General features: G+C 43.8%; 3 protein-coding genes and 1 long non-coding RNA gene across 10 annotated transcripts in view; 2 read left to right on the top strand and 2 right to left on the bottom strand.

The window, feature by feature from the left end:
• The window catches only part of pik3r1 (phosphoinositide-3-kinase, regulatory subunit 1 (alpha)), a 10057-nt gene extending 4805 nt beyond the window's left edge, over positions 1-5252 (top strand). For both annotated transcript variants that reach the window (XM_062483780.1, XM_062483781.1), the window contains exons 3-9: positions 117-297; positions 430-555; positions 681-823; positions 954-1130; positions 1227-1301; positions 1651-1821; positions 2039-5252. In XM_062483780.1, coding sequence (XP_062339764.1) covers positions 117-297; positions 430-555; positions 681-823; positions 954-1130; positions 1227-1301; positions 1651-1821; positions 2039-2228 — 1063 coding nt within the window. In that variant the 3' untranslated portion in view covers positions 2229-5252. The remainder of the gene's footprint in view (positions 1-116; positions 298-429; positions 556-680; positions 824-953; positions 1131-1226; positions 1302-1650; positions 1822-2038) is intronic.
• Positions 5253-14606: 9354 nt separating this feature from the next.
• Positions 14607-54962, bottom strand: LOC134038554 (tenascin-like). Of its 6 annotated transcripts, XM_062483995.1 has the most exons (30): positions 54697-54962; positions 40058-40289; positions 34148-34700; positions 32745-34058; positions 32094-32357; positions 31613-31728; positions 30874-31027; positions 29787-30056; positions 29451-29636; positions 29063-29152; positions 28271-28534; positions 27452-27847; positions 25955-26401; positions 25180-25455; positions 22576-22848; positions 22087-22359; positions 21618-21890; positions 20902-21198; positions 19437-19709; positions 18979-19101; positions 18627-18770; positions 18117-18236; positions 17829-17972; positions 17204-17334; positions 16887-17019; positions 16513-16664; positions 16257-16353; positions 15989-16150; positions 15644-15807; positions 14607-15484 (listed from the first exon to the last, which is right to left on the bottom strand). In XM_062483995.1, the coding sequence occupies exons 3-30, from the start codon at positions 34620-34622 to the stop codon at positions 15374-15376; spliced, it is 7122 nt and encodes a 2373-aa protein (XP_062339979.1). In that variant the 5' UTR covers positions 34623-34700; positions 40058-40289; positions 54697-54962; the 3' UTR covers positions 14607-15373. The 6 variants fall into 6 exon arrangements, with proteins under 6 accessions (XP_062339979.1, XP_062339980.1, XP_062339981.1 ...); XM_062483996.1 differs by lacking the exons at positions 27452-27847; positions 54697-54962 and having other exon boundaries at positions 40058-40395; XM_062483997.1 differs by lacking the exons at positions 25955-26401; positions 27452-27847; positions 54697-54962 and having other exon boundaries at positions 40058-40393.
• LOC134038555 (uncharacterized) lies at positions 19391-20696 on the top strand. The gene is made up of 2 exons (XR_009932664.1): positions 19391-19801; positions 20242-20696. It is a non-coding gene; the product is annotated as an uncharacterized LOC134038555 (long non-coding RNA).
• A 13591-nt stretch (positions 54963-68553) lies between the features above and the next one.
• The window catches only part of LOC134038587 (TNF receptor-associated factor 2-like), a 7208-nt gene continuing 3988 nt past the window's right edge, over positions 68554-71773 (bottom strand). The window contains exons 10-11 of the mRNA XM_062484055.1: positions 71765-71773; positions 68554-71642 (exon numbers count right to left, since the gene is read on the bottom strand). The exon at positions 71765-71773 is cut by the window's right edge and continues 140 nt beyond it. Of these exons, the coding sequence (XP_062340039.1) occupies positions 71424-71642; positions 71765-71773 (228 nt within the window). The 3' untranslated portion in view covers positions 68554-71423. The remainder of the gene's footprint in view (positions 71643-71764) is intronic.

The following is a 71773-nucleotide window of genomic DNA, read 5'->3' as shown; positions in this document are numbered from 1 at the left end:
GCACGTGCCATACGAGCCGTAGGCTTAACGCTAGCGGCTCCGGGTTCGATTCCGCTGTTTGTGCTTTGTTGTTTGTTTTTTTAACATTTTTATTTTTTTTAACTTGTCCTCTACAGGAAAGGAGGCAACAATAAGCTCATCAAGATATTCCACCGAGACGGAAAGTACGGCTTCTCGGACCCGCTGACCTTCAGCTCGGTGGTGGAGCTCATCAACCACTATCGCAACGAGTCTCTGGCTCAGTACAACCCCAAGCTCGACGTCAAGTTGCTGTACCCCGTCTCTAAACACCAGCAGGTACGCAACGCAGTCCCTAACCCTGGGCCACGCCGCCGGGGAAGACCCCCCCCCCCCCCCGCGTTAAAAACAGAGAAAGAAAAACCCTACGGCATCTTAGACAAGACTTTCTAACGTCCTGTGCCGTTTCAGGATCAGGTGGTGAAGGAGGACAACATCGACGCCGTGGGGAAGAAGCTTCACGAGTATCACTTGCAGTATCAGGAGAAGAACAAGGAGTACGACCGGCTGTACGAGGAGTACACCAGGACCTCACAGGTCAGACCCTCCTCTCTCTCTCCCTGCAGCTAGGTCAGAGGGTCCTTATAGGAGAAAACGCTCGGCGATATTTCGACGTCGTCAGACGACTCACGACGGCTTTTTTCTTCATTGTCTGCGTTCAGGAAATCCAAATGAAACGGACGGCGATCGAGGCGTTCAACGAAACCATCAAGATCTTCGAGGAGCAGTGCCAGACCCAGGAGAGGTACAGCAAGGAGTACATCGAGAAGTTCAGGAGAGAAGGCAACGACAAGGAGATCCAGAGGTGAGCACCAAGCTCCCCCTCGCAACACCCACTCTGCAGTCCAGCGTTTCTAGAGCACGGGTCAAAAGACAAAATCTTGAAATTAAACGGTTCCTCCTCTCTCTCTTCCCCCCCCCCCCCCCCCCCACAGGATCATGGGTAACTACGAGAAACTCAAGTCTCGGATCAGCGAGATTGTGGACAGCAAGCGTCGCTTAGAGGAGGACCTGAAGAAGCAGGCTGCAGACTACAGAGAGATCGACAAGAGGATGAACAGCATCAAGCCTGACCTCATACAGCTGCGCAAGACCAGGGATCAGTACCTCATGTAAGTACCTCCCTCCGCTACCGCACCCAAGGCTCAAGCCAGTCTGTGGTCTCCGTACCTGTGTCTGACGGGTTTGGTGCGCTATGTGTGTTTCAGGTGGCTGACACAGAAAGGCGTCAGGCAGAAGAAACTTAACGAGTGGCTTGGAATCAAGAACGAGAACACAGAGGAGTAAGTCCAGTTCCCCTGAAATGACACGCAGGATTGGGAAACATTGGGGGGTGGGGGGGAAGCCCTAAATATTGATAGGGGAGTCAGGTGGCTGAGCGGTTGGGGAATCGGGCTAGTAATCAGAAGGTTGCCAGTTCGATTCCCGGCTGTGCCAAATTACGTTGTGTCCTTGGGCAAGGCACTTCACCCTACTTGCTTCGGGGGGAATGTCCCTGTACTTACTGTAAGTCGCTCTGGATAAGAGCGTCTGCTAAATGACTAAATGTAATGTAAATGTAATATATATTGAGCACAGTTCTACCCCTTTTGTCTGACTCGTTTCCCTCCCGTTCTTCTCCTTCCCCCCCAGTCAATATTCTATGGTTGAGGACGACGAGGACCTTCCTCACCACGACGAGCGTTCCTGGAAGCTGGGCAACCTCAACCGGACGCAGGCCGAGGTTCTCCTCCGGGAAAAGCGAGACGGAACATTCCTGGTCCGAGACAGCAGCAAAGCCGGGTGCTACGCCTGCAGTGTTGTGTACGTTTGTTTCCCACCCCTCTCACGTTGCATTTGCGTACTTTTACGACACAGTCCAACTCGCGGTGTAAACAAAGCAACCAGACTCGGCTTCTCCCAAACACCTTTTATAAATACTCAGTCATTGAATGATGATGTCGCCCACCCCCCCCCCCCACCCCCCCACAGAGCAGCTTGTCATGTTTCTGTTTTTTTGGTCTCTGTCTTCTCTCTCCAGTGTGGACGGCGAGGTGAAGCATTGTGTCATCAACAAGACGCCCTCAGGATACGGCTTTGCTGAGCCTTACAATCTGTACAGCTCCCTGAAAGAACTGGTCCTTCATTACCAGCACACCTCGCTGGTTCAGCACAACGACTCTCTTAATGTGACGCTCGCACACCCCGTCTACGCCCAGCAGAGACGGTGAGGGCCCTTCCACGCGTTTGGGATTCGGACAAAACCTAAAAGGGGCCTCGCTCCTTGAAAACAGAGATTCAACTTGTGCTTGGACTCAAGGATGAAATGATTTTTTTTTTAAAGGCGGTGTCTTGTCTACTAACAGACTTCCCCCCCCTCCCGTGAGAGGAAATTAGTAGACGGAACGCGGACGAAACCTGAAAACATTTCAGCGACTGTGACTGACTGTGAGCAGTGGCAAGCCTGAATGTAGTTTTGTTTCTCTCATGCTTTTGTGGGAGCACAGAATCAAGGGGAAACTGCTGAACTCTCCCCCCGAGCGGAGGACACAGACATAGAGGCCTTTTCTTAACGGTGCTTGTTCTTTTTAAAACTTTACCAGCTGGAATGTCAAAACACAGCGGATAACCCTTGAGTGCATCTCCGTTTTTTTTTTTTTTTTTACCCTTTTGTTTCTCCTCCCCGACAACCTTCTGGTTCCTCCTTCTATGTCTGTGTCCCTCTGTGTGTGTGTGTGTGTGTGTGTGTGTCTCTGTGTGTGTGTGTGTGTCTCAGTGCGCGTGTCTGTGTGTGTCCATGTGACCAAAACTCACAATTTGAAAGCTATTGGGGGAGGGGGGGGGGGGTCTGACACATTTTTTTGTGTTAAGTGTGTTAAGTGTTAGTAACAGACCATGGATCAGCTGGTAAATGTAGCAAAATGGCACTTTTGACAAAGTATAATCTTTTTCTTGAAAAGACTCCTGTAGACTCCTATAGAATCAGGAACAGAGGACAAGATGACAAGATTCCTGCTTTTCCCTTGTCAAGCATTACATGCAGACTTAAACCTCTTCTCTACTGTGGACAAGTAAAACTATGAATGAATTTGACACGGAAATACTTATGTACATAGAGGAGAATGTCAATGATGAAATTTGCCGCACCATACCAAAAAGCTCAGTTTCCTGTTCATTTTCTTCTAATCTGCTATGCAATTCTGTACCTCCTTTATTTCTGCAAAGTTGTTTGTATTCTGTTGCAACCCATGGTGTAAGCTTGTTTTATTGCTTGAAAAGGTTTTCCCATGTAAATATCCCAGTGGATATTTTGTGTCAAAATGCCAAGATAAAAACTGCTTCAGATTTTTTTAAAGTAAATAGTAACATATACTTTATTACAAATTACTCTATCAGCAACTGGTATAAATATGAAAAGATAAGTATTTTATTAGTTTTTTTTCTTCAAATTGTTCTTCTCAGGCAGAACCTTTTGAGTATTTGAAAGCTGCTTCAGTCACAAGAACTCGTTAACAGAGCCTCGTGTAGTTCTTTGTTGAAACATGTAAAGACTTCAGTATCAGCACTCTGTTCATGGAATGATGGGGAGTAGGCTTGATTAATGCAATCACAATGATGCATGTACACACCTTTTCAACCATCTCCAATGAAACAGTAAAGATTTATTTTGTTATAAATACCTGTCCCTACAAGGATATCCAAGAAAATCGGTGTCTTGAAATGATGGAAATTGTTATTAAAAGATCATTTGGGAGACATTTTATCTTCCCGTACACATTGTCCACTTAGTAATTTTTTCTGTATCAGAAAACAATTGTGTTTACATGGGTGGATGAACTCATTTCAACTAATCCGTAATTGCTCATTTGCAGAACACATTTTACGCCAATAAATGAAGGTTCTGTTATTTAGAGAGAACCACATCTTGGTTTTCAAACCCCTAGTCATGTTATGATATTATTGGCACTCTTTATTCCAGTTTTCAAGTGTCTGAAAAGGAGTTTAATTGTCTGCTGTGTGCACAATTCAGATGTCAGACGTTTTATGATCTGCTGCATTAGCAAATGATTGAGAAATGTTGAAAATCTGTCCCCAGATTGCTTAACATAGTTCCCTACCTTTTAAGCCCAGTCCATTATTTTTATAAAACAATATTATTTTAGATATTTTGTTCAAAGTAGACCTAAACGCCTAAAAAGATTTAGATTTGATCTACTCTCGTGATCACTTTTGGCAAGTTTAACATTATGCGTCGTCTATATCTTTGAGTAACATAAAATGAATTGGTAGTACGACAATTAACCTATTAAAATTTGTACTTTATTTCCCTTCCTAATTTTCCTTTCACATGGCAAATGTCATTTTCAGTCTTCTATGTTATACCTGATTATGGTCTGTACTTGATTTTCTTCACATGAACTGTCCATCAGTCTTCTCTACAATTTGATGGAGGAACAGGAGACAGACCCATAGAATCTCTTATTTTTATTGAAAGAGAAGTTGACAGTGATGCAGTAGGTCAATTTGTATTTCTTTGGTCGGAAAAGGCTTTGCATTCTTTTACAGGACAATAAATAGGGTGCCTTTTGGCATTAAATCTGTTTATACAGCAATTTATTTTCCTACATAAATAACCCAATAACAATGTGAACCTGGCAGTAGATGTCAATTATTACAAAGTTTAAAGAAATACAACCTTTTCTAGTGCAAGTGGTGGAAAGGTATTGTATCAGTGTTTGACCAAATTATCATCAGAATCAGAATGGGATTTATTCGCCATGAAAGTTTGCACAGACAAGGAATTTGCTTTGGCAGGAAGGTGCATACAATAAACATATAGGAACCTAAAATGGTTTTGTTTTCATTGTTTTGAACTCTCATTTTGTGCTCTTTTTTATTAAATTTGGACTACTAAATAGAGCAAGAAAAAATCTAGCTTTTGGATCTACTGTTGTCGTATCTGGGACAAATCCTAAAGATAAATCATTTTTATCGTCCCCTGGTTCTGTGATCATGGAGTTTTTTTTTCAGTTTGTCAAATAGCTGTCTTTTCTCTAAACTGTTCTGCATAATTTAGAGGTTTTTTTTTTCTTCTCTTCACCCTCTGGGCTCTAAAACTATTTCATTTTATAGTCATCCTTTGAGATGATTGTCACAGAAACAATGATATTGAGATTTACCAGTGTTCCCCGGTTTTGCTTCAAACCTGTATTGGACTTTGTTAATTGAAAATAAAACAGTTGTTTTTAAGAAAACGGTCTTTGCTTTGTTGTGTTTGTGTTCTGTCTAGGCATTTTTGTACGTTCGAAACCTCTACCACAGTTCTGTGACATTCCTGCCAGACACTAAACAGTTTATAGATGTCAGTTGAGAACGTTGTGTTCAGTTGGGTGTCTTTTGAGGTTATGCAAATGCAGTGGTGGATCATGATGGCACACTGTTCAAGTCACTGACAGAGATAAGGGAACACAAGTGTCTGAACACTTTGTTCACCAAGGCAACTGCTGTTGCATCGAGACTATAAAAAGCTGCTACAACTGTAGATTATACAGTTATCAAATTAAGAATGACTTATACAAGCACTTTTGAAGATCTATCCTTACTATTAGCATTTTTCAATAAATTACTTAAATTCGTTCTAACTTTATGTTCCCACACATTTTTTGCTGCAGATGTTAAGAAATACAGTACCATTTGACTAGATGTTTTGCTGATTGTGTGTAGTCACTTCAATGCTGCAGTTACTGGATTGAGGTTGATACAACCTCCACAAAGCATTCCTCAGCCAGCCTTGTAGCTTCAAAGACTTAAGCTATTTACTTTTGGTGTTCTTTTAGATTGACAAAATAACTGTTGTAGTCTTTGTCCAAATCAGTGCTCAAACTTACAACCAGATAAGAATGGGTTGTGCCTCAACTATGTTGTAAAACGGGCCTTTCACTTTGAAAAGGATGAATTGTTACAAAAACTCCATTAACATGGCAGCAACTTGGACTGAACTTTAGTTCAAAAGGAACAAGTTCACTAGACATTGTTCTCATACCAAAAAAACTTGACTGATCATCTGCAGAGATAGCCATCGTGCCAGCAATGTTTGGCAGCATAAATATAGACTGGATTACTCTAATTGTGCCCCTTTCAACCTCCCCTCAGTGTCACAAGGCATGCTGTTGAACAACCAGTTTGACAATGTGTTTGTTTAGTGTTACATGTTTTTATAAAAGCAGTTCTTTGTCATAGGCGTACATTCTCAGTGTGAAGGTGTGCTTGATAGGTTTTATGAAGCACATCCTCCCAAGCACCCACAGTGTCAGTCCTGTGCGTCAGTGTCAAGAATGGAAAATGTAAAACCACAGGTCACATGACAGTATCCTCTCAGCAGTAAACTCTCAGCTCTGTACGGGATGTGAAATCAAACCATACCGGACCCATGCACACACTAATGATCACAGTTCTTAGAGTAATAGAGACATTTATATTGACTTAAGTGACTGCTTGGTTGGTTAAAAGTATAATTTGGGCATTATTCAAATCAGGGAGTATGTGTGTTCATCCAAACACAAAACCTAGCTATTTTTAAAACAAAACTGCAACCAGCCAGGCAATGGATAATCTATATCATCTACAACTGTGATCCATGTAACTGTTCAGTAGAGTCAATGCAGCTAAAGTCCTACTATACATTGCATTGATAGACTTAATCCAGACAAACATTAGTAAAAGGCCACTGCTCTCTTGGTTGTATAAGAATGTTGACCGAGAAGAGAGCAAATCATAGATCTTATGAAGGGCTTTGATAGTGGAGACTGAACTGTGAACAGTGAATTATCCTGATGTGTGAAAAACGACAGTGGAGGAAAGTGGCCCTATAACCTTGTTGGCCTCTCAGTAATAATACTGCTGTGGATGGATTCTCAAAGTGTTACAGTACAGTTGATTACATGAATGGTCCTCATTGCTCTGCCATCTCTGATTAATGACTATAATCTGTAGAAAATATCAGAGGATAGAGATTTACAGCGGCTAATCTTATAAATGAGGGCAGGGGAGGTCGATGACATACATATCATGACGGAAATTATACAAACATGACATGGACTTATGTGTAACCATTGAGGTAAATTGCAATGAAGTACTTCTCGGTTATACCTGTATACTGGAGGGCCTTGTGTAAACTTAATGTTGATTGATTTACCATTCAAACATTGTTTTTGTTGGTTTGGAACGTTTGATTCTTTTGATTTAGCGACACCAAATGTAGCCACAGGGAAAGCATAGACTTTGGTATAAAACAATACTCTGTTCATATTCACTAGATACTGTGTATCTGTGGGATTATGGAGAAACTCAAACAGATCTCTGAGTAGTACTTAAGGCACAAACTCCCTTCCATCTCTGACCTAGAAAGCACCTTTAACCCCACAAATCCAAGCGACATACATTTCACTCTTAATTTGACTGGAGTCAGCTTCAGTTCTACTGAGGAGTAGCCTACTTCCGATGCTTGACTGTGTCGCTTTGTCGGTCGTCCGATTTAGGTCAGCTGAATAAAAATAGCTTTTGATTTGCAAAGATCTTGACAGCAATGCGCCATTTTTAATCAAAGTATCCTCATATTGACATTAAATAATCTTCCCTCGACAGTCTGTCAGGGGGAGGAGCCTCGGACGGTCTCGCCTCCTTCTGAGAAATGGATTATCAGTCTTTGACATCACTTCCTGGCTAATCTTCTCACCTTTCCCTGTCTCCCTCTTAACCCAGGCATCGTCAGCCAATCAGCCTTAGCAAATTCTGCGGCTGGTCAGTCTCTTACACCGTGATATTCTTCACTTTATTATCCAAGCAATGGCACGGATGTTACTTGTCTTTATACCTTGTCTTTCTCACCAGTACAATTGATGATCATTTAAAGTGGACTTCTGAGCCAAAAAAACAGTTTAGGACATCACAACTACTGGCTTGCCCTGCCATTACCTGATGTGGAAATGCTTAGATGCCTTTGCTAGGTGGAATGAGACGCACCCTGTCACTTCTTGATTTCAACCCAGATTACTCGAGTTCTTTCAACCAGAACAAGAACAAGGTGAACCAACATCAAAGAAAAAGAAGAAGAAAGAAGAAGAAGAAAAATGATGCTCCGTAGGCCTAACCAGGTTTAATTGGTGCAACGTTTAGATCACAGATCACGGAGTCAAATTCCGTGAAACAGATATAGGCTACAGAAACATAAATCCCATAACGCTTTCAACAGATGATATCAGCAGAGCAGATTACGCGTTTGGGGGTTTTAATTCACTTATCGTAGACTGATAAATTATGCCTTGCATTTGAATATCAAAGTGCAAATGACTGATGTGGAGCGCAAGTGTGGTCTCACAGTAATTAACGAGGCCAGGTTGAGATGACACTCGTGGCGTCTGATCTTATTAGTGAGAGTGTGGACTCCAGAAAATGTATACTAGGCCTACTGCTGTTTGGAGCACAGACATTGCCATAGATTATGTTTCCATAATGACAAAATGCATTTTACACAAGTGCTTTCCTGGGTCGATATGTCCAATGTACATTGTGCATTGTGTCCATCACATGAATGGAGTAGCTACAGTGAAAGCTTGATTGCTAGCTAATCCAACCAAGCTAGTCAGGGGCTTTAATAACAAACATTCGATAATAAATAGGCTACAACTGTAATATTTTATTGTTTGCTGCAATGTTCTGTTTGTTTGTGTTTTTATTTTATTTTAAGAAGCCCGTTTTCTATTCACCTGCCACAGTAGGCTTAGGATAGTTCAACTTTCTCCACCAAATGTTTGTTTTGGTTCACTACAATTCCAGTCAATGCATTGTTGGATAGCCTATTAGTGTCTGGACTACACTGCGACCATTAGGAAGGGAGAAATACAATCAACTGTGTGTCGAGAGTAGACAATAACAGCACTGAAAAAGAAAACTGCGTATGTTTGGGAATATTACGTAATGATCAATATGTGTCAAAAAGGTCACATCACCACACGAACATCAGTAATGTCCACTTATCGCAAGTCATGACCATAGGAGCAGTTCGAAGTCCAAAAGAGGCAACTTTTATTTGTTCTGCAGTATTATCTTGGAGTCATATTTAGACAGACAGGTGGAGGAAGTCAAAGATAGGTAACAGTAAGGGGCATCTGACTTCACTAGTCTTGCTATGTGACCTACATTTACAGATCTAAATGCTCTCCATAGCCTTTCTGATATTCTGTCCTATTTCTGATCTCCAGATCGTACTTAAATCAATGTGCCCCCTGAGCAATGGAAAACAATCTGACCTGAGCCACAAAGAGTCAACAGCAATATAACTGGATGGAATTTTTATGTGTGTAATAAAAAAATATGTTTTATTACATAACATAAAAACTCCTTTGGTAGGATCGCTTTATGTTTCATTTTATCCAGACTCACTTTCGCAACAACGGTTCGCTGGGTCGATATTGCTAATTTCTTCCATAGCCTACTCTGAGCAGTTTTTTTACCCCATATTCAGGGTGGTTCCAGATTAACTGTTTTGTTTGGAGGAGCATGCTTTACTGTAATTTACATCAAAATGTGGTGGGGGAGTTCATTAGCAACACTATCAAATACAGGCAAAGAAAGGTGACATTATGAACTATGGTGCCAAAGAAACAATATAAGACCTGTATCCTTCCTAAAGTCTCACTCATGTAAACTTTTGTTTACACAATCTGAAGGCTGTAATGAAGAAGAAATGGACCTCTGAGATCTACGGTAACTTTGAAGACCCACTTAGTAATTGCCCTCATAGATGTTACTGAGCATGTAAGTTATATTTTGTCATGTCTAACCCGAATTCACTCCCTGGCCTTTTCATGATGATATGTAGCTTTTATGAGGGGTTTCATAACAGTGGCTTGGTAAACACTTGTATTTCATAAGCAATAAAGTTGAGACATTAACTCTGTGGCAATGCACATAAATAATCAGATCAATACTGATAACCACAAATGTTATTAATCATAGAAATACATGTTCCTTGCCTTCCATGAGGATACAGAAAACTTTACCCAATGCTTGGGTCATGGCCTGCTACTTATTTCGGAAATATGGGAGCCTTTCAACAGCCCTCGTCAAAAAACGGTCGCATCGCTGGTATGACAGATGATCACATCTATATTTATCTATCATAACACAGATGGAGATTTAAAAACATTTCGAATGCAGCAGGCATTCCCTGTGAACCTGACCTCCTGGTTTGAGTGCCCCGAGGATTCATTGTGATGCTAATCCCGTTTTATCCCGCAGTACCCTAAAATAAACCCACTGCTCTGAATAAGCTTTAATCCTTGTCCCTGAACCCATGTTCCATGTTTGAGTGGGCCTGTTATGTCATAACTAAAGCTACAGTGTTACAATCATGCAGTATCTGGCACAGAAAAAAAGACAAGCAGAGAAAAAGACTGAGATGTACAGAGAGATATAGAAATACAGTATATAAATAAGTGTGTATAAAATGAGACAAAGAGAGACAGAGAGATGGAGGAGACAGAGAGAAAGACAGAAACCTCATTTTTTTAAGTACCACTTCACCCATTCCCTGGTCTCTCCAATTTCCCTGGTCTCTCCTAATTGGAATACACTCGCACAAGACAATAACAAAAATGTTCATAGATTCTGAGAAAAGTGCAGTTAATTACTGGCATACAGTACAAATGGAGGTTTTAACATAATGACCTTCTCGTTTTTGCCCTGCTGGGAAAGGATCCAGCTGGAATTATCATTCCTAATTCATGTTGGCTACATAATTTAGCTGGGGTAAATGTAGAAACCATTGACTATCTATGCTTCTTTTCTGGATGAAATATCGGGGAAAAACTATATGTTTTAGTCACCGAGTAAAGATCTTGCTGAGTAAAGCTGCCACAAGACCAGATGTCAACTGTGAGGGGAAAGAAATTAGGGTGGTGACCCCACTGTGATGGCATTGCCACAAACTGGTTCCTCATCGTGGCGGACTCAACATTGGGTCTAAATAAAGGAGGTCTATGGGATGTTCCAACGACCACCAACCAAACAGAACAGAACACAGTACTGAGGGATGAATACCAATGGAAAAGTGAATGGGTTGGCATACAAATTGACGGGGTGAATACAAAAGAGACTAACGTTTCGACCATAACAATGGAAAGAAGACTGAATCAAGTGGAACAAGAAGCTGAACAGTAATTCAACTGAGAGCCAATGGACAAGGAAGATGCTTGAATTCACCCTCCTGTTCATCCCTGCCATCCCACTGGTATCAGTGATGTGCAGCAACAAAGCTTATTAAAAAGGCAACGGACAAACAAAGGGTTGTAATTCACACGTCGCGTCCTTTAGCATGACTTACAAATGTAAATTAAATGATTCATATACCATGTAATTCTGCCTGCCCGCCTCCCTTCTCTCCTGACCTTTACATCAAATGTGCAACATCTGGAATGCTGTGACATAAGCGGTAATTGGTGCGCATGTCCTACAGAGGAACAATAGCACGAGAATCCATAAATTTGATCACATCCTGAGCAATTAAGTAAATGAGCTAAGTCGTCCATCTACTGTGACACACCGGGTCCATTAGAGAGGACAGTTCACCCTGTTGATGGGTAATAACCTCCATGCCTACTGCATGTATGTGGGGGGAGTGGGGAGGGGGGAGTGGGGAGGGGGAAGGGGGCGTCGCTGACACTCTCCACCAACTACTCTCCTTTTCTTAGCCCATAATTACAATCACACATTTGCTTTACCACATCTATCTTCAAACCCACAGATGTCAGGAGGGAAGGAAACAAATCTGCAATTAGTGAGTCACAGCCCTTCCTCAGTCTCTTGGTAATCACGTTTGCAACCAAGAGGCACGTGAATGTAAACTCTGTATGATTAGATAGGGATCATGTAGACTAATGTCCGCTAATCTGTAGCGGTGCACGTTTACGTCAATGTATACTGTAACCTTCCACCAGGGCTGGGTTAGCAAATGCACATGACATCACTAATGGACTGTTAAACTAGCCAATCACAAGCCAATCTTGACTGTGTGGCTCCCCAAGACAACTTTATCTGCTGTGTAGAGACACCTCTTCAGGATCTCCTGGCTGCCTTCAGTTGAACATGGATGTGTCCCCTTTTCCTTAGCATGTTACTACATATGCAATAGGTAATAAACAAAAGCAGGCAACATGCTTTTGTTTTGAGGCGGCTCAATTTTCCAAGCTGAGATGTGTACCGTTCAGATCATTGCACCTTATTTCTTCTCACAGTAAAAGCTTGGTTTGTGTTGCATTCCTGCAGTTCACTTTTTGGTTTGGCCATAAAATGGATTCTGCACTACAAACTAAAGAATTGTATTCAGATGACATCCACAGGCTAAAATGATAACTACCAAATGATTATTTTTAAGCCTCAGGATGTTCATGTACAATGTGTTAGTGTGGCACAGCAGAATGATTTACTTTGCACATGAAATTATGATATCGTTTCCTGTTTTTCAATTACAGTCTTCTCAGAGTGGTGTGGAACACACTGAGAAGACTGTGCCAGAGGATTTAAATGTGTCGTCCCACAGTGTCAGGGACTGTGGACTATGAGAGTATAGCCAATTCAAATATTGCACAGACATTACAACAAACTCTTGGGAAAAAAGTTTCCTCGAAAAACTTGATTAATAATGCCAATCCTATGGGACCACTGGGGCATCGTGGCGTGACTAATACAAACAGTTTCCCTCTGGCAACAATGTGACCTAGTGCACAAGTGAAACAATTCATCACACATTAAATCATATATTTAATCTGTTAAATATATGATTTTATAAACAAACTTTTACATCTACTGTACGTATCCAACTGTATACTTTCTTTTTAAATATTCTGAAAGCAACCTACTGAATCCATTAAGCCAGATTTAGCTTGGAGTCATCCTGTGTTTATCTTACGAAAACTTTCTTGTGTCATGACAAAGTGACACATATTATAACATTCCTCATAAAACACTGGAATCTGGGCTTTGTGCAGTTGTGTACGGCTACTTGTACTGAATTACGTCCCTGAAGGAACAGCTTGTCTATTGCACAAAGTGTGCAAATTTGAGGAAACTCACTGAGCAAATAATGACATAACACAAGGCAAACATCTACCGCCACAAAGAGCGCGACGCCATGACAATTCTGAGAAACGTTTGCTAATTTTGGATCACGTGTTAGGTGGAGCTTACCATAGGCCTGCTATATGTGGGTTATATAACATAATACCTAATATTATGTTATATAACCTACGTTAACGTACGAGGGATTGTCATCTTGCAGTGAGAGGCCCACCTAACCAGCCTATACAAGTGACCTCAACAAGACCTTAGGACACAGCGCAAGACTACAAGTTATAGATCCTCGCTTTACATGGAGGATGTGTACCTATTTGAACTCGGGATGTAAAATCTTTAGGATTTTGCATAGGTTTACCTGGTGTGGAGACTGCTTTACAAGTCTGCATGTTTTTATATCTGAAGTTGTATTGCCACGACAACCTAAATCAGATCAGGAGTTCCATTTGTATCCAGTGTAGAAGGAGCCCTGCATGAATATTTAATTATTTAAATATAATTTATTTATTTATTTATTGATCTATATTATACTTCCAACATCTACTTGTATTTCTGTATCTCTTAGCTTGACCCCAACCACCACATGTACCCAAACCAGTGTGTTTGGGCTGAACTTTGACCCAGTCCAAACCCCCTATCTCCTGACCCACATTCCAGTGTTTTATCACATGAGAATGCCTTCAGTTTCAATTACTGCCAGCTTCTGCTTCTCAGTCTGAAACAGTCTCTCTCAGTGGAGTGTGGCTGTCGCCAGAGTATGTGCCACAGCATTTTTTTTAGTTTACAGCTCTGCAAAACCAAGTCCATGTGAACCGCACACCTCTGAATTCCCAGAACACTGAAAGACGTTTTGTTTTAAAGTAATGATTGGAATGAAGGAGGGATGTTTGACTCAAATAAACTCTGTCTGCCTATCTTTCTCTCTCTTTCCACATTAATCTGCTCTAGAATATACCCCGGCCTAGATAGCAATGTGACCAAAATCAGGTCAGAACCTAGCTTCACCTAGATCGAACTAAAAGTATCTGGACAAAGACATGCTTGACAAAAAGGCTTGACAATAATCAGAGCAGGTGAGACACACAAGCTGTGAGAGATTGAACTGGTCTGTTTAGAGAAGCGTTGGGTTGTCTTAATAGTCCTTAGTATGAAGTCACTTCTTTCTGTCTTTTCAGTTTGGAATGTGCTACTATTTGGATCTTGAACTCTTGGATCTGGATCTTGTAATTTGAATGAAACTTTAACACTTTAACAATGCTTTGAAATGATTCAGTATCACCCTCGTTCTATATCCGTTATATAAAATGTTCAGAACTGTGCATTCGTGAAGACTTTTGAGACATCCTTTTGAGACGTTGAAAAGCATTTAGACATGGACGCCTTAATGTGTGAGCAATACTGCCACCTGCTGTTGATGCAGTGGAACTCCAACCATTGATGTGGGTAAGTCAAAGAAGGCTTCTTTTTTTTTTTTTTTTTTTTTTTTTTACCAAAGTATCTTTTATTGTCAAGAGGGTTACAGAGAAATATCTGTTCTTCATTTAGTTGACAACGAGCAAAAATATAAACATAAATTTGAGTTGATCGGCATCAGTGGTTTGAGATGGCTGGTATAATCCTAACTGGTGATAGTTCATCCTCACAGCGGTCAGATTAAAGACACCCTCTCTGTACTCTATGGTAAATTCAAATTATACATTAAAATATATCTAGTTTAATAATTCTTTTTGTCATTGTTTTCGGAGAGAGATCTTCTCTCTTGTCTGTACATTGGGTTGCAGGTGGCATCACGCCACGATGCCATGTGCCTTTGACAAACTCCTGGTTCACTGGTGTCATCTACAGTAAAGTATGACACTCAACTGTAAAATATCTTTGGGTTTCTCAACCATAGGTAGAAATAATAGTAGTGACCTAATTTCAACTTTTAAACGGAATTCAAGATGAAAAAAAAAAGTGTTAAACCCTTCACCAAACATCTACTTGTAAAAAAAACAAAACTAGACTACACATACAAGAGCACCTTGACATTTTCCATCAATCAAATCGTGGCGTCTCTGGTGTGATACTTCCATCACATTATTCAGAGCCAGGGTGTGATTGTTCTGACTCTTTGTTTATGATTGAGAATTGGGGATGAAGTCAGTGCAGAGGTACGTGGCAAACACAGCGATGTTTGTTAATGTTCATGGTGTCAACAGAAGTTTAAGGGGTGGAGGAGGTTGGGGGGGGGGGCGTCTGAAGTCTATGATCGTTTCCGCCTGCTTTCAAAGTTTCCGAAGTTCACCGGTCTGATCTTCATCTCGGCAAACGGAACGGAATGTTCGTGCCCCTTCCAATGGAACCAGTTGATACCCTATGACAGGGAGAAAACACCACACATAGAGTTGGTCATTTATCCAATTGCTTATTAAATCATATAGCAAGTACAGTCACAGGAATATTGGCCTGTAGTGTAGTGTTGTTTATCTAGTCTAGAAATAGCAGCCTGAATTATAGGTCGACAAATCCGTACCTTGCTATGACTGCTGTCGCCGTATTTCCCCATGAGGTTGACGCGATGACAGTTTTTGTACCAGAATGCACCCTTGTAGGACAGGGCACAGTTGGTGACGGCAATGTCGTTGTCGTTGTCGAAGGTGGAGAAGGGGCGGCCCTGGTGGTAAGTCATGGAGTCACCTAAGAGATTCGCAAGACGCATCACAGTGAAGGGTGAAAATACTGTCCTGTGAACCAACAGACCAACAAAAGTGGAGAAAAAAAATATATAACAAAAAATAAACTGTGATCGACCGTAGAACTACAGTCCGATTACAGGTCAGGCTTCTTCAGGTCTGGTTGCAGTGTGAGTCGGGCCTACCTGCAGTTCCACTGTAGGTTCCTATGTGGACCTTGTATCTGGAGCGAGGCTCTGAAATGGTGAACTTGTCATATTTGGCGTACACCTCCTCCCCTCCATCCCTCAGGTCCACACGCAGCTCGTACTGGCCAGCGGACGTGATCTTGTGGAGGTTGGCGAGACCTGAGGCACAAACGGAGAAGAAGGGGGGGGGGGGGGCATTTGGGGGTGAGGAAGGGACCAGGATGGGTTAGGGAAGAAGGGGATGGGGGTGCTGGTGGGTTCTCACCAAGCCAGAACTCATCGTTCATGTCACCGAAGCCAAGGGTGTAGTTCTTCCAGTTCCTAAAGAACTCCAGCTTTCCATTCTGCCGCCTCACGAACACCTAGAGAGAGGATTCCATCAACAACCGCGTACACGACCCAGTGACTAACTCACTCGAATAAAACCTACACTAACATGTTATACGGTGGAATACAGCCTTGAAGTTGTTCCTTTACCAATCTAAAAATGTCACAGGCTCATCTAAGATGGTGTTGCTCACCATCCATCCTCCTCCATCCGTGGTCATGTCACAGTACACCTGTATGGGCTGGCTTTCATCTCCACCAAGGTAGATGGTGTACAGGCCTGAGGTGGTCTCTCCATTTAAAAAGGCCTGGGCGCAGTCTCTGGGTAGTTTGTACAGCACTCCAACTAAGCACATAAACACACACACATAGATTAAAGGTACAGAATATACAGTATGTATATATTTACACATACATTTATTTATACATTTTTGTGCAAAGGTCTTAAGCACAAATACAAAAAATAAACAAAAAAGTAAATCAAAAATGATTTAAGAAATAGCACAAATACAGAAGACAAAAAAAAAATCGTTATTAACGACAATATTTATGTTAAATATTCATTTACTGGTGGTGAAGACAGTGTTGACTCGATGACTCCTCTGGGCACCAGCGATGGCCTGCAGTCTGACACTGTATTCTGTTGATCCTGTTAGCTGGTTCATACTGTACGAGGTGGCTGTCGGGCTTAGCACTACCTCCTGTACACACACACACACACACACACACACACAAAGAATTTGTTGAACATAAACACACACACGTAAACCGAACCCAAACAAGCGCACAAATGATTACCGAACGAACCAAACGCAACAAGAGTGACTGGAAATCCATGTATTCACGACACGTGTGATTTTAGGTGGGCTATGGCTAGACACAGACCCTGACGATGCCGTCGGCTGACGAGAAGGTCAGGACGTAGCCTGTGATGACAGCGCGAGGGGGCTTCCAGGTCAGGGTGGCACTGTCCGTCAGGATGTTACTGGCTGCCAGGTCCCTGGGATCGTCCACGTCTTAAATCACATCAGAAGCTAAGATGTAGGCCACCGCCTCAAGGTGTACAGGGACCAGTACTGACTCATCTATGTTCTACATGCGTAAGAACACACTAATAGGATTGAACCCAAATGGACATCCTAACTCGGATTGGTACCATGCTTAGTTTGACCAAACGGAATACACCTTTATTTTACCTGACAAGCCTCACTGAGATTAGAAATCCCTTTTAGAGGAGTGTCCTGGGGGGTCAGTTGGCTGAGTGGTTAGGGAATCGGGCTAGTAATCCGAAGGTTGCCAGTTCGATTCCCGGTCATGCCAACTAATGTTGTGTCCTTGGGCAAGGCACTTCACCCTACTTGCCTCGGGGGGAATGTCCCTGTACTTACTGTAAGTCGCTCTGGATAAGAGCGTCTGCTAAATGACTAAATGTAATGTAATGTCCTGGAACATGCTTAAGCTTTCAGAAAGCCGACATGAAGTGATATGAAGCTTTTCCTGTGAGGCTCACCTGTGGTGAACTCTGTGGTGGCCGAGGCACTTTTCTGGGCATCCCTCATGGCGTAGACCCCCACGGTGTACTGGGTGGCAGGAACCAGGGAGCCCATCTCAAACTCCACCGTGTTCCCAGAGACATGCTCGATCACTGGGGACTCTGCAGAGAACAGGAGCCCCACACAGCAAGGTTACAGCACCTGCAGGGCTACAACCGTATGTGATGTATATGTATTGTATATAGGCGTGTACCATGGCTGTGGCAGGACATTAGGTGCGTTTGTTTTGAACTGGGCACTGTCACCTGATTCTGCACTGTAGGTAATGACATAGCCATCCACTGTGGCTACAGCCGGTTGCCATAGCAGCAGGGCGGACGTGTCTGTGACGTTGACAGCAGTCAGACCCTGGGGTCTGTCCAGAGCTGAAGACACACACACACACAAACAAGCACGCACACACACACACACACACACACACACACACACAAACAAATTGGAAACCACTACCAAGCTGAACATATAGAGTGTCAATTAAAGGCAAGGCCTTGAAGACATCAATCACAGAAACAATATCATGGGATGCTAATGATAGCCAAGCCTCCTGCAAAGCACAAAGCGACATGTTGGTGCTGACAGTTATGAATAACCATTATAGACTTAGTAAAACATTTGAAACCTTTGTGTATGATAACAGGTATGTTGAAACATATTGTGTATTCAACCCGGAATCTCACATAAGGCTCTCTTTGTGGTCCTGTTTGCATTGTTCACATACATCTTAAAGTGATAGGAATACATGCCGTCCTGCTTACCTGTGGTCACTGTGTCTGTCCCTGGGTCACTCTCCTCCAGACCTTTCACGGCTATCACCGTCACCTGGTAGGTCGCACCTGGCGTCATGCTAGGAAGCAGGGCCTTGGACTCTGTCCCATCAGCAGTCACTGTCAATGGACTACCTGGGAATGGGACAATACATCAGTGTTTGTCTGCACACCATCACAACCAACATTACACCCCGTGTGAGTTTGGTAGTACAGTGTGAATGGCAAAACTTGGGGGGGGGGGGGGGAATGTGTAGTTTGAGTGTCTTCACTAGGGGGCAGACTTGGTGAAAAAATGTGTTGAAGTCTGGTTTTGTCTCTGGCTGTGATGAAGCAAACTCACCTCCCATGAGTGGTAGGTAGATGATGCGATAGCTATCCACTCGGGTGCGTGGCGTGGTCCAGTGAACCACGGCTGACGTGTCGGTCACCTCCGAGAAGTGGATGCCCCTTGGAGAGGCCATGCCTGACAGTGATTGGGTGAAGTGAGAGCAGAGAGACAAAGAAAGAGTGAAACTCTAGGCCTGTGGATGGTTGGAAGCCTAACAGAGTTGGCTTCCCTGATTTGCGTTGTGTATTTTGTGCGTTTGTTGGTTTCCCCCTAAACAAATTTAAAAGTATATTCACTTAATATGAGTGGCAAGTCAAGTAGCCACTCAAAACGTTTTAATCTGGGTGACCCTGGAAATTAATTTCTGAAGGACACCACTTAGATGGAATAACACAAACGAAACCGTTCATCTGTCAGAGAAAAGTGAAACAACGTCACGATGCAAAGACCACGTGCTGTCTCTTGGATACCTGTTCGGGCAACACCAAACATTGATTGGGAGCGCCGTTCCAGAGTGACGCCAAAGAGTTCAATTTCATACTCGGTGCCACCGGTAAGGCCCGTTAAAACCTTGGTTCTCTCGTCACCGAAGGCGTGGAATTCCTGCGGATGCGTTGTCTTTCTGATGTCTCTGATTTTGATGACGAATCTATCAAACAAGTCTTCATCAGCAGTCCACGCGAGTCGCAAACTCTCATCTGTGATGTCCGAGACGAACATGTGCTCCACTTCTGGCTCTGCCTCTAGTTGAAAAGGGAATATAACGCTGATATTTTCCGGCACCATTAGGAGGATTGGACGGTCGTTCAAGGCGAAGGCAGACAGACGGAGAACGGTGAGTGAAACTTTTGGAAACAAGTCATGTAGTTCTCCAATACCCAAAAGACAACGGCTAGGCCTCAAAAGCCGCCACCATCAAACATGCTTCCAAGACGGCATTAGTTTTAGACAGCGCAAAACTGCAAAAACACGTTTGTGAGTGTATAAAATAGACAAAGTTGTTGTGTGTACGTATCTTTATTGAAATCAGTCAAGAAGTGCTCATCCATTTATGTGCACTAGTTGCAAAATGATTCTGCAAACAAGGTTAACCCAGATTCCACATGCTCTCCAAGACCAGCCCTGGTGCATTCAGTGCATTCAAAGATCAAGAAACAATGAAAGGTTAAATCGACTGACATCCCATGCTAAAGATGTCATGTTGATTCCCTGTGTTTTCCAGCTCTTCCCAACCTTGATTCTAATCTGTTCTACTGCATGTTGTACGTTTTACAGCGGACACACACTGGTCAATATGCAGTCCGATAGCATAGGGGGCTACATGAGGCAATATTGGCTGGACACGCAATCCAAGGTCACACCATGCAGTGATGTGTCCTTTGAAAGGCGTATCCTTTACACTGTTTCTACATCAGAGGGAAAACACAGTTTTAAAATATGAAAACAAACAGGTATTTGCTTGCTCATATTTTGGAGTAGGAAACAGATGAGCACCAGGCATGTCTGCTGGAACAAAATCTGCAATCAGAAAGTACAGGCAAGATGAGAATGTGCATCCAGGGAAGACGATCAGTTGAAAAAGTAAAGAAGTTGTTCTGGAAGAAAGACAAATGTTAGAGGAGGTGAGTTGTGCTGTGTTGAGGTCTCCCCACCAAAGAAGGGGCATGGATATATTTTAGGCAACATGGCTTTCAACTGCTATGCATTGTTCCAAAGGGTGGATAGAGAAATCAGTACAGATTCAAATTCAGATTGCACGGTTACAATGGGGGCAAAGGTGACACGCACAATACGTGTGATGGAGAGACCTCGTTGCAGAGGGTTGAATCTTGAACATCCACGCGCGATTTGTGAAGCGTTTCCCAGCCTATCTAGACTTACAGTAGGCCTGCAGGCAAGGATTCAGCCCCCTCACAGTACAGTGTGTTTCGGTACCTGTCACAGCCACTGTGGTCAGAGGCCGAGAGAGAAGTCCAGACCTAGACACCCCGGTCAGCTTGACCTCATAGCCTATGCCAGTGATCAGACCCCAGACATCCAGTTGGCTCTGGTTGCCCGGGACTGAGATCTCCTGGGGCTCCAGCAGCCAGCCCGAGTCCGAAATCACTATCTGAAAGTGGCTGAAGCCGCCACCAGTAGTCCCCTCCTGCTGCCCGCTGGCCTCCCAGGAGACACGGAAGCCATACGGAGTTACGTCCGAAACGGTCAGGTTTTTCACTGTGGGTAGCGGAGCTGGAGGGGGTGGAGGGGGGGGAGGGAGTTTGTTTTGGAGGAGAGGGATGTGGGTGAAGGAATGGAGGAATCAGGCATGGTGAGAATACTTATGATACTTGATGTGTGCAATGATTGCAAAAGAATAACCTTTTTTGGGGGGGGGCAGTTAACCCAACACTTTTCTGGTGTATTAAGTATAGCTAACGTAGATCTCAAATAATGAATAAGTTTGAGATTACTTTCACAAACTATGTGTCTTTGTTTGCATGTTTGGACCAAGATCTCATGCTTAAGTAGACACCTCTTTAAAACACTTAATTTTAACACGATGTATGAAAATCGGCAATATTTTACAGCCCAAACTGACGTTACAGAGTTACTTGAACCCTGCTACTGCATGTTATTAGAGTTGAAGACGTGAGTAAATTACGTAGTACCTGTGACCACATTGGTTAAGAGGGAAGGTGTACGGTGGCCATGAGAGATACCATACAGCTCAATGTCATAGGCAGTGTCATCCTGTAGACCAGTGACGGTCACGTTCTGGACCTGGCCCGGGGGCCGCAACTCTAGTGTGTCAAGCAGCTGCTCCTTGTCACTGACCCGGATGACAAAGCCATCAAAGTGGCCTGCCACTTTGCTCCAGGAAAGGGTGAGGTTATCTGGGTTTACATCGGACACAGCTATGGCGCTCAACTGTGGGACAGGTTCTGTACAAAAGAGAATATGGACAATTTAATCTGAGGCGAGAGATTGGGTAAGAGACAATTTACTACATGGTTTGACCCCTTTGTCTTGGATAGTAATGCTATTTTAGAATTACGGTCGTACTCTGCGTGCAGTATGCAAATTCGGGGGTAGAAAATTTGTACTCAAAGTCTGAACAGAAAGCATGCTCTCCAGTACCTGTGGTAGCTACAGCGAACAGAGGCTTTGTGTTACGGCCGCCAGAGCTGGCGTACAGTTTAATGTTGTAGCCGGTGCTCCCTTTAAGCCCTGTCATGACTGTGGATCGGGTCTCCCCGGGGACAGCGCGCCCCATGGCTGTAGAGGGCACAGCAGACTCTCTGAGCTCGACTACAAAGTTATCAAATGTCTGTTCCCCCGTTCTCCAAGACAGGGATAGTCGGTCTGAGGTAACGTTAGATACAACCAGCCTGGACAAGTCAGGCTCCGCAGCTACAGGAAGAGAGAACAGCGTAAGTGTTTGTTTGTATATTTTCTTTTAAAAGCGCTATTGTTTGAGTCAGATTCGTCGAGTGGGTTTAACTTACTAAAGGGTCATCCCTTTCTCTTTCAGTTGTAAAAAAAAAGCTATTAACAGTATAATCTGATGGGGGAGAATCACACATCCCGACCCAGATGTAAACAAATTGAACACTGAAGACAAAATACCTGTTGACGCAACAGTACTGACAGCTTTCGTTCGCGATCCTTTGACAATCCCATAGAGGTAGGCTATATAGTCAGTGCTGGGCCTTAGCCCTGTGAGGTCATGGGACATTGCATTGTGGGATATGTTATGTTCCTCTGGTTCGCTCAGCCAGCTTGAGTCAATAACTTCTAGGATGTAACCATCCAACTGTCCATCAGTGCCATTCCAGGAGATGGAGAAGCTCTCAGATGTTAAGTTAGACACATAAAGATTGCCAACCACTGGCTCGCTCACTAAAGAGAGAAACAGTTATTGGATTGTTATACGAGCCAAGGGGTGCATCATAGCCGAAAAGTAACTAAAACGCCAACTCTTATCGTAATTCGATGGCTAGTGTGTGACTCGGGTACATGTGAGTCAGGTGGCTGAGCGGTGAGGGAATCGGGCTAGTAATCCGAAGGTTGCCAGTTCGATTCCCGGTCATGCAAAATGACGTTGTGTCCTTGGGCAAGGCACTTCACCCTACTTGCCTCGGGGGAACGTCCCTGTACTTGCTGTAAGTCGCTCTGGATAAGAACGTCTGCTAAATGACTAAATGTAAATGTGAAGTGTCACAGTCGACTCACCTCCCTCTTGCAATCCTTGATTGAAAATGATTTAAGTAAAATAATAAAAACATGCACATAGTTCAATTCATAAACGGCACAATCCTCTTCAACACATCTAGAGCAGGGGTTCTCAAACTTTTGGGGGCAAGGGACCCCTTACAGGGGTGAAGATTTTCCAAGGACCCCCACATAATCGTAACACCCATTCAGCCTACCCAGTGTGCTCATAACTAGACACAATATGCTTATTTTATTGGTGCAAATGGTCCCCATCTGTAGATTATAATATATGCGTCACTTTTTAATGATGCAGCACAATTTCCCAATGTTATAATTTATGGCAAATTATTTCACAGACCCCTTGGCTATGGTTTGCGGACCCCACTTTGAGAACCACTGATCTAGAGTACCTTGCCAACAGATCTTTTTTGTAACTAGACAGAAAAACAAACAAGAAAAACACTGACAACGAAAGTGAAAGTGAAAGACAGGGTAATGCCAGAGTGACAAAGGCAACAGGTTTGACATGGTGATAGAAAGTGGTTTTCGGACCCCTATGCTTGACAACTCCTGTACGTGTTAATGTAAAAACTAACTAAAAGAAAAGCGATTGCAAGGTAGCACATTTCCAGAAACTTCCAAGAGCCATGTTAGCAACATGTAGGGGTAATGATGATAAGAGTATTGGAACAGTCCTCTAGCAATTATGCAAGCAATGGAATTGAAGATGAGACACAAAGAAAACAACATGCTGTGAAAACATCCACTATTGTGTTAAAAACATGCTCATCTTAATCTGTGGTCGCATAATAGGCAATAGGTAATAATAACATTCTGCTGGAATACCAGGGGTTAAATTACTAATGATTTTATGTTGAAAATCATAAAAAACATAGTTGAATCAAATTGTCTACCACCTGGTAATTCCAACATGGATTTAGTTTATTACTATCATTACCTCAGGACAGGAGTAAATGTCAGACATTATAAAAATCCGCAATAGCCTTCCTGTTTCTTTGCAATGCAATCCCAGTCACTGTCACACTACAACTATTACACGGCAACAAGACTTGGTGGCAACTCATCAAGTGCGTCACTGGACACTTAGTTCAGGCACGTTCTCAACAAGCAAATGAGCCGTCAGAGTTAATGATTCCCCAGAGGAAGGAGGTTGAGATGAAATGAGATGAACGGGCAACGCACTCTCTAGTGGGTTGAGGCGGTTGGTGAATGACGGTTTGTCGTTTTTTTTCAAATTTATTTTGCAATCATTGCAGCACATCACATCAAAACTCACCACGATGCAGGGGATAGTAGGGAGGGGCTTCATGCACTTGGGTAATGGGATGAGGTTGGAGGAGGGAGCAGAAGAAGTAGGAGGTCACTGGCGGGTTGAGGAACCCGGCACCCTAGCTTTAATCAGCAAGACTGACACAGTGGCTGGAGGGTGAGAATGAACACGAGATGGTCGGTTAAGACCGAGGACCCTGTTGTTGCCCGGGTGTTGGTGATGCAGTTGGGTCAGTGTTGGACCTGTGAGGTGGGGTGTGTCAAGTGTGAGAAGGAATTGGATGGAGTGCTTGGTGTGTTTTTGTATGCGTGTGGTTCACCACCAAAGACCCCGACTGGAAGGGAAAGAAATGTGGTCAAATGTCACACAGGGGAAAGAGTGAAGGCCCTTGCACACTGAGTGCGAAATCTTCGTATGCGTTTTTTCGCAATCGTCAGCCTCAACATTCGGTGGCTCTGAATTGCCCAAAACCTATCAAAATGCTGGGTATGGATGCGAAAAACGCGGAAAATCGAACCCGATCCGAATTTTTTCGAACCCGATCCGGACGAAAGTTTCGGAGGCAGTGTGTAAGCGCGATTGACATAACGTGAGGTCGTATTTATTTTTTCACGTGCGAACATTTCGGACACGAATTTCGGACTCAGTGTGCCTTAAAGGAGGAGTTCGAAACGGCAGGAAGTGAGGACGGAAAACCCTGGAACGACTCCGTTGGCGGCAGGTACCTGTGGTGGCCTCTGCATACACAGGCTCCAGGAAGGAGCCCTGGTGTAGGCCGTACAGACCCACCATGTAGGTGGTGTTGGGCCTAAGCCCGGGGATAGACAGGCTGAAGGCGTCCCCGGACAACGTGAGGTTTTGGCTTTCCGAACCCCCGTCCAGGTTTGTCATCTCTAGGACAAAGCTCTCAAAGTCCCCGTCCTGGGGACTCCAGGACACAGTGAAGCTGTCCCAGGTTATGTCAGAGATGGTGAGGTTCACCACCTGGGGCTTCAGCTCCTCTGGGAGACAAACAGATTAGAGGGGAGTCAACGACAGGTGTAATGACATTTTTGCTCAATTGTTTCGAGGTTGCATGTTGTTGAAGGAACATTCGTCAGAGATCAGAATCAGAATCATGCCACAGAACAGAAACACACAGATGGATGGATGAAATGATTGAGGATGGAAAAGTTGTCAAGCATATGTGATTAACACTACAGAAATCCTTCAGAAGTGATGTCTGGATGAGTCTCTGAAGACTTCGCAATGCGTTCATGTATTACAAATATTATTTGGTTAATTGTGACTGCTTTCGTTTGTAGCTAGCATTTTTTATATAGGCAGAGCACTTGGTGATGATGAATATTGAGAAGTTCTCACAAGGGAACTATTCCTATTTGTACCCATATTGTAGATAGAAAACAATAAATACAAAGGAATTAACTTATATTAAGGATGACCAGAGAGATGTTATGATGATGATGGAAGTCTGTTACAGGGGTTATCTGCTCCATATACCTGTGTTGGCAAAAGCTGTGAGAGGCAGAGACCGCTGCCCCTCCACCATCCCATACAAAGTAACCTCATAGTGCGTCTTAGGGGACAAGCCTTGAACGTGGACCTTCCTCATACCTCCTGGCACTGTTACCCCGTGAGCTTGCGCCTCTCCTGACAGGGCGTTCAGCTCCACCACGAAGCTATCAAACGTGTGCTCAGGTGCAGCCCAGTCTAGGCTCAGGCCATTGGGGGTCACGCCGGTGACCTGAAGTTCCCCCAGCCCAGGCGTGTCCATGCTTGAGCCCTCTGGTTCGGAGGTAAAGCTCCCAGAAGGAGGTATGCGGGATGGAGTAGTCGGGGCTATGAGTCTGGGACTGATAGCTCCAGCTCTTATATCTGGAGCGGACTGGAGAGTTGAAACGTCTTTGACACTTAGAGCAATTACGTCAGGTGAGGTAGACTTGGGTGCTAAATGAAAGTACATTTAAAAAAAGGAGTTAAATGTTATCTCTGAGGATCAGAAGACAAAACATGAGAGGTTGAACCTGTGGAGAGATCTGGTTAAAAAGACCAGGTGAAGCAAAATATGAAACATAAAGTAGACATCAAACTATCGAGTATTAAATCACCAAAATAATCGACTTTCCCTAAAGCTTCTTGAGTTTTGTCTGTATATTTAGGGCTTTTATCTTTTGTCACCATCTCCAGTGATGCTTTTTATTGTTCCTGGACGTCTAAGATCATAGACATCCACGTGCATTCTACGCTTAAACTGAGCAGGTCATGCATTAATGGCACCTGAATCAGCACCATTAATTTTGAAGGTTCCAAGTAGTCCACCGTGGCAGAAGTACTCGGTACACTTCAAATGGATGAATAAGCCATGCATTGCCAAAGGTATCCTCAAAATCTGTACTGAAACTACTGGGGCTGAAATGTCGTTGTCGAGGAACATCTGTGAAAAACAGTCAATGGAATAGCAGGCAATGAGTGGAGTTTGATGGTTTTGTTCTTTGTTGGCACAGACCTTTAGATAGCATTGGTTGCTTTAAAAGCTCAAATGAAGGAGGATGTCTGGATTTACATTCGATTTGCATTGAATTACAAATCAAATTAAAGTCAAATCCCTTCGATACACAAAGGTAAAAGTACTTTGCCACGACTCATAGACTGCAGTATGCAGGGCGAATGACTGCATGCCGTAGTGTGTGTTCTGTGACTGTAATCCTGTATTTCCTCCTTGTATTTGAAAAAGAACACTGTCTATGAAATGAACCTGTATATGCAGCATGCAAATGATGAGATGATTTCTTTAAAAAAAATCTTCATGCCATGCTCAGAGCTTTTCTGTAGATGTTCAATAGTCCTCATGCAGACTTCTTTATAGCTTTGCTTTGAACAAGTCAAATTTCTCTAGGATTCTGACCCAACAAAACGCTCATCCTGGTCGCATGTAGAAAACGTCAAAAATCAACAGAGCAAGATGTCTAAACATGCAATCCAAATCAAAGCAGATACCTGTAACTGCAACTGCTTCAAGTGGTGAGGACCTTTGGTTATTGGTTACTCCGTAAAGCTTTACTCGATATTCTGTGGATGCCTTCATGCCTTTGATTACAGCAGCAGTGGCATCACCACGAAGACGAACCTCTTTCATATCATATAATCCCAGAGCGTCTCTACATTCTACGGCATAGCTATCAAACACAAAATGTGGCTTTGGTTCCCATGAGAGGTCAAATCCAGTGGATGTTACACCTGAGACAGTCAACGGTCCCAACTCGTCCCCAGACCCCATCTCGGAGAACTGGGGATCTGAGGCGTCTAAAGACACAAAGTTAATGATATTGTCCTCCGAACCAGCGGGAGTTGTAAGCTCAGGGACTGGGTCAGCTAAATAAAATGTAAATGAGGCTACAAGAAAAACACAGAGGCACACATGTAAGGTGAAACAGACGTTGTACATTCTGTGCAGCTTTCCGTACTCTTATTGCTGACCGGTGCTTTTCAGATCTCCCTCAAGTGTAAATCACCCTACTGCACTGGATCCCAGCCATGGCTAATTCCAGATTTCGCTGTCAAATATTGTAATGCATGAACTTCACTCCCAAGAGCTGTTGTTGCGAAATGTATTTTCTTTGGAAAAAGTTGCATCAGAAGAAATGGAACACGTGTTTTTTACATATATTTCTATGAGAAAACACTTTAACGATTGACACGATCCACAAGCATGGCCCATACTATAATTTCCTTTAAGACCAAAAATAAGGCTTTTGAGAACCAACCGGAAAGAAGGTTTGTGTCGGCTGTGAAAACATTCTGCTGTGTCACACTCACCTGTGGAGGCAGATAAAGTGGCAGGTGCACTCTTCTTGGGTCCTCTCTCAGCAGTTAGGCTGATGGTGTAGATCATGCCAGGAGTCAGGTTGGTCAGGACATAGCTGGTAGCTGTTCCAGGAACCTGCACCTCCTCCCTCCGCCCAGCCCTGGAGATGTACACCAGCTTGTACAAGCTGATCTTGGCCCGGGGTCTTCTCCACACCAGATTCATGGTGGTCTCTGTGGACTCACTCATCTCCAGGTCTTTGGGTGCGTCTAGGTCTGTTTTGGAAAATGTTTTCTTTAGTACAGATCAGATGGCTGAGCGGTTAGGGAGTTGGGCTATTAATCAGAAGGTTGCCGGTTCAATTCCCGGCCGTGCTAAATGACGTTGTGTCCTTGGGCAAGGCACTTCACCCTACTTGCCTCGGGGGAATGTCCCTGTACTTACTGTAAGTCGCTCTGGATAAGAGCGTCTGCTAAATGACTAAATGCAATGTAAATGTAGTATGCAGAACTTTATTTAGTCCCCAGAGAGGACATTGAATGTGCAGCAGTAAAAAATAAGACAAACAAAAATGTCTGTCAGTTCTACCTCTGTCCCTTCCGAAGTTTAAAGCTTTGTTTTATTTCTAGGGCGTGTTTCAGACAAGTCATAAATCACAGATGCATGTTTGCTTCTCGTACGGTTGTCATATTCTGGTGTGCGTTATATGCACATGTATGAACAGCTGGAGCACCTGTTGGTTCATGTGTTTGTTCGTATGTGAAGAATGGGAATTTGGACAGCTGTTTAACTGAGATTCTCACCAGTAGCTGCGTTTGTGGTGGAAGGAAGGCTCTCTCTCTCCTTCTTCACACCGGTCACTCCTATCCCATACTCTGTACCTGGCTTCAGTCCTGCAGTGCGGACAAAGAGAAGGAATCTTAGATGAAACATTGTTTGGGGATTTTTACGTCCATGTTTTTTTTTATACTTATAAACCCCAACCCCAACCGTCACAGTCACACCGTTCCTTAAGAGACAGACAGAACTCTTATTCGTCAGTCTGTAGAATGTGTGTTTGGATGCCATCTATACTTAACTCATTTGGATTTTAAGTAATCCATTTTGGGGATCTTTCCACATTACACATCTGTGTATATGGTGTGATTAAGTTGCCCACATGTACAGAAGGTGTTTGTCCTTAGGCCTCACCAGTGATGGTGGCCCGGGTGGTGCCTCCAGGGCTGCGTGGGATGAGTTCCTCGCCGTGGGAACCCCCAGAGAAGGGGCTGTACTTGACCCTGTAGCTGTCTACATCTGCCTGGCTGTTTCTCCACTCCAGGGTGATGCTGTCGTCTGTCTGGCTCAGGGGCTCTAGCTTCCTGGGGGAATCCAGACCTGGAGTGAAAGGACAGGAGGCATAAGTAGCGCTAGCAACCTCACCCTCTGAGTTCAGTTAAAGTTACTCCTGTGAAGTTGGACGGTATTCAAATTGAAATGATTACAGGGGATTTATTTTCTAGAAAAGCAAATCCCACCCAAACCTACCTGTGGTGAAGGTTTCAAGGACGGGCTCGCTAGTCATATCTCCTCTCCCGGATGTCAGAGAGATCTCGTACTCTGTGTCGGGGCTTAAAGCTTCGATGTTGTACTGTTTATCCGCAGGTGAGAGCTCCACGGTGGTCCTCTGGGAGGCGTCTGAGCTGGGTCTGTAGGACAGGGTCAGTCTGTCCGTCTGGGCCACGGGCTGGGACCAGGCGACCAGGGCGGACGACTCCGTAACGTCCTTCACCTCCACCTGCTGTGGTCCGTCGATCCCTGGGAGCGAGGCGAGACGCGCAGAAGACAATGTAAGAGTGATAACATGCAAAACCATTAGGATACCGAGTGAGGTCCATGATCATCTCAGTGGTTTTAATTATTGAGGATAAATTATGTAGGTAATGCAAAAAATGTCTGGCCCAGACCACCTGTCAGGAAATGGCGTAAAGGATCACTTAAGTCACCTACCTCGTTTTTCATTTTTGATAGCTGTAGTGAATTGCAGCCAGTGCAAATAAATTACCTCGAATTTGGAAGTCCATCAACAAGGAATTGTAAACTAAATGGGTTTTCCATGAAAAGGGAGATTGTTTAGCCTGGCAATACATACTTGCTCTGTCAACAAAGAGAGGCATTTGTCCATGTAATGTATGGGTTAATGGTAAGTAATAAAAGTGAAGGTAAACGGAGGCAGGAACTCATTGCAAGGTTCGTTGAGAAACAAAGATATGTAAGCTGGACTGCCATTCAAGTTTTTTCCCCTTCTGAGGAACCGTGTGAAACGGCGGTGGGGGATTAGCAAAAAAAAAAACAACACAAAAAATTGTCTGCTATGACTTGACAGTTAAACTGGGCCATGCCATGCACTTGTGATTTGCGAGGCAGATATACCCAGGGGATGTAGATGGTTGCCAGGCTAAGTAGGAGGGAGGACATTACACTCATTTCCTGTCATCTGTTATGAGTTTGATAGTAAATTATTGTGTTAAATTCAGTTTTTAAAGTATCAGGTGTATATCATTGAACTAATTCGGTCTCTGTTCTTAATGACAAAACACTGTCTGACTGTGGGTGGAGATGGAAAAACACTCACTGGTAGTAAACGTTTTGGTCAACTGGGGTCCTCTGGTGTTGTTCTTGACGATGCCAATGGAGACCTGATACTCCTGACCAGGTCCAAGACCAGTCTGATCAAATGTAGTCTGAGCAGGTGGAAGTGTGTTCAGGATTTTCCCATTCTCTTCTTTCTGGAAGTTCAAAGAATAAAGATGGTTATACTTGCGTTCCTGAAAAGCCTGATGAAAAGCAAAAAAGATGATCAACATTTTATGACTATGTTGTACTGCACAGAAGGACTGGAAAAAGACTGCAAACCAATAAACACACTGAGCTTAACCTGTTAGGCAGAAACCACCTGACTTTGTGCTTAACAAGTTACAAATATCACTGTAAAAACAAACATGGCGACAATAAACAGGGTCTACATTTTGTTCCTGGAGCTTTCCAACCACCAAAAAAAACACATACAGCAGGAGCTCACTGTAGTGAAGTTCGTACATTATGACAGGCTGACATTGAAGCATTACACTACACCCTGCATATGTGAATATCCTCCTCTGTGTTGTAGTGGTTAGCACACTTTCACTGTAGGCAATAAGCAGCAGCCTTGCATGGCCAGAGAGGTCGTAAACAGGATTGGTATCAGCCGCAAATATGTCTTTCTTGTCCAGAATAACAACCGGTCTCCCCCCTACCAATGATCCCTGCTGGTGTGTGATATTCTGAGTTCCAAATCTGGAGGAGAGTCATGTGGAGAGATGGAAGGCACTGACCGTGTTTTGGATTTGGAGCTCCCAGTTATCAAAGGGAATGTCCAGCTGGTCCCAAATCACCTCCACGGAAGTGTCCCTCACCGACTTGAACTTCAGACCCTCTGGCTGGGGGATATCTGGCAGGGAGGCAGCAACAAGACATACCAGCTCGGAACCGAATGTTGATGCACTGCAAAAACTGTACGTCTAATTGAGTGTGAAAATCTTATTTTGATATTTTTAATCTAGTAAGACTGGTTTCTAGTATAAATTCCTTGTCACGTGACGTAACTAAACACATTATTTTAGGATATTTTCTCACTGCAAAGGCAGCCAAATTTACTTTAGTTTTAAGCATAAACATGCTCATAACTAATACCTATGCACTTTGTCAGGGCGTTTTTGCAGTGTGCAAGCCACAGTAGAAACACTAATAGTATTCATATTAATACATTTGCGTATGATAGTATGACACTGCTCTCCACATGGCATAATGACCTACATGTGGCAACTCTGGCACTAACAGGGATGCTCCTCTTGTTGCTCAGGATGGCGTAGACGTTGATCAGATACTCAATGCCAGGTTCCAGCTCTGTGAGGGTGGCAGATGTCTTGTCTCCTGGTACGGTGAACTCCTGGTACAGTCCTCCTGGGGCTGTAGGGACGTGGGTCACCAGGTATTCTGTGACCAACATGTCGTTTGTCCAGTTCAGGTCCACCGTCTCTGTGGTGATTTCTGTTACACTCAGGTCCTTGGGAGGAGAGACTGAAGAGAGGTGGGGAAAAAGATTCGTTTTGGTTTGACATTTTTGCTGTCTGAGGTGGTTTCCCATGCCTTCAGTTTCTACCAGAAACTGATGATTTCCACAGGCTCACATTCGGCAGGTTTAAGGACCGCCTACGATCTTCTGAGACATAAATACAGACTTTGCATTTTTGTGAAACTTAAATGGACATTTGAAATTCAGGATTTTGTTAAATCCTGAATAAAATCACCTTTATGGTCATTTACATGTTTCCTCTTATTTGGGTATTTTAAGACAGAAAAAAGGTGGAAAACCCATTAAGTAAAATATTAATTTACTAAAGTGTAAAGATGCAAGCACAACATTTATATATTTTTAAAGGAAACCATATACTGTAGCACACTTACCTTCCGAGCAATCGTCACCGATGTACCCCTCGTCACAGACACACTGTCCGTCCACACAACGCCCTCTGTCCTGGCAGTTGTTGAGGCAGCTCAGCTCTCCACAGTTCAGTCCCATGTAGCCAGCCTCGCATATACACTTTCCGTTGACGCAGCGCCCTCTACCGTTGCAGTTATCCGGACAGGTGAGCACAGAGCAGTCGAGCCCCGAGTACCCCTCCTGGCAGACGCAGTTACCGTCCGCGCAGTACCCACGGCCCAGACAGTCGTTGGGACACGCCTTCGTGCCGCAGTCCTCCCCGTTGAAACCCTCGTCGCAGACGCATTGCCCGTCGATGCAGCGTCCGCGGTTCAGGCAGTTGTTAGGGCAGGCCAGCTCGCTGCAGTCCTCACTGACGAAGCCGGCGTAGCACACGCAGCGGCCGTCCTGACACTCGCCGCGGCCGTAGCAGTTGGAGGGACAGGTCTTCAAGCTGCAGTCCTCGCCGGCGAAGCCTTCGTTGCACACGCACTGGCCGTTGACGCAGCGTCCCCTGTCGAGGCAGTTGTTGGGGCAGGAGATCTCGGAGCAGTCGTATCCTTGGAAGCCTACGTCGCAGGCGCACTGGCCGTTGATGCACTGCCCTCTGGTGTTGCAGTTGTTGGGGCAGGCCAGCTGGCTGCAGTCCTCTCCTTGGTAGCCAGAGTCGCAGATGCACATGCCGTTGAAACAGCTGCCTCGCTCGTTGCAGTCGTTGAGGCAAGTGAGCTTGGAGCAGTCTTCTCCAGAGTAGCCGGGGCTGCACTCACACTCTCCGTCCACGCAGACACCACGGCCGTTGCAGTTGTCGGGACAGGTGCGCTCCCCGCAGTCTTCCCCGGTGAAACCTTCGTCGCAGTAGCAGGTTCCGTTGATGCAGCGGCCACGGTCGTAACAATCGTTGGGGCATATGAGCTCGGAGCAGTCGAATCCGGTCCAAGGCTCTTCGCACCTGCACTCTCCGTCCACGCAGCGCCCACGGCCCAGGCAGTTGTTCAGACAGTCTGTCTGAGAGCAGTCGTCACCGCTGAATCCTTCGGAACAGACACACCCTCCACCCTGACACTGGCCGTTCTCTCCACAGTCCACTGGGCAAACTTCCAGAGTGCAGTCCTCCCCGGCGAAGCCCTTGAAGCAAACGCACTTCCCGTCTACGCACCGACCCTGGTCCTGGCAGTCATTGGGGCATTCAGGCTCGCTGCAGTTGGCTCCCTTCCAGCCAGGCTCACAAACGCAACCGCACGAATCCGCACTGAAGTTGCCACGGCCGTTGCAGTACGGCTTAGTCCCCACCTCACCTAAAAAATGCAAAGATGTTCATAAAGACAGGTTTCAAACAGATGAGGAAAAAAACATGAATTTACTTAGGATCAATTTGCGAGTCTACCTGTGACCTGAGCACTACAGCACCCAGCAGCTCCAGAGCACTGGTCCCTCAGCGAGGACACCTCCCCCTCCAGCATCTCCAGCCTGCTAAGGAGGTCCTTCAGGTCTTGATGACCATCGGAGCAGCCACAGGCCTGCTTGGGGATGTTGATGCGGTGGGTGAAGACGATCTGGTTCTCTCCGTCCAGGGTGTGGTCGGTGGTGCGAAGGCCCGAGAACGCAGGTGCATCTCTGGGCTCCAGCTGGCTGCCCCCGGGGGATTCTAGGTCAGCGGAGCACAGGGAGCTGGCGGGGACGTTGATGTTGTAGACGTGATTGAACACCACCGGTTGGTCCGCGCTGGGCAGGGTGACGTTGTCTCCGGCCTGTGTCAGTGTGGCTCGTCGATGCCGAAGCATCTTCTTCACCAGGCCCGTGTGGCTCATACTGATGAGGGCAGTCAGGAGGAGGTAGCCTAGAAGGCTTTTTGGACCCATGTTTGTTTCTGTCGCAAGGGTTGCGTAATGTCACTTGCTAGCTTTGGATATTCCGGTTTGTCCTCGTTTTTTGGGGTCCTGGAAGGCGAAGAGACCAGGCACACTTTCAACGCGGGTGTTAATGTTGCAATTAATTGTAATATGTTCGAGTGAATATATGGCTTTTAAACTTGTATGTTGGGACATTGACAGTAACTTGTGCATTGGGCTTGACCTACAAGTCAAGCAGATAAACACAAAATTCACTTTTAGGACATCCAAGTGTCCTTAAGGAATTCAGTTACACTTGAACACCTGGGAACAGTCCAGTAACTTTCTCTCTATTACAACCTAGTTTAGCTCACTACAGCAGCAATAAAATGGATGTTCAGGCAACAAGCACAAGCACATTCCATTGGGACAAGGAGGGTTGTAAACTGCATGTCATTACCTTATTAGTAACACCTCTATAATCAGTGGTTTTCTCAGTTCCGCCCACAGTGAAACATGAACAGAGGTAGACTTGACATTGTTCATTAATATCCAGAATAGACTTATCTGGAGTACTTTTGTATACTTATGTTTCACTAGAATGGAATGAACAAATTACTCTATCATAAGATGAAACCATTTAATGCTGACTCAATACTGAATCATTGCCTTTAGCCACATCTTATTTTGTCGGCCGCTGGTAATCCAGGTGGCCTTAACAGCCGACAAGACAGAACAGATCTGGATTTGAGAGGAAGAGACATCTGTTCGTAAATACTCAGTGACCTGTTAACTTGATGACATTTACTCTAAAAGTTGTTCACACACAAACAGCCCATACTTTCCCCCATTTATATTATTTTTGTCATCTTTCTCTACTGTTGTACTTTTTTCTGTTTGCTGCTGTTTGTGGATAGTTAAGCACGCAAGTTCACGCCCACTCGCACAGGGCCAGAAGCTGTAATAACTCAATGTAAATCGTGCATGGATGTCAATGAGACACATGCACAACCGTGAGGATTTCCACCGGGCTTCTGCACATCTCTAAAATGACTTCATAGGCTGGACACTGAAGCACTGCAATTTGTGGTGGATGGATTGGAAAACGGTATTTCTCAGTGTGGGAAAGCAGAGGGGGATTTATGTGGTTTACATATGCCTGAATGAGCAGGGATGGGTGTGAGCAGGAAAACACCATCAGTGAAACTTCCAGTTTGCGGTCGAACCAATATACACATATCAAGCAATGTCGGTGAAGTTGATCCCTGCTCTTAGTGAAGGGATGGAATTTGAGTTTGCAGAGACTTTAATGGTGGTGGCGGGGGACTGTGGTCAAATAGAGATGAGCCAATTCATGTCAACTCGACACGTTCTGCCTCGGTTCCCAAGGGAGCGTCTTCTCCTCGTCTGTGTTCTCAGCTTGCAGTGGAAAGAGTTATAGCAGAACTACGGCTGTTCTATACACCTGTGATGGCTATTCCAGCTTGTCTAGGCTTTTTCCATTTTCAGCCTTGCCAGTTTTCCTTTTGTTGTCCTACCAGCATGAAAGGAGCTGCTGCATTATCCCTGCTCAAGCTCAGTGTAGGGCTTTTCTTTTGATGGTTGAGTAACACTGCAAAAACAGTTTGTGAATTGGACATATATTAATCTATTAAACAAAACACTGCAACTGCATGTCAGTGATCCTATGCCTTCTATTATTACCTTGTTGGTTCTCCTTGAACTGGATTATTCCATAGAGGGAGTGATATGTTTCATATAACACAGCTTGATTTATAGTTTAGAGGATAATGATTTATCCATATGTGGATAGTATCAAAGTTTTCAGTGAGGATACTGGAACATGTTACTTATGATCTCCAAATGATACCCTTCTAATTATGTTTGGCAACTAGCGTGTGATTCATTGAGCGGTCTCAAATGTATATCCTTTAGTTTGTGAACACCTACTAGAATATAAACCAGGAGGACTCATGACTGAATGGGGTTCACCAAGGACATCCCACCTCACCTTTGGACTCATACAGCATTGGAGAGGAAATTGAAATAAATATGTATGTTTTACTTTTCTTTAAGTTATAATCCAGAATTACTGGAGCGATATTAATCTTCCCCCACGCTGGCAAGTATTGGGGAACTTTCCCACATGGAAAAGGGGAGCCAGGAATGTTGGCCCTGATTTGGGGACATCTGTTTGGCCTAGTCCAAGACGAAGGTACTAATGTATGCAAGCAGACCTTGTGCATTTCCAGACAAAGGGCAACTTAGCATACTTAAGTGAGTAGGCTAACATTGAACGGCTCATACAAGTTTTTATTCGATTTTTGTTTTCAACCTGACATGACAGTAAGTCATATTAACGTATATATTATTTTGAAATGTAAGGCATAATTTTTTTATTTCATTCGGTTTTAGTGTTTCTATTATTGGAAGATGTGGGGGGGAAAGTCGCGCCTTTTGTCAGATGAAGTCAGGTGGCTGAGCGGTTAGAGAATCGGGCTATTAATCAGAAGGTTGCCGGTTCGATTCTTGGCCGTGCAAAATGACCTTGTGTCCTTGGGCAAGGCACTTCCCCCTACTTGCCTCAGGGGGAATGTCCCTGTACTTACTGTAAGTCGCTCTGGATAAGAGCGTCTGCTAAATGTAGTCTGGTGTCCGGCGGGTCTTGGCGTGACATTCTGTAATATATAAAGTCCATGTCCATGGAAATCTCTGGAATGCCGACCGGCTGGGTGAACTTCTTCTGGAAGACAGTTGTGGCTTGGAGAGAGGCGTAAACAGCGTGTCGCGGCACTCTGGCCTCTGTCAAACACGGCTGTCAGTTCGGTGCTCATTTCTGATTTTCGTTTTTTGGAGTTTTTATTTTCCGAGTCACGGGGCTGATGCTTAAAGCAGCTGGTCCAGCTGGATAGCATTTCCAGACAGTGAGAGTAAGTGTCTGATGAGGTGGATTTGTTTGTTAACATATGTACACACACACACACACACACACATACACACACACATACACACACATTTCCTTTTTGCCTATTTTGATCGAATCCATTTATATACATCTCTATAATTGGAATTATTGTCACTTAACTCAGTTTGCCCAGAGGTGAGTTTGAATTATGGCAGGTCAACTATGTTCAGGTCAAATATTCTTAAAATTATCCAGCTCTGGAGTAAGGAAACCTTTCAATACCTTTTGTACCTGTATGGTAACGATCATGAAATGCCATAACAAAATCCAGTGATAAATGAGTTCAGAAGCAGCCTTTGACATTAACAAGGTTAAGGATTTTCTTGCCTAATTATGTCGATGGCTTTTCAGAAGGATTTTTATTATTCTACCACATGTTTTTTTGAATTGTCTGTAGAATATCAGAGTAGATTTGTGGCTCGCTGGCTAACTGTCAAGGAAATAAGAGCTGAGAATAAAAAACTGGAAATTTGACTCTGCCTCCAAATCCAACTGTCCCACACTTTTTACACCGTCTAGAGTCTAGACAACCCAGTAAATTTATAGTACAGCCTAGATATCAAAGTCTCCGCAACGTCTTTCATGTTTTTCTCAATAATATTCATTTTTTGAAGTGTTTCAAACTATGGTCACATCACATAAGCATATCATTTTAAAGTCACCTCATTGGCATTTTTTCTGTATGTAAACTAACTGAGAAGAATATTCAAATCCAATTTGATCTGCATCGTCATTTCTACAATCAATGTCACAGAGGACTTCACACAAAGCCCAAAGAACTGCGGTAAAAACAAACAAACAACTAAAACCAATTCAAACCTTCAAGAAAGATGAGGAGAAAACTCCTAGGAAAACTCAGAAAGAAAAAAAATGGACGAAGCCTTCATGTGGCCACAATCGTGTTCCCTTTCCCCAACCCTGCTCCTGTCTGCAGAGGTCAAGCGGCGCCAGGGGCAGACCCTCCTCGGTGTGAAAGGAGCCCCAGCCATCATGTCAGGTCAGGTGAACCAGCTGTGTCACTGACAAAAGGCCTTTCCTGTCCCTCCCCTACACTCCTATCTGCCAATCAGCCGTGTCCCAGGACAGTGTGACCTGCACCAAGCAGAGGACCTGAAAAACCATCCCACATCTCAGAGCCTCCAGGGGGAAGAAAACACGTCAGTCTTTGGGAAATCGACTGCTTTACTTGCCTGAGAGGTGGTTAACCGCTTGTCTCTCTGACTTAAGTGCTATTAAATGGTTTATAGTCAGATGCTTTGATTTTATTCTTAGTTGTCCTTGTATACTTGGAAGTTAGGACTGTAAGGTGCTTGCTAAGATGTTCAGGGAATGGAATTGTTACTGTTCAAAGGCTGTTTTTTTTATCAGTCATAACTACAGCAGAGCTCAAAGGACCTGCAAAACTGATGCTATCAACCACCACAGTGTCCCAAGAGCAGATTTAGCAATTTAGCATTCAATTTAACAGAGCAAATGAATTCAGGATTAAATTAACTAGAAGAGGGCAGTCTTATCTCCTCTGCCATATTGGCTGTGGCAAAATCATCATGTGTGACTCCTGCTGTGAAATTTCCATAATGAAATACCCCCCAAAAATCGAGAGCATAATTGCATTGCCCATAGTTAAAGGATTATGTCCCAAGACCCACAAAAACCTCCATGGACTTTGAGGACACTTCCTCTGTTAGTCACTCAATATCCTTTCTCTCATCTCTCCCCTTCCTCACAACCTACACACTCCACTTCTCCTCATCTCTCCGTCTCTCTCTTTCTGACTCACTCTCTCGTTCTCTCATTCACGCTCCCCTTCGCTCTCACTCTCTCTTTCTCCCATTCACGCTCCCATTCGCTCACACACCTTTTCCGACTCCCATCACTCTCTCGTTCTCCAAGCTGCCGTCGTTCTACCGTCCAGAAAAACTGGAAAATATTTTTTTTTTTTTGACAGCTCCTTTCCCCCAGGTGATCAAAGCTGGGGGATAACTCTTCCACATGTTCTACTGCCCAGTCTTCAAACACTCTACCCTGGTTCCCATTCTTGTCTCACACCCACAGCCATGGGAAGAGCTGATAACCAGTAGTTGCAGCATGCACCAACTATGTTAATGTATCCCCCAATAAACCATAACCAAATGCCCTTTAGCGACTAAACATGCAGAGAGGAGAGAACATTTAACTACAGCATCAGGACTGGTAGAAATATAGCCTCAATAAAACACAGTAAATGAACAGCAACTGCTGCTGACAATTACAATGATTCCCGTTTTTTTTTATTACAAATCTGTGTCATCCAATTTGCTACACAATAGCCAGCATGTACAGACCATTAAGACATATAGCATTTTAATTAACAAGGCAAACTGTCCTCAAAATCTACGTGGAACAACATTTTCATTCAATTGCGATAATCTTCAATGGAGTTAACCAAGGCTTCCCATTCAAACTGGTTACCAAAAGTTACTCTTACCTTCAAGGGCTGTGTAGAAATACAATAACTCACCTGCAGCCAATCAAAGCTTTTGTCACTAAACGGGTTGCAGTTCGGGTCTTCAGAAGTTCAGAACAGTTTGGTTGAACGATGAAGAAACGATGTCCACCTGGAGGAGTTCTTCTCCACCTCCGAGTCTGTGCCGGTGTTCCAGCGAGGTGCCCCTCTTTTGTCTGTTACCTCAGCTGTGAACGCCCCTACGGGCTGGGCTCTCCGCTCACCTAGGGACGTCTCGGAACCAGAGCTGGAGAGGGAGAGAGAGAGACCGTGTGAAAGGAGGAGAGAAGCGGAAAGTATGTCTTTTAAAACGAGAGCCGCCTTTTGGTCAGACCCCCATTCCTTTCTCTACAGCCCTTAAATAGCCGTCCCTCTCCCCCTCCCCCCCCCCCCCCCCTTAACTCCCTCACTCCCTCCGTCTCCCTGTTGGGTGTGGAGTTGGGCTGCTGTCTTGAAATGGGATGCCTTCCTTACTGGCACTGATGACAGAGGAAGAAAATGTACTGGTGAGTTGAGGAACAGGGACACAGGAAAATGAGAGTGGGAGGTTAGTCCAAATTGTACATATGACACAAACCTTTCTCCTGGTTAATAAAACAGTAGCCCATTTTGATCATGTACATATAGATACATACATTATTAAAATACGTCAATGTACAGTGTGGAATGGATTGTGTGTGCCAATAATTCCATTCTATGACTCATGATGTCATCAGCCGGAGTTAAACTGTGGACAGAGGATACAGACCAGGGGCTCTGCTTTGTTCAAATCTGCGTCTGAGGAAATAGATTTGAGTGAAGCAGCCTACTTTCCTCATTCCATCCCTCCTCCCCACCCCTGTCACATCCATGCCCTCCATCAGACTCGTATCTCCTAACACAGGCAAATCCTTCCACCTCACACACTCCTCCTCTTTCGTACTTCCCTTCAGAATATGGAAAAGTATTCTGGACATAAAAACCCCCAGATATAAATGATTCATGTGGTTTTTGCCCGGCATGCAAAACCCAACATGCACATTTGACGGGTTGCAAAAACCTACGGCATATGGTGAGTTTGACTTTTATAAATGAATCAACAAAACAATTGTGTATTTTCTTTTATTCAGAAGGCTGTTTTGTCTATTGCAGACACGTTTTCTATTTAATATGAATAACAGATGGAACACGGGGCTAAAATCAGGAAACAGATTTTTTTTTTTTGCAGTTATTTTGGGACCTTAGAGACACACAGGTTTATGGGAGAGTGTGCTGTTGGTGTCGCTGTTCTGCTCTGTTAAATCTAACCCACAGTGACCCCCAAACTCAGTTAAAGTCCTCTCACATCCGGGAGACGTGTTGTAGAGATTAAAAAGGTGATCAGACCACATACCGTGCTATAAGAATTGAATTGTCACTGTGTGGGTGATGAGAGACTTTTCAGTAAAACAAGAAAAGCCTAAGAGAGAATCCAGGAAATGAAGAAGCCACTCCTAACTTATGTGCTCGGTGACATGGAACTACTTTCTTTCATTTTACATTTAGTCATTTAGCAGACGCTCTTATCCAGAGCGACTTACAGTAATTACAGGGACATTCCCCCCGAGGCAAGTAGGGTGAAGTGCCTTGCCCAAGGACACAACGTCATTTGACCGGGAATCGAACCGGCAACCTTCTGATTATCAGCCCGAATCCCTAACTGCTCAGCCGTCTGAGTTCCTGTTTGCAGCCACCTGTTTCTAATCCCTCACATCAACTGCTCTCAGTTATGCAATTACAGTACAACTGAGCTCAGCCTACTTAAACACACACAGACACACACTTAGACCCGAACTCTCCATTCGTTTCTATGAGGAGGAATGCCATGCTTTAAACCACTTCCTTTCCCTCGTTAGCCTAGCCGGGAGGCCAGCTGTGAGAACACACCCCTGGGAATATCTGTAATGAGGCTGATGTACAGCGCTGCAGGGCATTTCTGTGCAGAAAGAAACCTAGTGTATGACCACAGTCCGGTCTAAAACTCCTGTCTGATTCCACATCACGCATCACTGACTGACACAGAGCTAAGTGTTCGTGACCTTCCTGTAACTGCTTCAGTTACGTCTGCGTAAGACATTCTTAGACATTGACTACCTACTGTAATCGTTTATCTCCAAATAAAAGCGTTCGTTAACGTGGAAACCTGCAAACACGAGAGCTCCTTCCGACTATTAACTGATGTTATAGTTCTCACCAGGGTATAATCTATTACAGACTACGGAGTTACTCTGGGGTCATCAATCTTTTTTTTCAAACTGTCCACATGAGGTATAGATGTTTGAGTAATGTGTCTCACATTGTAGCAATCAACTCCCAAAACTGTTGTTTGCAAATGTAGACAATGTAGACAAATAACATCTTGAGTCAATAGAGTTCCATCAAGTGCTGTCAAAGGTTTGAGGGGGGTGGCACATCTAATTTCTCGGCTGTTTATGTATTGTCCCTCCCTGTGTCATGCACAGACACGGATGGATGTAGTTGTATACACATCAGCACTCTGCCTGTGATGCCATCATGTACCAGCACATAACTGATTGGTGCGTTCAGATGAACCCATAAAATGCATCGCCACATCAAAGGAGCTTCACTCTCCAGACCACAAATCTCTCATCCCTCGGTAGATGACCTCACCCGCGGTCTGTAAACAGCAGAGCTGCTCTGTAAACACGAACACGGCGAAATCAAGCGCCCTGCTTGTCAACGACCTCCCGTCTTTCTCGGAAGGAAAGCATCGGATGCATGGGTCTCGCTCCAAACACAATCATGGAAACAGAAGCTCAAGTGGAGAGCATCGGGAGATGTGTTTTGGACTCGGCTGAGAATTTACCCAGACCCTATTGTGGTGTCACAAAGGGGGAGTCTGCCATTAGGGGTTAGGGACGTGAGGTGATAAATGTTTGGGTGATATTTTCACGTCATGTCGTCTGATTAACAAACACGGCCATAAGACGGGATGAAGTTCCATAAATCTGTCTGGTGCTCGCCGGCGGAGGACAATGGGGATACAGTGTTGAGAAACCCTGGGGACCGGGACCAGGATGTGGAAAAGGAACGTTTATTTGGAAGTTGAGGGAAGGGGGTTACTCCAGTGCCCCTTCTTACTGAAGGTGCCACATGTGTTTCAAGCTAAGCCTGTGACCCCTGTGCAGGGTTGCGGGTACCATTCACAGGTGAGCAACTTCTGAGTCTGCTCGTCAGAACTAATGTTGGCGTGAAGTTTTTAAGCACCTCGAGATTCGAGCGGTGTTGTTTTTTTCGACGTTGCTTCACACGGGTACATTGCAACTTATTTGCGAGGATTGATAAGCAAGCATGTTTTAGGGGTTATCGAATAGCATCAAATACGAGCTCTGTGTACTGGGATGTTAGGAGGTTGAGGCCTCCTAATACCTCCACACATTCACAAAGGAAATCTGCTGAGCAGATGGCCGCAGCCAGGCCTAGTAGAACTTAAGACCATCATAACATTTCTGTCTCTCTCTCTGTATCTCTCTCTGTCTCTCTCTGTCTCTCTCTGTCTCTCTCTCTCTCTCTCTCTCTCTCTCTCTCTCTCTCTCTCTCTCTCTCTCTCTCTCTCTCTCTCTCTTGCACAGTGTCCCTAAGACAACACAGGTGTTCTTGTGTCTGAGATTCAAGTAGGCTTTACGGATATACATCCTGCTCAAGTCAGATTTTTTTTTTCTTCAATTCGAGGTGTGAGTCCAAATACTCACTGTTTTTGTCCAGGGAGAACGGGTATTGGGTATTGTAGGTGGACATAAGTAGTATCGAAGTCAACAGGTGGTTTTGAAAACCCCCTTTTTTAAATTTTACTTGAAAGTGTTTGCCTCATAGAGTATTGTCTTTGTGGTTATCTGCTCTTATGCTCTGAAATATTTGGCAGATAATGACTTGTGTTGATGGTAAACACTTCATGGAAGTTTAGACGGTAGCATTCTTTCTGAAAATAATTCTTGACCCCAGCCTTTGGTCAAGAAGCAAAACTAGCAGCAAGCCAAAGAAATCCAGATGCTTTTAAGTAAAGAGTATGTACTTCTGGAGAACTGAAGTCGAACTCTCTAATCAAAACAGACTTGAAATTAGCAGGAGTGAAAACAAGGCCCGTGACTTGACCCTAGTACACGGTGGTAATTATTGAATCGCAAAGGTCATCCTTGACTTCACCTCTACCATCATTCGTGGAAAGGGGATTCAACATAAGGCAGTATGATTATAGGCCAAGCAGAAGTTAGGGAGGGTTTAGCCTGCACATATGCCTAAAATGTAAGCTCTCATCCTGGCTCACATTTAAGAAAGTAAATACATAAGACTAATAGATATGATTGTTTAAGACTGTATTCACAACCAACCATTTTAGGAAGATATAGTAGCTAGCTTTAGAATGACTACTAGTGACATCATAAGGGAGGTGATGTTGCACCATTAGATAGAGTGCAAAGTGGCGAACTTTACACAACCTTGACCAAAGAAAGAGTTGTCCCGATAATAAGGTCAGCCACAGAGAGCTTAACGAATCAGCATTAGTGAGAAGGGCCAGGGAAGTATGTGGAAGGAGTTTTGCCAGGGAACGTGAGTTATGTTCTGAAGGGGAATGGTTTTACACAGACACCAAATTACAAATGACCCACAGGAAAGGATCAACAACGGCTCCACAACCAGCTCAAGGTCCGAGATTTACAGGAATCGAAAGAGCAAAACTGTGAAATTTCCATTCCATTCATTTCCATTCAGACGTCACAATCATAATTCATTTTCATGTCTACTGCAGAATTCAATGAACAAACTATGACAAACATTCCCAGAATGGTGATGTCTTACCTCATATAGTTTAGATTATATGAATTATCTGTTCATAAAACTGTTGTAGGGAACAGGAGAAACATAGTAAAGATAAATAACACGATAATAATAACAATGAATTTCATTTCTTTATAACGTGCTTTTCTCAACCATAAGTGCTAGCCACAACCATTAGGGGCTTCCTGGATAATGTTATGCGTCTTCAACAGTGAATGTGGAAAGAGAGAAATCTACCTTCATTAAATGTGGGCAACCATTATCCTGTTAAACCCAGTTTTTACCCAATTTGGCTAATGATAACAAAATGGAATCTACGACCATAGTCTTTAATACAATAACTCAACTACAACAACAAACAGCCTAAAATCATAAAATTGTATTCCACAGAACTGGTCACTTAAGAAGGATGATGAGTCTCTCTGCGTGTGGCTTTTCAACTCCCCAACGAGCCAACTCTCTGACTCAGCTAGACGCAGTTTACTGACATTGAGCAGTCTGGTGCCGTTAAGGCTCACATAAACATGAGCTAATATGGATCTGAAGGCACCCTAACTCCCTCCTGGGTCACGCTGGGCCTGCCAGCACATGGCCCTCTTCCACTAAGACTCCTGGGAGACAGAAGGCAGGCGGGTGGGCGGGCGGGCGGGCAGACGCACCAACAACATACCAAAACAAAAACTCAGGCTGGGGGTCAGGTGGCTGAGCGGTTAGGGAATCAGGCTATTAATCAGAAGGTTGCCGGTTTGATTCCCACCCGTGCAAAATGACGTGTCCTTGGGCAAGGCACTTCACCCTACTTGCCTTGGGGGGGGGGGGGGAGGAATGTCCCTGTACTTACTGTAAGTCGCTCTGGATAAGAGCGTCTGCTAAATGACTAAATGTAAATGATGAGGTATGTTGAGGATGTTCAGTGACAGAGCACCAATGTTGAATTGTTAGAGTTGCATCAGTGCTCCCCCGACCATATGGACTGATCTCCCCAGGTGAATGTAACGGCATCAGAAGTGTCATTTAACTCCGGTCCTTTCCCGTTGAAAAGATACTGGCCGTCTATGTTCATAATTTATGACGTTTTCAAGTTTGTTACATCCTTCTTGAAGTTCTCAGAAGGCCATTATTTGAGGGAACATTGTGGGACTGTACATATACTGTTATATATCCTGTTATATGTTATACATATAACAGGAAATATATTATCCTGTCAGAGTGAATCCTACCTGTGTTGAATGTGAACTACTTCCAGAATAACCACTTGCTTAAATATCAGGCAGTAAAAAAAAGGCGTGTAGAGAGATTCAAACCATCAATTGAAACAAAAAAATATTTTGCACTCCATGGGAATACATCAAGGAAAAATATAACACTTTACTCCTAAGTAGTGTCAACTAAGGTCAGCGGTAATCCAGTTCCAGTGTTGTGGAGCCGACATACCCTCCCTTCAGACAAACCCGTAATTAGCACCAAAACTAGTACCAGCCTACTCACTGCCATGGCAGCCTACAGCGCCACATCACAGAACACACTGTGGTCTCCAGTCTTTATCCAAACAGCTGCTTCGCTGCACTTCGGATGCCCTTGATCCTACAGCATGGGAAATGGAGGCTTCTTTAAAAGCCTCCGGAAAAAAAGAAATCACTTCTGAGTATATGAGATGAATGAAGAACAGTAGCTTCAAGAGAACGGTGCGAAGTCAGATCGGTTTGAATCTCTAGGCGTGAATCCCGATTCAGAATCTGTGCCTGAGGACTATTGCTATCAGACACATTCAAATCAAACTTGTAACACTAATTAAAATGTGAGCATTTGGCCCATTCCCCGAGGCGTAATTTAATTTAAAGGCAAACGGTGTGTTGAGAGTAGAGATGGTAAAAGTATACACATCCTTAACTCAAGTAGAAGTACAGATACTCATGTTAAAAAAGACTCTGGTAAAAGTTGAAGTACTGACTAAGCTATTTCACTCAAGTTAAAGTAAAGAAGTGTGGGCTCTCACATATACTTAAGTAAAAAGTAACTAAAAGTTCTACCTGTTTTAGTGCCACGCTTTGTAACTGGACCTTACATCATATTAATACAAAAAAACACTAGACACGCAGAGCATTCAGAGCATTCACCAGGAATCCTTTTTGACACCGGCAATTTCAAACATCTCCTTCATGACCATGGGTGATCAGGAATATCTCTGTTCTCAGTCGAAAACTTTCGAAAATACTTGTAAATTTTTTGAAACGTGTTGTTCGATCGTTTTGTTAGAAAATATTTTTTGTAACCTTTTGAAACTTCTTTTCTAAAAACGTTATATTTTTGTCAAATATTTTCCACACACACACAGACACACCTCTGTATCTGAGACAACAATCGGGTTTAGAATAGCCACCAGAGGCACGGGGAAGCGTAATCCTGTAATATAGTCTGACTTGTAAAAGAATCACGGATGTCAAATGATTTGTATAACATAAGTCATTACAATTTGGATGTTTTGAGCCTTGTTTCAATATTATCCTAGTCTGGGTTAAAGCACCATAATCCCTTGCTTTCCTAATAAAGCCTGTATAAATTCTCGAAGGAGACAACAAATGACCTTTGGCACACACAAACCCGATCACACTCTTGTGTGTGAGCTGTGGAAATGGCCATCTTATTGTCTGCCGGCCATTGTTATGGATCCCCTTTGATGTCACATTTCTGACAAACCACAGTCCAAGCTTACTCCAAGCATGCAAACCACAAGGAGGCCAAAATAACATGAAGTTCATCCCCTGTCATGCCAAGGAGACAGGAGGATTTTGGCAACAGGACTTTTGCCCCTGAGGAATCGTATAGCTTTGTGCTTCATACAGGACAGCATAGACCTCGTCCCTCCAGGGGGGGAAACATCCCCAGAGTTGACTTAGTCCCTCGCCACCCCCAGCAAGCCATTCACCTTTTACAATTCTCAGTTGGCCTTAATCCTCCCTTGGTTGTTGGTGACATTCATGCTTAAATCTTTAAGACTCTTTCTCTGTTGTTCTCAGTGTGTTTCACCGCTACACACGATTCCCACATTTCAAACAATAGACAGTGTGTTTACGGATGCCCTTCGTGTGACCTCTGAAGCCATTATGTGCAGTGAGTGAGAAGGAATATCTGGGATGAGGGGCACTGTTCCGGTTAGATACACAAGCTAAACAACGACATGCTGTCTCGATTTGCTATATGAGAAGCACAACAAAGAAATATTGATGCTCAGGGTTCTGGAACATTACATTTAGTCATTTTAGCAGACGCTCTTATCCAGAGCGACTTACAGTAAGTACAGGGACATTCCCCCGAAGCAAGTAGGGTGAAGTGCCTTGCCCAAGGACATCGGGAATCGAACTGGCAACCTTCAGATTACCAGCCCGATTCCGGAACATGCTGACGTTAATCTTTACGGTAACTGAACCATGTTGACGGAATCACATATGATCCTTTAATGGTGACATATTGGGAGGACATCAATGTTACTCATAACAATTGTACAGTTCTCGATGAAGGAGGTCATTAATTTGATGGTTAATCTTAAAATATATATATATATATAACAATTTAGGGAACAGTTTGGTACCAAAGGTGAACAAACAAACCTACCCTAGATAAAATCCTGCCCTGTGGGATGGTGTTCTACAGAAATGTACCCATTTAAACGGGTGAGCTCAAACCAATTCCATATTTCCATATCTTAATTAGAAGATCTTCCAGGCTCCAAACATGCTTGTTTTGTTTACTTGTGTACTTTATAACAACTCCAAAAAGCTTTCAATCGAGTCACAATTCACCACCAAACAGTTGAAGAACCACAGTTCTAGGGTTCTCTGAAGGGCTGTGCAGAAGAAAGAGGGTCCGGATGCTCCGGGCTCTTCCAGACCGAACTCATACCATCCAGCTGACATTTTCCCACAGAGTTGAAATGGCCGCCTTTCATAGAGGCTGGGCTGCCTGGCCCTGGTTAGCAGCTAGTCAGCACTTTATGGGCTTGCAGCTGCAGACACACTGTGGTCTCCACTTGGGCCTGCGTGGACGGAAAATGAGTGGGGGCGAGTAGGGACCCTCTCCCGGCTCTGACGTCTTTTTACTGAGGTCCGGTTCGTCGAGAACTCCAAAACGTGGTCTGCTGAAACTGTATGAGTCGCTGGTGGAGGTCTGTCTGTGTGGGAGAGAGATTTGTTGGGGTGAGGATGCACAGAGCTGTGGTTAGTCCTTAGTCATACTGTATGAAATCAGACAACCACACATCTCCCAAGGTATGGGACGTATTAAACGTACGATTTTTAACAGTAATAACAAACTTTGTGTCCCCTTTAAACATGTTGTCTTTAAGCTAATGAGGCCCTCTGAGAGTTGATTAGCAACACAGACAGCTCAGTGCCAGTGGAATGCCAATTTCTCATCTTCCTCGTTGGTTTTGATCGCTGTCAATCAAATTTGAGCCGGAGGAAAACGTGGAAGTTCAGACAAAAATGGGGGTCTTTGTTCTCATATTCAATATTTTCTTTGTTTATATTTGAATACTTATTGCAGCTAATATGGTATTACAAACACGCACGATTGTGTGAAACGGTGCCATCAGTGTTCTTGTGAGGATATTTGTGTGATGTGAGTGGGTCAGTTGTAATCAATTGTATTGCTTTTATTGGCAAAGCTCACACATACAGAATGTACTGTTGTCACAACTCAGTTATCAAGAGATCTCCATATCACTTTAGTGCCGGCGGATTTGGAGATGAATTAGTCTGTTTGTCCTCAGGAAATATTTGAATGGTGGATACGATCATTTAGTCACAATGTGTATATTTCAAACCAGCATAAACACAGGTTAAGTAAGTATTTCTAGCTTTTGGGCCATTAATAATGAAAGAATGTTGTTCAGTATTTGTCAGGGAGGACTGCTTACTGGGAATCTTCATTATGCTTTTAGTAGTATTTATGCTTGACATGAGAGCACAAAACAAACAAAATATATATTCTCCATGTACACAAATATAAACATGGGCCAGGTGTGTCGGCAAACTAAGTCTGAGAGCGGAAAAAGTATGTGCAATGTGGTAGACATTACATGTTGGGAAATAGCTCTGGAGCCTCATGTGCTGCTAGGGGGGTCTTGCAGGCTGCCCAGATGCCGTAAAGGCATCTCTCGACACGTCATCTGTCACGTGTGCAAGGGGTCCAAAACTCCCAATCGCATGCAGAGACCTTCCTGAAAACAGATCATTCTAAGACCAGGGCTTTTCCCCTTTCCTTGTTAACAAGTGCACACAAAGTTGATTCAGTGGCGTGACAATGTCTACATTGTAACTGTGTATGCCAATGTCTTGGGGCACTTTCATTGCTGTGGAAAGTTATATCACCACAGGCAGCCAACCACCAATTATAGGAATTTATGTCACCTGGTGGGACAGGTTTCTCTTGTCCTGCAGACAGTGTTTCCTTAGAGCAGGCTCATCGCTGGGTCCTGATTACCAGTCCATCACTGCAGGGCTACGCTCGTCAAAACCTCCTGTTGTGAGTAACGGTATCTACAAACTACACTTTCATGGACCATGTTTGTCTCTTTTCAATGTTTACCAGAAATCTGAGCAGGCTTTGCTTATGACTTCATTTCCATATCCCTTTGGGGTAAGGAATTGACACAAATAAATGGAATATACGCAAATATTTACCAGTGTGAGGTCGAGTCATCTGCCATGTATTCCTGAAGACAGGCATCATAAACAGTGGGAAGGTTTGTCTAACCAACAACAGGCACTGTAACAGTAAATATGTAGGATAACACTGTTACCTGGGTTACCTCCCTTTCAAACTAATTTCTATGGGAATAAATCGATGAGTCAAGGAGAGGGCCTTCTGGTAAGGGTAATCATTAGAGATACGGTCGAGTCAGCTTCGTGATAAACCTCTCCGAGTCCCTCATGAAAATGACCTCATTTCAGTCGCAGGGGTTTTCCAAAGCTGTAGGAAGAAACTTTATCCCCTGCCGTACCGTACGGCTCTACATGGTTACATCCTCCGTCTGTAAGTCACCTGAGATCAGAGTTTTCCTGCTCTGCCAGTGGGGCTGTCGTCATGGTCACCAGTGGGGCTGTCGTCATGGTCACCAGTGTGCTTCCGAGAGGCCGATAGGAGACAGGCAGCCTCCAACAGAGATGTCCCTGTGCTAGCCAGGAGCCTGTCTCCGTGTAGCTTCCCAGCTGCTCTGCCGTCTAAACATCATCGTGTAGGGAGGTGATGTCATCCTTATTCAGCTACTGGAAAGTGCCGGAGTTTGTGTTTGTATCTCCAGGGTAGCCTCGGTAGAGGCGGCCTAAACTTCCTATACCCAGGTTTTCCTCCCTCTTAGTGTGGTTTTGCAGGGTAGATTGGAGGTTTAAATATTTGGATATTAACTCATTAAACACACCTGGGAATGGATGGTGGTCCATTGTATTCTTGGTTTTTTTTATCACGATAGCCTGACTGTCATTGCAATTAACAGCCTGTAAATAGAAATCACACTTCGGCTGTTCCACCAAAACAATACCTCAGCCTTGAGGTAGATGTCAGCTCTGGCTGAGGAAGAAGGAGAAATGGTGAATGATGTGTTCATTTCTAAAAGCTGGAGGACAGACCTAGCCTGAGGAGATGTCATAACTTGAATTCATCATCTTCAGTTGGAGATGTCCTCAATCGGCAGATGGGCAGATCTTTCTCTTTCTGTGGATATTTATGTCTGACTAATAAAAAAAAATGGCAGAAGGAGAGTTCATTTTCCATTTCCTGTCAAGGAACTTAAATATCAGAATATTTTACGGAACCAAGATCAAAAACAGGCTGAACCAAAAATCGTCAATTATGGCTGAACGAATCCTACAAAAGGGATAGAGTACTAACACTTCTTAGGGCCAAAACCATGACACTTTGAAAGGAAGGAAATTCCTACGAACCAGGATATACAGTGCCATGAGTTGTGGTGAACACCAAACCCACTTTTCCCTCACACGACTGAGAAGGTTCCAGATAGTGAGCTCAGCATGCTGAGAGGGCAACGCTGTAGGCCATATGGTGGAGCTCTCTCTCCCAGCTCTCTCTCCCAGCTCTCTCTCCCAGCTCTCTCTCCCAGCTCTCTCTCCCAGCTCTCTCTCCCAGCTCTCTCTCCCAGCTCTCTCTCCCAGCTCTCTCTCCTAGCTCTCTCTCCCAGCTCTCTCTCCCAGCTCTCTCTCCCAGTTCCTGTGAAAACCGAATTTTGTCCTGTGCCTCTGAAAAAAGCTGGAATTCGTATTCTACGACTGGCATGGGCATCCATAACAGGACCCCCCCCCCCCCCCCCGCCCCAAGCACTCATCTTCAAAGCCTTACCTCTGTCTCAGTCTCAATCAGACTACTATTTTTACACATGGAAAAAAAACAAAACACTTGACCTGTGCTCGTCCTGTCCTTCTCAAGAGGGTCAAGTAGAGGGAGTTGACAAATCCAGCAGCCTCCTTCATACTTTCGTCTCACATTTGACCCTGAGGAGGCAGTGGCCTGCCACTGCTCCCATTGCTACTCCCACCCTGCGGAGCGTTGTTATGTGTGGAATGACTTACGATTTTTGGAAGCCGTTTCACATCTATACTTTTGACCTCACCAGCCGCTGGTTTCATTCATCTCTTCTGCCTGAAGGAAGCATGTGACAGCAAACGCGTACCTGGCCATTTACCTGCGTGTCAGAGGTGGAACTGTGTACTGTAGATCATCCTGTCTGGATACAGGACACGTACAGCTTGAGGGATTCATTAACACTATAAAATAACTAAAACAAACATTCATTTATTATGTGAGGCTGATATGATTGAATAATGACTAAGATACAGACAGGCATGTAAATGTCTGTGCCGTGAACAGGCCCAAACTTTGAAAACTCTCTCTTGAATTACACTCACACGGTCTGAAATAAGTTTCAAGTTACAATGCCAAAAGGATGTGGTTATTAAAAAAGGATTACGTTTATCTTATGGGCACTGCCTGTCACATTTGTTTCAGCGAAATAACTTATTCTTTTATTATTCAGGAGGACTTCAAAAGCAGGAATTTAGAGGGAAGAATCCAGACACAGGAGCCCCCTTGTCCTCTGGCACAGCCTATGTGCTCGTTTGTACCCAGACAAAGTATCCTAAATGTTCATGAAAATAAGGACAGAATGTGGCAGGAATGTGCCTGGACTGTGTTGTGCACAGCCAGAAGTGATTCGACGTCACCTCATCAGGTGATGTGTTTCTCTCAGCCATTAAACTCATTGTTTTGAGGTGAGGCCCCTTCAACAGCATCTGAATGAGCTGTTAACTAATCTTGGAACCGTTACTGCTCTCCATTGGGTTGTAACCAATAAACTGTCTTTAATATTCATTGTCTTGGTACGATGATATATATATACTTGATTACGTGCAATTATTGAGTCTAAGTACTGTTTTATGGCTTTGAAACTCTTTCCCTAGAAGAGCGAGTGAGTAAATGCACAATGGAAACAGTCTTGTTGCTGGAGGAGAGAGATTTCTGATGACAAAGCAGAGAAGCGCTGCTCATAAAAAAAGAAGGGGAAAAAAAAGAGAACCTAACCAAAACCTGCCCAAACATTCTTCTGTTTCTATGGCAACTCTACCATTCCCTTCAGACGTGGAAGCCAGTGGGAGGTGAACCATTGCTGAGGGTCGACGTGGTGGTAGATTTCCACGTACCCAGGCTCTGCTACACGTGCACACGGGTAAGGGCGTAACCAACATGGAGAGGAGGATTTGGCAAGGTGTGTTAGACTCCCTCCTCCGGAGACTCCCTCCTCTGGGTTATTTGAAATCCTTCACCTCTGCCTGAGCCGTCCGAACTGTGTTGTGTTCTTACAGTATGTATTCGGGTGTGTGTGTGTGTTTGAGAGAGGGCTGCTGGTGGAACAGTGTTCTCTAAGGACAGCGACCTTAGGCCTTTGATGGGCCTCAGCCCAGTCGACATAAACATTTTGGTGTGTTGGAATCAGGCTCGGTTTGTGTCTTCCATCGCAACGAGGAAGTGACTCTATAACCATGGAGAAGGAGACACAAACATCTCCAGCACACACAGAGAGAGAGAAAGACAAGTGGGAGAGAGGACTTCTGAGGTATGGGCCCTGTCCGTCTAAACCAGATGCCTTGACAAAAGCAGCCAGCTGGTGTTTTGTATGCATCTCAGCAGTCCTGTCAGACAAAAGCTGCAAAAAGCCCCTTCACTTATACATTATAGCTCCAGTTGAACATAAATCCCCCATGCAGTCTTCTACACAGTTACTGAACTGTTTTTTTCCATTCTTGAAATTGCGACTTGACAACTACTCATCGGCCAGTCTTTGGGTGTCCTTTCACCCCTGTGAAACTGCGCTTCACATCTTATGACGTGCCTGTATTCTGCTTGTTATCGTCTTAGAAATGTCACACCATCTTATTGAAAACATGCACAGCAAGATCAAAGTTATTGACCCAGAGCTGATGTGAAGCCACTCGATGGGGCCCAACTCGATTAAACTACTGCTTACGGCCTCCCTGCCCAGCCATTGTTCTCTTGGAAAACCTGGACTCATAATTTCCCTGGTAAATTAGACACAAAGAGAAAATGAGACCGTCAAACAAAGAAAATCAGCTCTGACTTAATCAAGACCGTGCTACGGTGTAATTTGAAAATTGTTCAAAGCTTGGCGGCAATTACGGCACAAACAGCCAAGAAGCTCCATCAATCCACGACTGCTCTTAGAAACATTTGGGATCTCATCCCATTGGCATGTCAACTTACTCAGTGTTCACAACCAGACCAACAACAAAAAAACACACAAGGGAACCAACCTGAATCCAGAAACACCTCACCATCAGTATTGTCAACTGGAGCCACAGCTGTGTTGCTCTTCGAATTAATCCCATCCAGTCACTTGTTTCCTGCTGGTCGACCCCAGTGTTTCTAAAGTCCCTGCTCCCCTCGTTCCAGTGGGTCACTGTCCACAACCCGTCAGGCTAGACCGAGGCACACGGCTTCAAGTTCCCCCGCACGTGTCTGGCTGTCACCTCCAGAGCTGTCTGGCCGCGACTTCATCCATCCTCGTGTCAGTGATGGGAGTAGAGGGTGGATGAGACTGCTGTCCAACTTTGCTCAACTGTGGGAGGAATCAGGCGCGTCTTCACTCAGCGCAGAGAACACGTCAACTTGACGGCTGCGGGACAGCGTCGCTGTTTGTTAATCTGTTTTTTTCGTGAGAGCGACGATGACTGCTCGCTCTGTGGCGGTCTGTCACCACGGCATGGAGGCGCTACGAGGAAGGAGCCAAAATCAATAGTTATAATCAGGCATCAGCCACACGAATGAGGTCAGCGCCTCCGGACATGGGGGTGTCAGAGCTGGGATACTTGTTCGAGCACAGCACAGCCCTTTCAACACAGTCAACTGCTCAAATGTGAAATGATTCATGAAGTCGTACCCTAAAGATAACTGATCATTTTTGTGCTGCTGGAACCCACTGTGTGTCTGTCCTTGTTTTGGGTAGATCAAATTGAATAAAGTGAGCCGGGCACAGAGAGATGGATGACTCTCTCTGGCGTTTACATTCTAGAGGAATCCAGTACATTGTCCCACCCCTTGTTTCAGACACACTACTATACACAAACGATCCATCTCATCATCGCCCTGGTCAAAACAAAAGTGGTTATGTTTCGGAACCTAAGTGTCAGCATTGATTATAGTCATGGCGATTGCTCTGTTTTGGCAAACGAGCCCTAGGTTTCCATCCATTTCCATCTCCTGCTCTGTCCTTGTCCTGGTGGTGGCTGTGTTTGCGTTCAAACGGAGACTGCGAGTGCCTACCCTCACAGCAGCTAATCCCCCCAGGCGCTCGTCCATCAGAGAGGCGAAAGCCTGGGTGAGAAATGTGCAGGGAAATCTGTGCCAGGATCCTCAGTCCCTCTCACCGTTTCCAGACTTGCTATTGAAGAGGACTGACAAGAGGCTAGCCGCCCTCTGAGAGAGAGAAGGATTTGGAGTGACAAATATGTTTGACAGATAAAGATATAGGTAGTAGACTCATTAGAGATAAACAGAGTTGGTAAACATGGAAACCACACCAACTGCTGTTCCAGACTTGTAATCTCCACAGTTTAATGAGAGTGAAACTTACATTCCTAATGCATTACATTTACATTTATGCATTTAGCAGACGCTTTTATCCAAAGCGACTTCCACGAGAGCTTTACAAAAGTGCATAGGTCACTGATCATAACAACGAGATAGTCCCAACATTGCGAGTAGCCAAAACATGAAGCACACATTGTGAAAAACCAAATAAGTGCCAAAGGCAAGAACCATAAGAGCATACAGTTATACAAGTCATAATTAAACAACATGAAACTCAAAAAGTGCAAGAGTGTACCTGTAGAAAAACAATCAACAATAATGCCCTATGTAACTTTTGTCATAAATGTCATGCGTTATCTAAATGTTCATTAGGTTAAAGGTCGACATGGGAATGGCCCACTGTGTTCTTTGACCTGTTTTCTTCTTTGGAGTGGACGCTAATCTGTGGTTCTCTGAGTTTGTGCAGCCTGCAATAGCAGTGGATTCAGGGCATCCTCAATATGTGCCAATACTGACACTTACCTAATCTCTTTCTAAAGACAAGGATTTATTTTCTCCCATTAATGTGTTTTATGTTGAGTCCTGCTTTGTCTGAGTCTAATTACCATGGCAGGAATTGTTATACTGTATGTGCTGTAGTGAGGTCCACAAGACCACACAGAGCCAACATCTTGCCACACCTGAAGAGTGATTCAATCACATCAGACAAACCTAATCAGCCCTTGTGACACCCTCAGTATGCTGATTACCCACCAAACGCCGATGCAAAGGAACCATAGAATGGGGGGGGGGACCTCCCCAATCTACCTAATCAGCCCTCCTGCTAGCTTGCAAGCTTCAAAGGGCCTGATTTAGACAACACGTCTCCAGCGACCATTTGCTATCCGTTTCGGCGGCGATTTGAACAAAGAACATACCTTGATCAGAACTTTTGAGGAAAGTCTTGAGACTTCACCTTTACCACAAGAGTAAAAGGTGGAGAATTATGAGAGGGATATTTGTGTTATGTTTGTTACTTTGTTTTAATGTTGTGTTCACTGAAATCTTGATTCTAGTAACAACTCCTTCTTCCTGAAAGATAACCACGTCATTCTTGGTATCTACACGAAGCTATCATAATAAAACAATCATTCAACTATATTTTGTAACTGTACCAAGATGTCCAGAACAATATTTGAACCAATCGAATGAATCAGCCAGAGATCAGATCACACCTTTGGTAGGTGTGAAGGAAGGAGGGGGGAGTTGAGAACCCAGCTTCCCCCAATCCACATCTGACCCCAGACGGGTCCTCCCTCGAACTGTATAAAGCCCTAAGATGACCATCAATCTCGGACTCCAGCGAAACCGACCATGGCATGAACGCCATCAGGATTGGCGTTCCAAGGACGTCGCCAAGCTTCTCCTGAGATTCAACTTTATAGTGAACGCGTCACTATCTGGACGTTTCAACAGAAAAACCAAAAACGCAATTCCAAATGCGACTTCACTGAGATCCCGCAGACTCAGTCACATGACCCAGCGCAGCCGCGCTGTGACTTCAGATTCTTCAAATGGACCTTTGGCGCAAACCGCCCTCAACATCATTGATCAACCCCTGATCAAACGTAACTATGGCTAACGCTCTTTCCTCCTCGACATGGCATTGGCGTGAGCTCTGTTTATGATTTGTAAGGATGTAATCACTGACTGTACAATTTCTGCCTTTCTTTAAGTTAGACCATTTCATTCTGTTCATTGAAACCAATCTCTCATATCAAACCCATAATCCAACTTTTCATAAGATCTGTTTACCTTACTTGAATAAATTCATTGTAAAGATATTTTGACGTGCGTGTTCACTGATGTTACGATTGGCTCTACTCTTAGAACGAATTCATTCCTAAAGATGAGACTGATTATTACATATTAAACATAGGATTCCCTAATGTCCTAAACCAATATTAGGGTGGTGCCCCAGACTTTATGATAAATTAAGTATTTCTATCTTTAAACGAGCAAACCCCGCTACAGTGCTCTAAGGTTGCCTTGAAGGTTATCAAATAATTCCTGTCTCATCCAAATGATGGATGAGTCTGGGGTAGACTGTTGATGAAATACCAGAATGTGGGTAGATTTCCCATTTTCTGCATGGATTTAAAGATTTGTGTTTCAGGGAACTTTTCACACAGTATCTGTTCAGATGGTTTTAGGTTTGGAAAAGTGTAGACAAAGGAGTTTCCCGAAACGGCTTTCTTGGCAAACTACTTGAAATCTTATGAAATATGAGATGAAAATGTTGGCATGACATCACCCCCAGACTTTAAAATACATCAAAGCTGTGATAACAATCCGTTGGCCGACAAGGAGAAATGGCAGCAGTAGCAGATAATAGTCACTTTCGATTTATCCATACTTAATAAAGGTACATGTATCAACATTAACTTTTCAAAATTGATGCATTACAGCACTTTAAGTGATGTATTATGTTTATATGTGATAATACAGTCAGTTAATTAACTTGACACGGTATTAAAGTTTCACAACTCTTGTTATTGCACAGTGGTATTATTAACTGTTGTTGCAAGCTCGTGTCCTTTACTGCTCGGTCGGTAGCAGATCATGTTGTAATAAACTCTGTGGATTCCGACCAAAACAAACCTCTGTCTCATATTCATTAATCAGCCCTCACACCAGGAAGCTGTGAGGTCATCACTACTGGACGCTGGAAGGTCTCCTGGACATTATTCTGGCCAAGCGACGGACAGCTGTGATGGATAAGCTGCACTGAGAGCTGCAGTGGAGATGTTCTGTTCTAGACTTGCCAAACGTAAACTAACTCAATCTCTCAGTTCTTATTGAATTATTTGAAATTGTTTATTATTGAGATCGAATGGAAAGCTTTGTAAAGTGCCCTGGCCTGCACTTAAAACACAACGTGATGCAGATGTTGGATTCTTAAAATGAATTTTAGAATATCAGGCCCTCTTGTTGATAGTTCTCGAAGTTCTGACTTGTATCTCCCAGTGTCTCTCAAAACACACTCTGGTCTAGTAACATGTGATCTAACCTTATCAGGTTGAACATTCTAGATGCCAGATGGTATTCTCATAGATCCTAAAGTTTGACGTCTGTGCATTTAGCTTCCTCTCTTTTGACTCTCAGATCAGCTCCCAATGGTAGATATGTTGCCCAGAGGAGCATTGGCTGATGTAATGTCCTGACAGGAAGTTGTTTAACACAATTCACTGGTCCAAGATCATCAATAAAACAAACTCCTCTCTGCCAGAAGCCTTATCTCTTGAGTCAGCTTCATATGAACTATTTCCGTGCTGTCCGTTTTACCGACTCGCATAATAGGTATGCCCAGCAACAATTACGAACTAAAGTCTGAGATCCGAGACCGCATGTAGTCATTCCTTCAAAGATACAAAAGGCAGTGCTGAGTTGTCTTTACAGTTGTAGTAAATAAGCCCTTTCCAAATGTCCGTCATTAGTTGTTGTTTAATTGTAACTTGTTTAACTACATGCTCTTGTGGTTCTGGCCTTTGGCACTTATTTGTTATTCACAATGTATGCTTCATGTTTTGGCTACCCGCAAAGTTTGGGGCTATTTTGTTGTTATGATCAGTGACCTACGCACTTTTGTAAAGCTCTGTCTTGGAAGTCGCTTTGGATAAAAGCATCTGCTAAATGAATAAATGTAATGTAAATGTAATTAGACAACCCAGATGAGCCAGATTGCTCATGCACACAACCCACCTTCTTTTACACTTGACCGTCGACATCTCTTTAGAAATGTTCCTGAACTCAGTGTGATGCGAATATAATGCAGCAGGATTGTAGGGCTACTATGCAGTGTTGTGACACTTCAACATGGGCTTCTGGCAGGACAAGACTATGATTAAATATCACAGAGAAAAAACACTGAATTCATGCATATGTAAATTGAAGCCTTAGCTGTTAGTCTGTCAACGGATGGCTGCATCATGTCACACATTTAAGAACTGATAAAAAAAAAAAAAAAATGAATTTAGGGAAGCTGTTTTGTAGTCAGGGATTTACTGTGTAATGTGGAATCAACAGCCGTCCACACACAGTCTGGATTGAGATGTCCATGTGAACAGGAAATGTTGGTTAGTTTAAGAACGAGTTTGAACAAGGTTCTAACGTACCTTCTATGCTTCTTATATACCCCTATATTACAGATTGAGGTTTGACACCAATGCGATTATAACTTTGAATATCACAGTTTTGCACAGCCTATCTTTAAGTCAGATTTAAACATGAGGAAAATCCACCCAACAATGTCAATTCTAACTAGTAAACGGTGTCAAATGTGTCAAACACTTGGCGCTTTTAAGTATGGAAACCATATCCCTAAAAATCTGCGAAGTCACAAAATTCTGTTTGTATAAAACATTGAAACTTTTTTGTCACGCAATAAAAAGAAATTCCCCCCGTATCAATGATATGAACTGAAATGGTCTTCGTGTGTGCGTGCGAGTCGTTGGTTGCCTAATGTATCTTCCAGCAGACCTCACACTGTTCCAGCAGTTCAGATCTGAGGCGTGTGTGAGCCAGGAATACCCTTCGTCACTTCACCGCTGGACAACACCATTCTATGGAAATAAACCCCCGGAAGTCCTGTGAAGGGGAGAAAAAAAAACAGCTATTAAAGGAGAGAAAACATTTTTTAAGAAAAAAAATCTTATTAAAAGTGACAATGGAAAACGAGAGAAAGACAAAAGTGAAGAGAGAGACGGTTGAGGGGAGATGCAGTGGGATGGAGTTCAGCTGGAGGATGAGTGGAGTGGAACTACAGGTCCACTCTGCTGGGGACTCTCGTTAACGATGGAGCCAGTGATGTCACCCTTTAGTCTGGGAGTGAAACGAGAGCAGGGGCTTTCCCCTCTGAAGCAGTCCACCAGCCACACTGTACAGCCTTGGCTCAAGGCCTGAGAGTTCATGTGATACTTCCTGTTCTGCATATCATGCATATGATGTGTGTGGTTGGTCTGGTCAGAGAATAAAGTAAGATGTTATGCCTTTTCGTCAAACACTTTCACGTACAATTCTTGTATATGGGGAAGTTCTAGTTAAAGCTAGTCAGTACAGAGAGATTCTTACTTTCACTTATGAGTGAGAGCATTCAAAACCACTCGGCAGTCTCTACTTTGACAACTCTCACTACACTGTCCTATGGAAAATGGAGTAACCGTTAGAAAACTGTGTTATAGTGAATAATGATCAAAGCAGCAGGGATTGGGTGAAGGAATGGTGTGTCTACATCCTGTTTTTAATTACGTATTGATGGAACCACAGGGAGTGACCTGATTCCAATGTTAACTGGTCGCCGTGACATTCGTTGGCTACAATGTCAGCCGAGATGCACATCACATACTGTGCTTTGCTCTGCACCCTGAATGATTAGGAGGAAGTCAACTATTGCTTGGTAACGTTTGGCTAGAATCCAGGCTAAATCGTTTGTGTCTGATACAGTGAGAATGTTGCGTGGCCAGATGATTTGTAGCAAGTATTCCATCAGAACCAAATTTCTAAATGTTATGGAAGTCATTTATTGCCTGGTTTTTCGGAAATAAAAGAATACTTTAAAACATCCGCTTAGATCATATATCGCATGCTTTCTCAGCCCTTGTCCCTCAAGGACGAAGCGGGACAGGAACCCAGGAAGATGGGTTGGACAGTAGATCAAAATTACAGTCTCGCTTCTGACATTGACACTACTTCACTCCAGATTCTCCAGTGCCTTGATCAGAAGTTAGCATATTTTCTAAATATGCCTAGCAACCAATCCCTGTTTTTCCTAACCCTCGAGCTGTAAAATGCCAACTCCGGGCCTCCGTGCCGAGGGGAAACTGTGAGGGGGTTTCTCGTCCTTGGGAAATAAAGATTCCTGTAAACTCAGTGGGGTCTCCGGACATGTTGCTATGACGGAAGAGAGGTCTTTACTGCAGTTTCCTTTGCCACTGTGTATTGCTGTTCCCCCGAACCTCCTGCGTAACTAGTTTCATGCATACTTCTCCTAAATGTGACTAACTGCTTTCTGAAATGTGAGGCTACATACAGGAAAGCCTGTGTTTTATGGCAGTCAAGGCAAAGGAGGGGAGTTGGCGATGCGTTGATGTGAGCGATAAGATTTGAAACAGATTATGGGAATTTGTCCATCTCTCTGGACCTCCCCTCCAACCCTGGTCCTCCACAGAGAGAACACAATACTATGACATCATGCTTTGAAATATTGTGCTGCACCTTGCCTTCATTATAAAAGGTTTAAGTCTATATATTAATAGTCACTTCTGGATTGCCATGGAAACACAAAAACGAAATTCTCCAAAGTTGTATTAGTTATTTCACAACTTGGGTTCAAATTCGAATTTCCACAGTTGTTCCTGAAATGGCATAATGTAATTCGTACATGTAAATGTTAGGTACTGTGTGCAGTTTTGTGAAGGATTTATACATTGAAAGAGGGCACTGTGTGTACATGACATCATCATGATATCATCATGATATCAACAAACCTTAGAAAGTTCTTATGTAAGTGTCCTGTATGTCCAATTTCTATCATATGTAAATGATAAAACGTAAATATGACAAAATGATTTCTTCTTTGTGTATGGCTGGCAGAAGCCACTGGAATGCAAACTTCAGGTCTCACTGGCTACAATCAAAATCACAAAGTAAATCTAAACACAGCACACAATTCATTCCTAAATAGTGTATAAGGAACACATTTTTGCGATTCACGCACGTTGTTTGAACGTCATCCTATATTGCTGGGACGGTCACCCTTGAACTATAATACCTGTGAGTAAGTCTATGCACCATGATTCATAAGAAATCTCTCCACAACTCTTCTTACCAAGACAGGTCCACGGGTCTTGACTGATCATACTTTACCACTGTATTATCATTAAATGCACTTAACAATCAGTATCAAAAGAACTGGCTGGACGCAATCTGTCAAACAGGGAGAAATGGCCGTCTGGGGAAAGAGCCGAGAACATTAACCCCCTGCCTCGTCAAGCCTCTGGAATCCTGAAAACAACGACGCAAGCATGTATCCCCCTGGTTGTCAAAAACAAACATTAAGACCTATTGGCAGGTTCACAGCCTTCTGGTGGGGAGAGCGCATGTAGTCAGCTTTCAACACAGTCTACCACTACCTGATATCTACATGTGGGTCATAGCTCTGTGGTAAAGGCAGACAACTCTTCTGAGCTATTGGAGCATAGTAGCATGGCATGATAAATGCCTGCAATTACTGCGTGTCATTACAAAGTCAAAAAAAGAAGGTTGGGGGAACGAATGGTTCAAAGGTGTATGGTGCTTTAGAAAACCACAATATGTCCCATCTGAGACACCTTACATTCTCTCACAACGCTGCTGTAAGAAGAGCGTTTTGGTTCTGTAGATTCACGGAGTAAATATATTGGATGTCTTCATCAGATAAACTAAGCGCTGCCATAAGTCACAGTACTGTAAGTTCAAGGTTAGGGAGGTATCATTACTATGGCAACAATAATGACTACAGAGAAAGGCACAAAACCAGAGACTTCGAACCATGTTTCTAGGATTACTGTAAGCTTGGGTACGGAAGATCTTTATCCTGGAGAACATACTGAACCTAAACCTACAGCATTGGCGCTGTGGCTGACTTCCTGAGGATCGCCTTTCCTCACAGCAGACGTACAAAGCAATGAGTGTCATGACGCGATTTCCCCAGAGACTTTAACGTTTCATGTGACTTTAAGTACGTTTTAGTGACTGATGTGGGGAGCTTCATGGAAATGTAATCATCTGAAACCGAGCTTCGGACAACATACGACATCTGTTACAGCGGTGTTTAGTCTAGGGGGATACCTACTGACATCCACGTACACAGATGAAGAGCAGAGCCCGACGAGGTCTGTGATGTCATCCCCAGTCTCTGAGCTTTTAGATGACATATTGCTTTGTCATCCTTGTGTCCTCCCTGGGTGTCCTCTGATTGCATCCTCTCACTTCCTGTTTCCTCGATTCCTTGATATCTCCTCCCCGTCTTGTCCTGACCTTTGCCTTTACACTCCTTTCTCTTCATCTTAGGCTTCCCTTCTCTTCTTTCTCCTTCCTCCTCTCCTCTCCCTGCATGGCCTGGCCTCTCCTGGTATCCGTCACAGGAAGATCCAACAACCTTGTCTTAGTTGTAATCTCATTCATTCCAACTGTCTAGTCTGCCACAGTCTCATCCGGCCGGATACAATCGTCTACTGCACATATTGATGGATGAAGTGGAAAGGCTCAGTTCTTCTCTATTAGAAGGAAATGGAAATGAGTAGTTTCCGACTGCATACACTCCGATCCCTCTCACTTTTTCTCATTTTACTTGCGTTATAGACGGCTCTCTTACTCAAGGCTGTTACCACACCTTTGTCTTTCCGAAACTCAGGCATCTCAAACTTGACTTTCAGCTGCTCTGTTCAGAAAAAACAGAACCTGACGGCATTGTTTGAATTCTACAACTGTCAGGTTAAACACACACTAGTAAATTTGAATGGTGAGGATTGTTATTAGAGCCCTTTTTACTCACTAACCCCTGTAAACCAGTGTTCAGATCCAGGTGCCTGATTACTGGTGGAGTATGTCAACCTTTATACCACATGAATATAACACCAAACATCCGTGATGTCAATACAAAGACTTCATTTTCAGTGAAGATGTCCTTTTCAGGGAAGGTGTGAACCAACTATGAAATGTGTTCATGGAAACTAAATAAAAGTCAAAGTTTAAAAAAAAAACATTTCACAAAATACTAGAGAATCGCCAAGTCACTTACAACTCTGACTTTTTAGATACTTGTTACCAGAACTTCTAAGGTCATTTTTTCTCTCTTTTTCTGGCAGTGTGTCGGGCAGCCTTGAGTGTCAGGTCAGATCCCATAGTCCTCAATCACCTCATGGCTCAGGAATCCCATCTCTTTCCCCAACCTGGTTTAAAGAGGCCTTCTTCATGCAAGACAGGGAGAAGACGAGGTAGACTGTTAGTCGCTCTGGATGAGAGCATCTGCTAAATGACTAAATGTAAATTGGCTACATCAGATTAGTCAGAATTATGCTGTGGCTGTTGATTCCATCTTTGTCCTGAGGGACCTTGTTACAGTCCTCAGTGGTGATGCAAAAAAGTGGGGTGACTTGAGGAAATTGAACGTTGATATGATAGAAAATGTCTCCTTCTCACCTTGGGGCGTATCAATTATTCAAGACCAATCATTCCTGCATCTAGAAATATTTGATGTGGCAAGTTCTCATTGGAAAACAATTATAAAACACAAACGCACAGTTAGGGATTTTTGGTGTGTAACATAATTCGGTGACTGTGCCAGACCTGTCAGCTATCAGCATCCTGACCAAAAACAGTGTGTGTGTGACACCACGGGGACACACAGCATCCCCCAGCATGAGCCCCAAGAACCAGTTTCCACATCTCTCCTTGACAGCAGAAAAGAACTGAGACAAATGGGCCTCTGGTAACGTTCATATTTCCATTAATTTTCCATCTGTTGAGCCATCACTCTCCCTGGTTGTTCTCCCTATCACACCCAACAGGCTGAAAGCAAGTGGGAGAGGCTAATAACTTGAGCTAGGAGCACAGGTCCTTCAGATGGAAGATATTTCCACTCTGTGTGCCCGTGTTATTTATAGTTCTCCCTGCCTTGGGAGGGAGGGAGAAAGTCTTTGTAGCAACATTGGGAAAACGTCCTCATGGCAATAGGTCTAATCGTTATATTTGTCAGCCGATAAGACTTTTTCCTTATCTACTCATAAAAGATTCACGAGTAGGTAAACATATAAATAATCCTTTTTCACTATGGCACAATATCGGTTCAGTGGAGCTCAGGTTGCCATGCTAAAAAAAGAACAATATTTTTCCTCTAAATCTTTGTATTTGTATGTACATAAGTGTGAAGGTCAAAATAAGCCCCCCCTTCACCCCCCCCCCCCAAAAAAAAGGAATAATAAATAAAGACCAAAATGTGGCACAAAACCTCGATAAAACTGTTACCAGCTCTCAGGCAAGCTGCTTCAAGTGGAACAAAATGCAGTTACACAAATCATCCAGTGACTCCACAATGCCCCCTGACATCCCACATCTGGGCCTGGGACCGGCGGCGGGTCACACTGGGACTCTCTCACTTTATTGTCTGTGACGCGTCACTGCTGCGTTCAGGAGTTTCTGACAACGAGAAGCCACCGACCCTTCCTCCTCCTCTCTCCATGGAGCCTGACTGGTCTCGAAACGAGACCTGAAACATCCACCAGCAGAACATGCCGAAAAACTCCCGACCCATGTGTTTCGCATTTGGGGTGTTTAAGAGGGTCTTCGCTGGGTTCTTTTGAAGAGGTGGGGAAATTGCCTGGTCCTGTTGCCCCAGCGCTCCTCTGCCTGTGAGTTAACTCTAACTGTTGGGTGTAGGAAGCTGTGCCTGGTGCTGGTATCAGTATTCATTAGAGCACTCTGATTATCATTATTCCAAGGGGAACTTCAACGTATAATTTTTTTCCATTCCACTTTTTTTAAATTCCTCTGGCCCCAGTAGTGACACATGACACACCTAATTTATTTTATTTGCCAATAAACTGTTTCTATATAGATTTTTGGGGGGGGATCAAACACGTGGTGTTCCTGAACTTAAGTGTGCAAGAATAATCCCCTCCAACTGCATGTACTGTAAATATCATTAGCAGCCTGTTCAACGTTTTTGCAACAGTTCCATCACAGACAGAAGATTCAGCACCAACAAGAGGGCCACTCCCAAAGGGAACCCTTGCCCCCAGGGCTGTTTTACCAACATTTTAAGACCAGCAGGAGCTCAGATTCATGAGGGAACTCTGACCTGGCCCCAATATACAGGCACGGTAACCTCCTGGAGAGCCAATCAGAGAGCTCGTAAGAGGGATCCACCCCTTGTTATTGGCTATGCCTGGGGATGTATGTCACTCTGATACAGGAAGAAGGGGACAGCAAGACCGTTGGCTCACATAAGGATATGATTGTTTAGGCGAGAAGATAACATTTTCAAGTGTTATTTTGCCTCACCTCCTCCTAGTCAGTCTTAAGTTTTGCATGTGTGTGTGTGTGTGTCTGGGACCCATGCTTAATACTTGAGGGTAATGTATCATACAGTGGATAAACAGGTTCAGTCTTTGATTTAGAGTCTACATAAACAGGACAAAGTGTCTGTCTCTTATGCTAACACATAACAACACTCTCTTATCAAACATCCCCCCCCTCACTGCTTCAGACTGTTTAGCTTTCACGTGAACATCCTAGTCTACTTTTCAACATGTATTTTGTCTAGTCCTCCTTCATGACATCATAGTCTTTAAATATAAAGTGATTCTGTAACCGAAGGCGCCAGCTATGAGCTGAGGCAGAGACCTGAATGACATCATGCCATCGGGACATGTGGCTTCTGACTACTGCAAACGTAATCCACTTGCTTGGTTACCAGCCTGTGTCTGCCTGGCAGAGGTTTAGTGAAAGGAGAACAAGATGAATACGAAGCCACTGCTGCTATACCCTCTGTCTGAGGCGGATGAAACGAGATCTACCCGCTTTCCAAGCAAAGGGATTGGGCCGGCACAACCAAGAACCAGGTGTGACACCATCTCAAAGGTATACGCTGATGCCAGGTGACATTTGGGGTCACCCTGCCTCTCAACACCATGTCAGGGGAGTCTGTGTCCAGTCTGACGCATGGGATGTTAGCAGAGTGTGCTACTGTAGGCTGGTGTGGAGGCCAGGCAGCTGTTCGGGTCAGTCCCCTCTCCCCAAACCGAAGCCCTTCACCCTAGGGAGGCTCCTGGGCTCCTGCCAGTCGACTCCCACTGAAGAGTGACTCACCACAGCGGTAGGAGGGCCTGTCGGAGCCAATGATGAGGGCACTTGAGGTGACGATTCCTCCAGTCGTACTCAAACAGCTTTCGTTTAGTCACGGAGTTGTCCACTCATTTCCTGTTTACGGATGCGTTTTTACATTGTTCTTTGTCAGTAGCGGCAGCTGTATGAACGGGTGGGGTCAGCGGTCACACACAAAGATATACTGTGTGTGTTAATGTCTTTACGAAAGGCTGAAGTGTGACAAGAATCTAGAATCAAGAATCTTTTCCAACCTTTTTACTGAGTTTTTCATTGTAATGATTTTGTTATCAATCTGGCTCCACAACTGTTGTGGCATCATGGGCATCTGTTCAAACAATACAGCTGCATGGTCAAAATCAGATCATACATTTTATATTAAACCATGTCACACCCATTGGTGATTTACCACCAATTCCTTTGTGTGTTTTATCCCGCCAAAACACTTTAAAAGAAATAATAAGGCTGTATTCCTTGGAGACTCAATAACTATCTACGTGTAGTTGAGATTACATCACCACGGCAACACAATCCCTGGTGTGAGATCACAGGCAGCGATGCTGACCCGTCAGGTACCAGTTGAGGAACAGTGCCCCCTTCTGTTTGACGTCTGCAACTGCCTGTCAAAGGCCTCGATGATATCGTAACATAAAGAACGAGAGGAGTTATGAAAACACAAATAAAATCACAAATCCATCAATGCATTTATTACATACTGCATATCATGTTACGGAGTACACACTCATGATGATCAAAACTGTATATGGCTCTAAGTTCACTGTATACAAATGACTAAACAAAGTACCCTGTTCGACATTTAAATCATACAAAGTGCCCAAGTTTGTTCAACTTGACTGCATCACAACTTTTATAAAGAACTGTTATACGCTCTCTCAGAGAAACAACTGCATTAAAGCTTACATTCAAAAACCCACAGTAAGGTATATTATCAGAGGAACCTTTGTTGAGGGTATACATCTCTTATTTCCCAGTATAGATGCTTACAAAAGTGAAACATGCATCATATTGGGATCAAGCTACTACTATATGTATACCATAAATTAGAAGAGTAAGTATATTTGGCACCATATTTCAGCATAGAAAGCAATCATAACTTGTAATACCCCCTTTTCAGTATACAGAGGTAAAATTTACTTTTGGCACATTACAAGAATATATATGTAAGGAAAAGATGGTGTCATAACCTACTATTGTATGTGAACTATACATTACTTTATTATAATTTTTCCATTTGAAGCAAACAAACTATGTGTACAAGATGAATTTAGTATATGAAAATGTTGATCAACTTTACAAGACCAAACTAATCTTCAATCCTCAAATAATGAAATAGGCTGACACCCAGTCTTAACAGTACCCATAACTAGGTCACTGTTCTTCTGTCATAAACCTTGCTGGTCATTTTGAGTAATGTAAACAAAATTACAATGAATCCCATGGGCTTATAGGAATGAACTCTGTAAAATGAGGTATAATATAAAAGTCTAGCAGAGCTCTGATCTCAAGATAACATCTGTCTGTTGCATTTGGCAATAATTGTTTTGTTTTATAAGTGACTGTCCTGACCTGTTTTAAACCATCTTGACAAACACAAAGTAGATATATAGGTATATAATTACTATGATATTTAACAATACTATTTGTATTAATAACAATTAGTGTATATTAACATCAAGATATTGAATATTCCAATATTATGATATTAAATATACATATTTATAAACTGCAAGGAATATATAAGCAAATGCCCCTGTTGAACAGCGGCGATGCTAGATATAACATAATAATAAATATACTATCATATTTACATTCTTCCAAACAAATACAAATAAATGCATTCACCATTAGTCTATAAGGTAAACCAATCATGAACCGCAATACTGAATATGAATTGAAGCCTCCCATGCACAGAGAGGTTTCAATACAGGTCGAGACAGGGTCTAAAACAGGCCGGTGGAAGCCTGCTTGAGGCTAAACAGCGCCCCCTAGTGGAAGCCTGCATGAGCGCAGCAGGCTCAGCTAAACAGCGCCCCCTAGTGGAAACAGACAGGAACCACAGACGCAATCCAAGTCATGGAACTGGCAGAGTCGTAGCGTTTTGACCAGCACGATTGGTGCTTCATAGAATACAATGAATTTGTGTCAGAAGTTTCGCCCAACCCCAGAATATGGAGATTTTAGAAAATGTGGGGCATCTGGGTATACAACAAATATGCAATAAGCAAATCACCAATGACCTGTGGCCAATTTAAAGAAAGGTAAAACACAATACTTTAGCTATATTCAATAATTTGTCTTTCAGCCTCTTTAAACAAAATAATATAAATATGATATTTTTGCATCAACATCAACATGTATTCGATTCACATCGGTATCATATCAGAGAGCCACAGAGACATATTATGCATGAACTGTGTTGTATGTGGACAGAAAACCAGGAACAGATCATTCCATTCCCTCAGTTCACAGAACCTGTATCACTTCGATCTGTGGTGGGGGCACAGTACTTATGTGTAGTGAGATGTAAGCTACTGAGCATGTGCCGAGCAAAACCTCCAGCAATTGTGTATCTGTCAAAGAGACCAAAACACACAACCTATGTCTCAGGCTTGATTGGCACGTTGCCATGACACCCTGATAACTCCACAGTATCTTCCACAGATGTCCCGAACCACCAATCGCAATCCTGCACCCCTTAAGAGGGAAACACAAATGCAACACTTAACTTTATTATTATGTATTCCTGGATTAAAGACATGCAGGCAATGTCCACCATTACGGATGGGCCCACCTCACAAACAAGTTGAACAACAAGCTAGGTTCAAGGAAAGAAAAGCGCACCTGACACGAAAAAAAGCCAATTAACTATAGCCGCATGCACTTTGCGCGAAAAAGGCAAACGAATGCCCCGTAGTCGTATTCGTAACATAACTCCACGTTTGTCTATGCAAATTTACTCAACAATGGGTTTTAGAAGCTCACAATATCCACGATCAAAATTAGCAAGAAAATGTAAATACCCTGCATCAAGCTTCTACCTCTAACGTAAGCAGCGAGTCGGTATCCTACACCGACATAAAAACCACACGACCAAATCTATCTCTGCTAACAGCACTCCTGTATGACTGTTTGACTCAGCACCCTACGTTCCACTCTATTAAACACTGAGTCGACATGCAGTACTCAGGTGTCTGTTTCTCAACCTTTTTCCATGGGTAGAAATGCTGAGCTAGAGTGGGGTTTAAGCACCATGAAGAACCAGTGTTGTGACATCAAGAAACCAAAGAAATCATCGCACCCAAACAATATCAGGCACCAGAGCTTCTCTGCAGCCAGCGACCACCAGTTAACACCTCCTATCAGGGCCTCCAGGACGGAGACCCCACTGGAGAGGCATGCAGCACACAGTAGAAGGCATGTCTGTCTCCCCACACCTGCAGGGGACTGAAAGAAGCCCAGATGGAGCCCTAATGGAGCTCGCGTGGAGCCAAAATGGAGCCTGAATGGTTGCAGTGCTAACTGTGGGCATCTAGAGGCCCGTGAGGTCAACGATGGCCTTGATGAAAATGGTGTCGTCGCGGATGTAGGAGTTCTTGGCGTCGAGCTTGGAGAGCGGGCAGAAGAGCGGGCAGCCGCTGGCGATGTTCATCTCACTCACGGGCCTCTGGAAGGAAGAGGAAGTGATGTCAGGCCGGAACGCATCGATGATGTGCTCCCTGTTACTCTGGTCCAGCAGCATGAGAGTCACCTTGAGAGAGGGAGAGCGAGGGAGAGGGAGGGGGAGGGAGGGAGGGAAAGCATTGTTAATTTCAGTCTATAAACTGCATTTAAGTTAAAAACCCATTTTTCTCTTCTGTTGTCCTCACTGACCTTCTGATT

The sequence above is a fragment of the Osmerus eperlanus genome, chromosome 18 (assembly GCF_963692335.1).
Source record: "Osmerus eperlanus chromosome 18, fOsmEpe2.1, whole genome shotgun sequence".
Classification (NCBI taxonomy): domain Eukaryota; kingdom Metazoa; phylum Chordata; class Actinopteri; order Osmeriformes; family Osmeridae; genus Osmerus; species Osmerus eperlanus.
The sequence above is the reverse complement of the archived record's forward strand: the minus strand, read 5'-3'. Positions and strand labels throughout refer to the sequence as shown.

Coding starts and splice junctions, on each gene's coding strand:
- LOC134038554 (XM_062483995.1), bottom strand. CDS start 34,622: ATGGGTCCAAAAAGCCTTCTAGGCTACCTCCTCCTGACTGCCCTCATC. Junction 28,535..29,062: donor CACCACAAACGCAGCTACTG/GTGAGAATCTCA, acceptor TTTCCAAAACAG/ACCTAGACGCACCCAAAGAC. Junction 17,020..17,203: donor CAGCCGACGGCATCGTCAGG/GTCTGTGTCTAG, acceptor GTGTGTGTACAG/GAGGTAGTGCTAAGCCCGAC.